General features: G+C 41.8%; 1 protein-coding gene and 1 long non-coding RNA gene across 2 annotated transcripts; one reads left to right on the plus strand and one right to left on the minus strand.

Annotated features, from left to right (window-relative positions):
• Nucleotides 1–1,962: 1,962 nt before the first annotated feature.
• Nucleotides 1,963–38,145, minus strand: TICRR (TOPBP1 interacting checkpoint and replication regulator). Its single transcript, XM_075207770.1, has 22 exons — nucleotides 37,382–38,145; nucleotides 33,447–33,687; nucleotides 29,492–29,730; nucleotides 28,696–28,933; nucleotides 28,159–28,288; nucleotides 27,106–27,242; nucleotides 26,198–26,392; nucleotides 22,348–22,499; nucleotides 22,168–22,265; nucleotides 21,991–22,084; nucleotides 21,726–21,805; nucleotides 19,427–19,660; nucleotides 19,215–19,302; nucleotides 18,147–18,228; nucleotides 16,749–16,889; nucleotides 15,592–15,682; nucleotides 15,284–15,345; nucleotides 7,237–7,380; nucleotides 6,938–7,068; nucleotides 4,668–6,846; nucleotides 4,458–4,577; nucleotides 1,963–2,830 (listed from the first exon to the last, which is right to left on the minus strand). Exons 1-22 carry the CDS (start codon nucleotides 38,042–38,044, stop codon nucleotides 2,691–2,693), a joined length of 5,679 nt encoding a protein of 1,892 aa, XP_075063871.1. The 5' UTR covers nucleotides 38,045–38,145; the 3' UTR covers nucleotides 1,963–2,690.
• A 19,237-nt stretch (nucleotides 38,146–57,382) lies between these two features.
• LOC142149912 (uncharacterized) lies at nucleotides 57,383–69,729 on the plus strand. The gene is made up of 3 exons (XR_012690920.1): nucleotides 57,383–57,461; nucleotides 67,727–67,855; nucleotides 69,539–69,729. It is a non-coding gene; the product is annotated as an uncharacterized LOC142149912 (long non-coding RNA).
• Nucleotides 69,730–72,089: the final 2,360 nt, after the last annotated feature.

The following is a 72,089-nucleotide window of genomic DNA, read 5'->3' on the forward strand; positions in this document are numbered from 1 at the left end:
AGATGCTGAAGTGTTTCTGTGGAAATTTGTGCTCATTGATTCATTAGAGCATTTATGAGGTCAGGCCCTGATGTTGGACAAGAAGGCCTGGCTTGCAATTTCCGTTCCAGTTTGCCCCAAAGGCATTTGATGGGGTTGAGGTAAAGTTCTTCCACACCCCGAACTCATCAAACCATGTCTTTGTAGTCCATGCCTTGTGCACTGGGGCACAGTTATGTTGAAATAAAAAAGGACCTTCCCCAAACTGTTGCCACGAAGTTGAAAGCATAACATTGCCCAAAATGACTTGGTATGCTGAAGCATTAAAGATTGCCCTTCACTGGAGATAAGTGGCCTAGCCCAAACCCTGAAAAGCAGCCCAATACCATTATCCCTCCTCCACCAAAACTTCACAGCTAGCATAAAGCAGTCAGGTAGGCAACATTCTCCCGGCATCCACCAAACCCAGACTCGCCCATCTGACTGACAAAACAGAGAATATTCAGAAGACAAAAGAATAACAGCAAATTATAAGCCAAAAAATAAGTGTAATGGGAATTCTAGTGAACTATCCAATGGCAGACAACAATTGAAGAAACTGGGACTGGTTAAAAAACTTGAAATACTAAAATATCAATAGCATATACAGCTCAAATATAAAACAATACAACAATCCATACAAATATGTAAATATAAAACCAACGAGACCAGTCTCCATGGTCAACTGTAGTGATATATTTTGGATTTGTGCCCAAATCTATTGGCTACTATTGGAGTTAGAACTAATACTGCCAGTTATTTTAAACAGCGGATCTGTCTATTAGACTAAGGGCTGTTTATCACATTGACTTCAGATGCACAGAGACCTGTCTCATTATTATATTTACATATTTCTATGGTTTATTCTATTACTTGTTTTATATTTGAGCTATATATGCTACTACTTTAGTACTAAATTTTCAAGTTTTTTAACCATTCTGTTTTTTCAAATCTTGTCTGCCATAGGATAGTTCATCATAATTGACATTACACTTATTTTTTGGCTTATTATATCATGTGCTGTTATTCTTTTGGATATACCAAGTGGGTTTGGCATCAACCTCTAGTTGGTTACAGCTGCTAATTACTTTTCTGTGCATAGTTTTTTCAGCGCAGGACACAATCCTTGTTTTGCCTGCCAGAGAAGTGTGATTTGTCACTCCACAGAACACGTTTCCACTGCTCCAGTCCAGTCAGTGTATTTTACACCACTCCATCCGACGCTTGGCAATGACGTTGTGAGGCTTACATGCAGCTCTTCAGACATGGAAACCCATTCCATTAAGCTCCCACTGCAGTTTTTGTGCTTACATTAATGCCAGTGTAAGTTCAGAACTCTTCAGCTATTGAATCAGCAGGACGTTGGCGACTTCTATGCACCATGTGCCTTAGCAGTCATTAACCCCGCTGTGATTTTATATGGTCTTCCACTTCATAGCAGAGTTGCTGTTGTTCCTAAAAGCTTCAACTTTCTAATATCACTTAGTTGACCATGGAATATCCAGCAGGGATGAAATTTCACAAGCCGTCTTATTGCAAAGGTGGCATCCTATCACAGTACCATGCTTGAAGTCACTGAGCTCTTCAGAACAACCCATTTTGTATCACAAATGTTTGCAAATGGAAACTGCATGGATAGGTGCTTGATTTAATATACCTCTGGAAAGGGGTCAAATTGAAACACCTCAATTCAATAACAGGTGTGGCCAAATACTTTTGTCCATATATGCACACACACACAGTGGTCGAAGTGGGCTGGTGTACAGTAGTATGTCATACCACCACTACTCCTGTCTTCATAGTAAAACTATCAAATTCCATTCACTTACATTCCCATTACATATGTCATACCTCCACTTCTAAATTTTCACTTCGACCAGTGTGTGTGTGTGCGCGCATATATATTATATACTTGCTTACTTGACACAACAGATGAGTCAAGTATTTCAGAAATTATAGTTTATTGTTACAAAAGTACCTTATTAAAATTATTTCATATACATGATATCTACATTAACTTTGTATTGTAAAAAAAACAAAAGAAAAACATGCACAACTGACATAACACATTTAATTTCATACATTTTTACATAAATACTTCCTGTTGATATATTTACACCTGTTCAGACTACTGTGCTCTGTGTCTGCCAATTTCTGTCATTTTGTTTTTAATACAAAGTGAAGCTCTTCAAAAAGGGGAGTGAAGGTAGGAAATTTGTAGCACACAGCAAGATGTTATTTCTCATTGTGCAGCATATACAACCTTCTATTGCATACAATATAAAGTGTACCACCTTCTATTTTCAGTAACACAAAAGAAATTTCTCAAGGATACATCCTCTTGTCATAACTGCCGTGTTCACAGGATTAGATCATAAACAAAGCATCCTCCACATAAATGATCAGTAACCAGGTACAGGTTGAGCATCACTTGTTATTCAGTCTGTTGTCTTTTATATTTAAACATCTGAAATTCCTAAACAGAACATCAACTTTCAACAGTTATTTCTAAACTGGTCTGACTAAAATAAATAAGGGATTAGGACATTGAGCAGTATCCAATTAAACACTCCTCCTTAAATGCCTTTGAGCAAACATTCTTACATTGTATTATAACAGTGGCAGCCAGCTCTGTAATAAGAACTGATATAATACACTGTAACAAATGTATGTCATGTTATGAGCTTTTTGCGCGTATATGTTCGGCTGATGGTACGCCTTGGGGCAGTAGTGCTAAAAGGAGAGTCATCCAGATTAGAAGTGTGAAATGCTGGTCTTTTCATCTCTGGTGTACCATGTTCAGACCCCCCATCTGGAATACAGAAAGAAAATAAAGGTGAAACAATGTTTAATGTGCAATATTGGATGGTCTTTAAAACAGAGCACTATTTTGCAAACATGAGGTTGTAAAAGCCAAAATGTCAACTCAACAAACAAGGAGGGTTTTGCAAAAACAACAAAACCTGTATATACTAGCCAACTGGGACAGAGTTTACTATGTTATTCTATGCCATTGGATCACCCTCTAGCTTAATATTTTCCTGTACATGGAGTGGGCTTGAGTGTGTAATGAGTAAATTACAGCCAATGCCCTCTCTATCTGTACTTGTATTCTCGAAACCTATGTATGTAAGTATACACACAAACATATGCATACACACACACACACACACATATATGTGTGTAATATATATATATATATATATATATATATATATATATATATATATATATATATATATATAAATTATACACACACATATATATATATATATATATATATATATATATATATATATATATATAATGTGTGTGCGTGTATAATATATATATATATATATATATATATATATATATATATATATATATATATATATATATATATATATATATATATATAATACACACACACATTGTACACACACACACACACACACACACACACACACTTCGTATCGCAGAAACCATATATTGCAGTAACTTTACCTGAAATTGTAATTATACCAACATTAGTGACCAATGTAAAATTTTGTAATTTTACCACTGTTCAAGACTAGCTTTCAAGAGATCAGAATATGTACACATTATATGAGTATATGTATCAGATGTGTATTTTCTTACAGCTATATATTAGTGCTATATAGGTGGATAGACATGATATATCGAAATATTTTAAATGCCAAGCTGTGAAATATTAAAGAAAAGCAAGTAATACCATAAACTGTCTGACTTATATTAGACAATCATATCTTCACCTATCTGCTAAGACTTATCCGTTTCCCAATTGCCCTATAAAACTGGGTACACACTACACTGTTTTCATCCAATAATCGGCTCAATCAGCCGACATACGACCGCTCGTTCAAAAGTCAGGTCAGTGTGTGCAGTGACACGATGGTCGAAAGTCTGCCCAAATGGACGATTATCTCCTCATTTGGTTGGTCGCACTGTTTAATATTTTCGGTCCAATCTCGTTTACGCTGTGTAGTGTGTATAAACTTCTGACCGATCCACAACAGTGAGTACGAAATTACAGTCATTGCTCACGATAACATGGCTGTAAAAAGTCGCTAAAGGGACGTCCGCTCTTCCCTTTACCGTCCTAAACAAGGCTAGTGTGTATGCAGTCCATGGACCAAGTGATTGGACCATCGATCGCATGTAAAATCACTCAGCATAAAAAGTTGGTCGAAATTGCTGTAGTGTGTACCCAGCTTAAGCCTGGTGATCTTATCTTGTAGATTGCCTTATGGAAACAGAATATTCAGTACTGCTCAGGACTTGTTGGAGAGAGGATCTTTAAAACATATGGTTTGAGTTCTAGTTGTCTTTTTTGTGTGCAGTTAAGAAACCAAAAAGTATTTGTGCACATCACACTATTTTAATACATTTGTGTGTCATACAATATTAACTCAAGATTCATAAAGAGCTGTCTTCACCTTCTATCTTTCTCTTGATTGATGGCGTTTTCCCCTTAAACAGCATTGGCGACTGAGTGAGTGATAACAGACCACTTGCAGACAAAGAACTTTTCAGTACCTTATTAGGTGGGGTCAATCCTGATAAGACAAAACAAATCATTCATTTGTATACGTTCCAATTGCAGACATAATGCACAGTAGACAGATAGCTAGTCACCCATTAGTTACCTGAAATATTAAAGACTTCATCTTCACAGGAACTTTGTTGTGAGGAATTCAAGTTGGAGGACGGACTTGACGAGACTACGCATTCTTCCATGCCCTCATGTGCACTACTCAACTTGTATGACCTTTTAAAACTGGGCTGAGTTTCTTTAGTGGGGGACAAAAGGTCAAAGCATCGTTTTCTACATTTAACTGCCATAGCGCCAATTTCACGTTTACTTTCCAATTCTATGACTGGAGAGTGCTCAAGAAGTTTGGAAACCACCCCATCTAATATTAAGTCCCCCAAAGGCGATGCCTTATTAACAACTTCTTCTAGAGATCCTTCGTCAGTTGATGGTGCACTATTTGTGTAGTCCTGCTTCTTCTCTCCTCTTGGAACATTCGCATTTACAGCAGTTGCTTTCTTTTTCCTTGGCCAGTTATTAATGACATCACTGCCATTTTTATCTTTGTATTTTGGTGATGGCGTCCAAGGACTTGCAGCATCTGCCTGTATTGGGGAAGCAGTATTAGAAGAGCACCTGTTTGGTGTGTAAGATTGGCAGATAAAGGTCTGCATTTTTCCAGGTGTGTTATGGGATGATCGCAGGTAAGGAGAAACACAAGATTCCAACTTCATCACATGCTTATTGCACCATGTCTCACCAAAAGGGCTTTCATCTCCTTTTTTATTGAGGGAAAGAGTTGGAGATTCATCAATTCTTGTTTGGGAACCCCTATCAATGGTAAGGTTGGAATCTGTTCTTTTAAAACGAAGTTTAGGCAACCCTGAATCCTGCATCTCAAGTTGAACTTCATAAACTGGAGGTGGGTTAATTTTCTTCTGACTTTTTGGAGTTGAGAATGTAGCAGGAATTTGTGGAGTTCCAAGCCGTGCAGCAGCTTCTCGCTGTCGCCTGTCAACAGTACATCGTAAACCATAAGGAGAGGTGCACTGCACATTTCCCACATCCCTCGGTGTGGATGAGAATTGGTTCATTAAATCGGTGTCAGTAGACTTTCGCTTAATCAACAATTTCATCTTCAGATCAGAGGTTTCTGTTGGCACAACTTTGGCTTCGGATATATCAATACTTTCATCTGTTTGAGAAGTAATGGCAAAAGATCCTGAATCTTCTGAACTCTCCAAAGAGGACACATCCAACCTTTCACACAAAACAATAAGCTCACCTCTACTGTTGTGGGAGAGAACTTTGGATGCTGAAGAGCCATTTACACCTGGAGATAAAACCTCCCCAGAAACTTGTATATTTTTGGGCAACATGGGTACAGAGCCCGCAACCAGATTTTTAGCAACACCTACTTCTTCAGTCAGGTGACTGGTGTCTTTTGAATATGGAAGCAATTTGTGTTTCTCTGCAATCACCTGAGAACAGTCAGGTTTAATATCCTCCACCTGGGATTTTCTAGGAGTTCGAAGTATTGGTTGACATAATGGCATTGAAAACATTCCCAGAGTAGATGTTTTCGTGGATGGAGAGGTATTTGGTGAAATAGAACAAACTTCAGCTGCATGTTTTCTAGGAGAGCAGAAGGTTTCCTTTTTAGGAGTACATTCTGTTGCACAAGATAACACAGAGAGCTTCCTCTCAACACTTTTTTTTGGTGTGGGTGTATGGGAGATAGACTTCTGCGGCGTTCGAAGGTGGCACCTTGTTGGGGTAACACATTCTGTATTTGGACTTTGTAACCGAGGGGATTTTCTTGGGGTGCGTGAAAGTTGTGGTCTTTGCCATGCAGTAGCATTAGTGTTTAAAACTTTCTTGGGTGTTTTCTGTGGACTTTTCAACATTTGATCGTGTGATATTTCTGCTCTTTCCTTTTGGGGAGTAAACGGCTGTCTTAGCGTCTTTAATGGAGACATAACACACAAACCAGGAAAGCCACTCTTGTTAGGCGTTACTTGAGCTAATCTCTCACTTCTTCGGTCACAAGATTTAATGGGAGACTTTTCCTCCATTTTAGATGTTGAGAAATATTTCCCCAAGTTTTTAGCAGCACTTTTCGTCTCCAGTGGACTTTTGGAAGGGGTCTTTAGTATTTTGGGAGTTCGAACTGGTGTACGTGGTGCAGAAGGGGATTTTCCAGACATCCTGTTCTTTTCCAGTAGTTCCTCACAACTTTGAATTGATTTCTGAGGAGTTTTCTTTGGAGTCTGCCTTTGGGATTTTCCTGGCATCTACCAAAGTAACAAGTACATATGTAAGTACCATGAAAGTTAATTTAGAATTCCCACAATGTCTTTATAAATAAAACACAGTCTAAATTACCTGATAAGTAACCGGCTCAGTTTCATTTAAGAGCCTTCTTCTCGCCCTTCGTGTTGAAGGACTATTCATCAGCTGAACCTCTCTAAACAACAGTGTTTTAGGGGTTTTTGGCTCAGAGCAGGGTGCACTGCCTAAAAACACAAAAGGTTACATCATTTAATTACACATTTTAAAGCTCTGTGTTTGTATTTAGTTTCCTAAAAACATTATCTGTAAAGAGGTTTGATGTGTTCTATTGATACCACAGAAAAAGAAAGACCAAATTTCACCAACAAAAAAACCATGTGGAAGTATTGTACCTTTCTCATCACCACAAGGCAGCTGCTGGATGACTGAGTGGACCCTGTCCAGATTACGTGATTTTGGCTGGGAAGCGTAAAAAGAAGAGTTTCTCCTTGTAAAGGACAGTTGCTTAATACGGGGACTTCTTCGTAAATCAAGTTCTGAAATGAAGAAAAGAAATGTTTCCCATACTCCTAATAAAGACATATATATCTCTTATTAACCTAACAGATATGTAGGATTGGATTTTTCAAATAAATTAGGTGAACTTAAAAAAAATAAATGAATTAAAATAAAAATAAAAACTACTGAGTTGGGAAAATGCGTCTCATAGGTACTGCCATGGGAGGAACATTAACTTAGCCTTTTAAAATGACACAGATATCACTAAATGGGGAGACCAAAGCTTGACGCATCTCCTCGTGGAGGACTATTTAGTAATAGTTAATTCAATTTTCTTGTTTTTGCAGATATAAAATATAGAGTGAGCCAGACACCATTGATTATTTCTCCTTCAATAAGAAGGGAGATACTACAACAGTAGAAACAATTGTGTCTTTATAATCTGCACCAGGTGATATTTACCAAAAGTGCAATCTAGGGTAAGTTTCAAAGAAGGAAACTTATGCCTAAATCTTTACTTAATGGACAAAAGAGTAAAATATCAAAAATATTTCTTTATGAACGTAAAAAGACTCATGCTTCCCCATTTACTGAGAAAGAAAATTCTATGTCAACAATATAAATGCTATTTTCTCACAAAACATTGTGTGACTCTGGTACATGGAAACATTCAAGCACCATCAGTGGTTGAGATAAGCGGAGTCCGATGTCAACAATTGGTTCATTTTCCTAGATCTATCTGTTTACATTTCCATTAAAAAGTTGGAATAGCATGAAGTTTATAAAATTCTGAAGGGGGTAGGGGGAATATACATAACCACATGGCCCTAAAGGGTCATGCACATCCCCCTGCAATTACCGCCAAATTAAAATTTTAGCGATAATGTGTGCTACAGGGTGTAATTCCTAAGGAAGAGTGTAGATAATGAGAAAAATGGAAGAGAGTAACAAGCTCAGAGTTACGTCTAGAGACAATAGCGAAGAAAAAAGTGAGGAAGCATAGGGGAATCACACTAAAGGGCTAATAAGGAGCACTTTGTAGAACATTCAGACTTAAATTAAGGTCCCACAGAGCAACACGAGTGGGAAAGTATGATCAAATTTGGTGCATTCCTTGCAAATAAAGACTATATAAAGAAATATAGCTAGTAGGCACTGAAAAAGCAGAGCGGGTATAAACCTGCAACCATGTGGGAAGTTCAAGACCAGTCCTGAATTGATAGAAGTAGACAGGAGAGATGGAAAATCTCTAGTGGGTAACCACGGTCTTCACAGAAGACAATGTACCTTTCAAACCCTTTGGTAGCCACGGCAAAATTAAGGTTTCGGCTCTCTGAACATAATCTAAATCAGTGTTTGCAGGAGAATAAAAAAAAAAAAGTCGGCTTCAAGAGAAGGCAAAATGAAACGGGATTTCAGGAAAAAGAACACATCATGGCCAAATACAGGTGGGCCAGATCAGCACATTATAACAATTTGGGTAACAAACCTGGCGTGATGATCAAAGCCAAAACCTCCTTCAAATCTTACCTTCTGAAGAATTTTGGGGATAAGAAGTAAAAAAAAAAAAAAAAGGTAACGAACTGAAATGGCCATGGAGCTATCTGCGCGTATTGCTCAGGATCAGATAAATGGCTCAGAGTTTCAAGATGTTTATATGTGAAGAGGACTGATGAAAAGACCATATATCCCTTGGACGTGTTGGCAAAGTTATGGCGTTAAGAATGGCATCACTAGTGACTACCTGACTAAAAAGAGTTTCCTTTCCACCACCAGATGAGATGGATCCATGCACTACTCCTTTAAAGGAGGTAACCAGCCTGGGTGATAGTTGGATTGGACTTGAAAGGTACTTGATAGATCTGTTCCACAAGTATGTTCTGAAGGGGGCATATGTGCAACTGTAAACTTTCAAGTGGAGACCACTTCTACTCTCATGCAGTGCTTGCTGGTTGTGCATGAGTTGGTCAAGAAGGGCAAGTGAATTTTATCCAAGGTAAAGGAATATCCTGTTGCACCGTATCAAACAGGACACCCAGGAACAACATGGAGGTAACTTGGGCCTGTTTATAAAACAGCTTGGGCCAGTTTCTAATACACCCTATTTTTCAGAGACCAAACTGTTAACAAAAGATATTAGAGAGGATTTTTATACTTATACGATAAATCCATTTCTGATTCCATCTGGGGGACGCTGCTACCATGGGTTGTATGAGGGAAGCGAGTTGGCATTTAACTAGTCAACTTGTTTAATGTATCAATGCTGACAGACCCCTCCCCTCTGCAATCCCCTGCAGCTCTTCAGTTTAATTATAAAGCCCCAAGAAAGATAAGCCAAACAACCAAAGAACAGCCGAAGAGCAGAACGGAGGGAACACAGTGTCCACCAGATGGAATTAGCGAAACGGATTTATCCCAAGTATAAAAATCCTCTTTTCTCTTTCATCCTATCTGGAGGACACTGCTACACCATGGGGACATTCTAAAGCCCTAAGGGTGGGACCGCTGTGACAGCCCGGCACGAAGAGCACTACGGCCAAGATTGGGGTCTGTAGACGCAAAGACATGGAATTGCTAGAATTTTGCAAAAGTATGGACCGAGGACCAGGTGGCTGCTCTGCAAGGTTGGTTCGCTGAGGCACTAATTCTTGCTGCCCAAGATGTTCAAAATGAGGACCCTTAAGTATATCGAGTAGCAGGTTGAGATCCCATGGTGCTATAGGCAGGGCATAAGGCGGCTGGATATGCAAGGCTCCCTGTAGAAACGTCCTAATATTCGGCATGTCCGCCAATTGAAGATGTAAGAAAACCGAAAGGGCTGATATTTGTACTTTTAAAGGAGCCCAATCGGAGACCTGCATCTAGGAGGAATGCCAGAAACCGGGAAAGACGAAAGGACAATGTATGACAAAGATATCCCAACCAGAAGTCCCAGGGCATTGTCATGACTTTGACCACTTTGACCACTACTGCCAGGGTGTCCCTTGCCCTTGTGCAGAATCTTGGGATCTTCCTGTTGTGCCTCGACGCTACAGGTCCAGGAGACCCCATTTCCGGATCAGCGAATGGAAGACCTCCGGATGGAGTGACCACTCACCCCGGCATTACGGCTTAGATAATCTGCTTCCCAGTTCTGGATGCCTGGGATGAATAGCGTTGAGATTGTGGGAACAATCTGTTCCGCCCAGGCGAAGATCTGTGCTGCCATTGCCATTGCTCCTGCACTTCTGGTTCATCCCTGTCTGTTGATATAAGTAGCATGGCCTTTAACTCCAGAATATGGATAGACAGGGAAGACTCCCGAGTCGACCAAAGGCCTTGAAGCCGTAAGTGAAGTCCCACAGCCCCCCAGCCGTCTGTGGTCACAATGATCCAGGACCACTGGGCAAACGACCTGCCTACCGCCAGGTGATCCTGGACCAACCACCACTGAAGAGACACCCTCGTTTTGGAAGACAAGCAGATCCTCTGCCGTTCCAACTGCAGATGGGAACCTGACCACTTCGTCAAGAGGTCCCACTGAAAGCAGGTGATGTGGCCTTGATGAGGGGGTTGTCTAAATATGGTATTATTTTGACCGCTCTTAAATGAAGACATGCTGCCATTACGGACATGATTTCTCTGAAGACTCTGGGCGCTGTGGAAAGGCCGAAGGGTAGTGGGTAAACCCACTGCAAATCTGAGAAGTGACTGGTGGCCCTCCCAAATGAAGGTAAGTGTCTTTTATATTTATTGAGGCTAAAAATTAGTCTGCCTCCAGTCCATTGATTTCTGATTGGAGGGACTCTATGCAAAATTTGTCCACTCTTAGGTGTATATTTAAACTCTTTAAATTTAAAATGGGTTGGAATGATCCATCCGGCTTCGGGACCAGAAACGGGTCTTTTTTGGTTGTCTGGTATCGTGCAAATGACTCCTGCAGAAAGAAGAGAAGCGACACAAAGCCGCATCACCTGTCTTCTTTCTGGATCGCGGGGTAAAGATGTTGCAAAGAAGCGACGTGGGGCTGGACCTGACCGGTCTATCATGTACCCTCTTGTCATGATCCCGTGAATCCAAAGGTCTTCAGAGGACGTTATCCACTGTTCCCTGAACAGACTAGTTAAGTGCCAACTCCACACTCCCCTCATACAACCCCATGGTAGCAGTGTCCCCCAGATAGGATGAAAGGAAATACCAGTTATTAGACTGGACCTTCTCCAAAACCTTGTTCAAAATGTCTGACAAAAATTAAAGGCAGTTACCACAAGTGGGACCCAGACAAAAGGTTAAGATTAATTACCTCTTATGCCTGCAACATTTGCCAAAGAGGACATCTCTGAAGGGCTATTACAGCCTCCCACTGAGGCAAAGCACTGTCCATTGTGTCACATAATGAAACGGCAATCTAACAAAAGTATAACTACTGGCAGTGAAAAAAAAAAAAAAAAGAGTCAACAAATAAAGCCTGCTCAAAATGTGGAAGGACAAAAGGCCTAATGGATAAGTGCCAATACACTTTCCATGTGTAGACTGAATCAATGCTGCACAGGAAAGCCAAGGAAAAAACACCCATGGCATACAGAGAATAAGCAAAAATAGAATAAGCTTGGAAGGAGCAGGGGGTTGAAGGTCCTTTGTTGCTGCAGGTGAAGTGTGCCTCTGCTTCTCTATCATGTCAATGATGAAGAGACCAGGAAGGTGTATACAGGAAAATCAAGGGCATCTTTATGTGCACTAAATGTCTCAAATCACTGGACTTTATGGCAACAAGAGCTTAACACGTACCTCCCCAACAGACCCCAAAAGGAGCGAAGCGTACGTGAAAACAGACAGAGCTATACACAAAAGCGAGCGTTTTTGGGGCAGATTGGGGCGTATTTTGTCCCGACCATGCATGTCTACAGTAAAAGTTGTGAGATTTACTTGCCACTAGCAATTGTGGTGAAGTTCCACAAGCTCCTGTAACCTGGAGATGGAACTCAGCACTTGCCAATCTGCTTAGGTCCAAACTAATAGCTGCAACCTTTCAAAGGTTGAAGACAGTTCTGGCCCAGCCCTATGAGGCGACTAGTACTGCAAGGAAAACAACTCCCGAGTCAGCTATCCCAGAAATGTGCTGCATGGGGCGACACTTGGGAGTGTGAGGGAAAGACAGGGATGACCTACTTCATAAGATGGATATTGGTCACTGTACCAAAGAGAAACATCAGCTATTTATAAAGCGCTACTAATTGCCCAGCACTGTACCGAGAACTTGCTCACATCGGTCCTTGCCCCCATTGGAGCTTACAGTCTAAAACCCATAGCGCGCGCGCACACGCGCACACACACACACACACACACACACACACACACACACGTCAATTTGATAGCAGCCAATTAACTTGCTAGTATTTTTTTTTGGAAACAGTCCGAGCACTCAATAGTTGCCTGGTGGTAAATGCTTCATGGTACTTCTCCAGTGGAGTAATAAAGGCGGTTAAGAGAGCATTCCATGTAAGGAGTGGATTTACGGAGGGAAAGACTGCTGATAAGACTCCCCCAGCCGAAGCAGAATAAGCTGAAGGTCCTCAAAACCTCTTATTCAAGGGATACAGCGCCTGGGAGATAAACTGTGGCCCTCTTAAATAATCTAGAGACTGGGAATTCCCCTGTTTCCATAACTCAAGGTCAGTCTAAAGATGGGATACAAGGCTCTAAAATACTGTAAAACAGATCCACATTAACGTATTAATACATTGCCCTGACATTAGCCCCACTAAAGACCAGATCTGAAGGGAGGAAAACTGGCTTTAGGTTTCCCTTTTTAGAAAAATGCACAAGCTACTTCTGGCTCTTATGGTCCCCAATGTTCAGAATCAAAAGCACCACCTTGATAAACTTGTTCACTGAAGAGTAATTCTATTGACATGGTGCAGCTAAATTATATTTGGCCCAATCTTTGCCACTCTCAGTGCGGTCCTAGTCCTCTACTGAGGGATTACTATATTTTATTTATAAGGCGCCACAAAGGGTTCATAGTGTTGTACACGTGTGACATACAAGAAAACAGTAATCATAACAGTACATTTGAGCAGATTAACAACTGCATGGATGCAAACAGAACAAATTGCCAGCACACAGAAGAGTCTATATCAGATGCAACAAAGGACAGCATCAAACAGGACAAAGGACAAAAAGTAGAATGAAGGTGGACAAACAAACATGACATAAGATAAAAGGACCCTGTCCATGATCTTACATTCTAGTGGGGGGGAGACATTAGGGACAGATAGGACAGTAAAGTTTGCGGTATGGACCAGGTGATGAGAGATTGTGGAGACTTGTGAGCGAAATAGAGGAATGCAATGTTGGAGCATGTTAAGGTACTAAGCAAACTATCACGATGCTGTGATGGCAGGGGGTACAAAGGGAGTCCAGACATAATTGTGGAGGTAGGAGTCAGCATGATGAGGTCAACGCATTGCCTTGGGGTCATTCTGATAGAAGGCCCACGACTCCTAGTAGGCTCCAACAGACCACTTGGTGATAGTATTGTGTCAGGGGTTTAGAGGAAATCCAGGAAGAGAGGTAGACGTCATAATGTCTTGCTGTGGCCTACATGTACTTGTAACTTAAGGGCTTATGAACACCTGAATGTTGCCCAAATGCAGCAAACATGGAGGCTTGGATAAACATTAGTGGCAACAGCTTTCCATTTGATCAGAAAGGCGTGTTAGGCTATTGCCAGGATTTTGTCTCCCTTGGTACAGCAGGCTGCGGCAGTGATGGTGACCATGGACAGGAGTCCAGCTGGCGAAACTTGCCATCAGGATATTGCTGTCAGGAACAGTTGTTTTCAAAAGGTCTGACATGGACAGCAGCTAGGCCAAGTGGTTGGCTGTGTGAAGTAGGGTTTCATGCTCCCAAAGAACAGGGGTGCTTTAAGGGAGGAGGCGATGGTAGGCCTCCGGGTCCTTGTTGCTGGCAGCCCAGTAAAGAGTGGAAAGGGACCTCATACAGAGCTCCATGGGAGTATTTGAAGGTTCCTCACCAGATTAGAGGAGTAATGTGAAAAGAGCCATGATGATCATTGATTTGAGAAGCATGATTTTGGAGCGAAATTCAGACACATCTGACCACTGTGATGCCCTTTCAGAGATATCGGCTACTGACTTCTCTGAAAAACTCCATGAGAGTGCGCACTTCCACTTCGAACAGTGAGTCCTGGAGACCCTCAACCACTTTGGACAGGTCCACAACAGTCGGAATCAGGGAGCACCAGGATGGATAAATTCGCTGCAATGTTTGTAAGACAGGATATATAGTCCAAAGACGAAGCCTACGATAAAGACGAAGCCTACGATAAAGACGAAGCCTACGATAAAGACGAAGCCTACGATAAAGACGAAGCCTACGATAAAGACGAAGCCTACGATAAAGACGAAGCCTACGATAAAGACGAAGCCTACGATAAAGACGAAGCCTACGATAAAGACGAAGCCTACGATAAAGACGAAGCCTACGATAAAGACGAAGCCTACGATAAAGACGAAGCCTACGATAAAGACGAAGCCTACGATAAAGACGAAGCCTACGATAAAGATCAGGGAAAGAATAGATGGAGGAAAAAAAAAAAGAGACACTTATAATATAGAGCTTGTCCGAGGAGAGAATGAGGCAGTGGCAGGTCAGAGGCTGAAGTCAGTGAGGTGGCTGTCCCTCAGTATGCAGGCTAAGCATGATCAGCAAGTTAAACCTAAACTTTAAACAAAGTCACAACACTGTACTCAGGGTGTTAAGGCAACAAAATATGTAAGCCCCCCCCCCCCCATCTAGGAATTGCACTTCACATATAATTTGGCGGGACATATTTGGAAACGTTTTCACATACACCAGTAATGAACAGATACATTGAACACAATCACGCTACAGTGTTATCTCAGGTTCGTAAGTCAATAGATAAGAATGAATATTTACCTCTTATATCCTTTTCTGGAGATTCTTCAACAACACTGATACTAGATGTAGACTCACTGTGCCTGAAGAAGCAAATAGTGATCATTATGTAACAACAAGGTTACTCTGTTTCATTCTATTTCTAGATCCCCTTATTGCATTGTAATATAAAGGTAAAACAGTCAGTTTGGACAATCTATTTATAACGAATGGCTTAGCAGATGTTATAAGCCTAGTTAATAAGTGCACAGTGTGAGGAGTACACAATATAAAACAAGTATTGTTGTTCCAGGCCAATACATAAAACCATCACCATCCAAATCACTCACCGGCCTTTAATTTGCTTATGAAGCAGTCTGTTCGCTAACTGTTTGTGTGTGGGGGTCTCGGTCACTTTCTTTGTCAACAGCTTGTAGTGATCTAAGATAAAGGAAACAAACAAATAAAATCACATTATAATGTTGGAGTCTAAAACAAAAACATGTGACTAGACAATACCACAATTAATAAAATGTGTAACGTAAAGAAGGGTGATCATTTCCTACATTTTACTTTTGTTGTCGCTCATTACCAGGTCACTACTTTTAGCATTCCCATGTTCTGCACTGTAATACCTAGCATGCACATGTCACTGTCCTACTCTTCCTGGATAACACACTGGGACATCTAAAGATATATGTACTATATATATTTACGTATGTGGACATTGTTAACAATCATGTAATCCTCAAAAAGTCAAACTATAATTTCATGTGACCAACACATAAAACTTATTGTCATTGCTAATTTTAAAAAAACAAACAAAAAAAAAAAAAACCCAGAACAAAAAAAAAAACAAAAAAAAAAGATAATTAAAAAGCCCTACATGAAGAAGTCATATGTGAAAAAGTATACCCAGTGGTTCAGTAGCTTATGAACCACTCTTGGCAACAATGACTTAGTAATTTTCTGTGCGAGTTTATCACTCTTATATTCTATTTAAGGAATTTTGGCCCACTACAAAATTGTTTCAGCTAATTAGATGCTTGAAGGGCATTTATTTACGCACAACTCTCTTAAGGACCCACCACATCACTGCACTGGAGTTGAGGTTTGGACTTCGACTTCCAAAAACATGATTGTGTACAACTAAATGGCTGAAAAAGAAAACAAACTACTATAAAGTAAATGTGCCCATTTGTGATGCACATGCAGTCCTACCTATCGTTACATGTACATCAGAACGGTTTCATGAAACGAACACTCAAAACTTAGAGGGACACCAAAAGAGCTGAACAAATTTCAGGGTAGTAAAATGCAACAAATCTTTAACTAGACAGATGCCGTAAGTATTACAATGGTTTACATATGACAACATATTGCCTTACAATGTGCTTTGGAAGGTGAAACTGTATATTTGGGGAGCGATCTATAAGAAGTGGCATGATATACATCAGAAGCAGACTAAAAACAGAAAATACTAGCGTAAATAATCATAATGTGTTACCTTTAGTTCCATCATGAGTCTTGCTACGCTTATGTTTCAGGTTCTCCACAGCAGATACAGACTGGGTCCTTGGCATCTTGCTGCCTTTCCTTGTGGGAGATTGGTTCTCTTGGACAAATAAATTTCTCCTCACTTTTGTTGCTATTTAAAAATAAAAAAAAATAAATAAAAAAATGTATGAAAATAAATAATTAAAAAAATAAATAAAACATACGAGTCAGTAAGAATGAACCGCGAGAGGGATGAAGGCAGACTAGAGGAACCGTAGCTGTAGTGGCAGACACCTTAAGTCGCCTCATTACAGACACATCCCTGCACAGAATCCATGCAAACAAGAAAACAGCATGGAATTAAAGCAGAATCACCTACAGATATCATCATTGTTACATTCTGCAAGAACACATTGATTTTTTTCCCCCCTAAGCTGTTATGGTCTTTTTAAGAGGAATGTGAAAACAGGAGGCACATAATTTTCAAAGGCAAAGAACATTGTTTCCCAAAAGGGCATATACCAAGTGTTTGGCCATGGATAAGAAATATTAATCCACTATCAACCAGAACTTCCTGTTTTAGTATATTTTTTTTGCTTCAGACAATTGCTGAATGTGTAAAACTTATATATGCTACCAGAATATGGTAGTAGACACCACTTTGAACTTCCTTGTTGAATATGTAAGGTGCCCAAGTAGTGTGCCTTCATCTGCATTACTCTATTCTACTACTCTTTAACTCTTGACTTTCTTCTTTCTTGTCGTCAAGTCTTAATTTACCTTTAGAAAGGCAATACTTGAACCCTTTATTCCCTTTCACATAGAAAGCACCTGTTAAACGAGAACAGATAAGCTCCAAGAACCAGAAGGGATCTCTTGGAAAACGTATTATCAGTTCTCCCCAAAAAAAAAAAAAAGGCTCAATGGGTCTGTTATAATACAGCCAGAGAGAAAGGTAAAACCGAAGAGTTGTTAAAGTAAAAATAAGCAAACGCACAAAGCACCAGTCTAGCATCAACTGGAGGGGTTACTCATTTTCAGTTTATAAAATACTGAAATGAACATTTTCTGTCCTTCCTTCTCTAAGATTGAGGAAGATTGCCCAAATTCTACTCTAGCGTAAATCCTGGTGCCAAAGTCGTGAAACAGATAGGAAAAAAAAGGACGGTATTCAATATTATGAAAAATGTATATGCTTACGGCACCATATTATATTTATATATTTTAAGACCAAAACATTAGGTCACCAGATAATTCTTAATGTATCGCTTAGAAATTGTAAACATAAGCAGGATGTGCTACTGTACACATTACCAAGAACTGCGTGCACTAGATATTTAACTGCAAAAGCGTTAGCTAAGGGTCAATGGTTTATAAAACAATGCCTGTACAGGAAATGATTCCATACCTTCAGCATCTTTCTGTGGCTGTGCTTGCAGAGGTAACTTTAATTTCTCAACCATAACAACCAGATTAGTGTTTGAGCTCTCCTAAAATGAAAACAAATGCAAGAAATTTGCTTTAAATATTTAAACACAATTTTCTAAATATTGGGAATTGTTAAACCAGTCATTATCTAGGGAGAAACATGAATCTTCTAAATCATTTTCATTGGACTAAAAGCATAGACATAGGAACCAAGCTAATATCTTTGGTAAGTTTCAGTAGGATTCTGAGAAACAAAATCTTTGTTTTTATACAAGCGAATGAAAGGACTCAAAAACACAACATAGGTGAAAATAAATATGCATGAAATACGTGCGATTGTGCTGATGTGTCCATGTAAAAGTATGATTTTAATATGTGCATCTTAAAAACAAAAAGCACATTTCACATTACATGATAGGAACACTCATAATTTACTAAATATACGTATTGATGAAGTTGAGAAAATGATCTGACTTATAATTTTATAATCTCATAATTTTTTTTAATATATATAAACCAGTGCAATAAAAATAAAACAATGGCTGACTATAAATTAAGAGTAATTTATATAAACTGGTGCACAGCTAGATGTGCACAGAATGAGGTGCAATTCACACCCGACTTTCATTTTCTAAATTGTACATGGTGAAATTAGATTGGTTGCTGCGTCTTTGCACCAGTTTTATTAAACACCTTTTTTTTTTTTTTTTTTAATTGGCACCTTCCCAAATAATTTAATAGGCCCTTAACGCATTTAGTTTTGAGTGCAAGTCACAGCTACTTACAGAACCTTCCTGCTAAAGAAAGCAACCGTGGAAGACAAAATATTCAAAATGGACTATACTGATTAATCGTTTAGGCAGTGGCCACAATTGCTGAATGTGGAAGTCACTCTCTGGCATGATACGCATTCATTTTTTTAAAAAACAAAACAAACCCCATTTTCTGTGTAATTACATATAATACGCTCACAAACACACAATATTTCTATGGCATAATGTGAATAAACACTGCACATACATACAATATTAGGATCTGCAGCTCTTACCCTATTCATTTGTTTCTTTGGCACTTCAATCTGCCTCATAGTTTGTGATGCCTCCGTTATACTCCTGTGTCTTGCTACAGTACTTGTCCTTTGGAAAGAGACATGCAAGCTAAACCAGTTACCATGCTTATCAAATGTTGCCATGGTAGTTATATAATAAACAGAGAAAACAAACAAAAAACAAAGTTATACAGCATAAAACAGAAACCAACCTCCTTTTTTTGGCTGATCTAGTCCGAAGCTCTTCTAGTTGATCTTCCTCATTAGTTATCTGAGGCAGACTTGGAACCCTGGAAATGGATGGTTGAGAATACATGGGAGTTTTTCCTTCCTGCACCAGGTATTCCTCTCCATCAGCAGGTAGTACCAAGGCCAGTTCCTTAGGGATCTGTGTCCCAAGACTAAAATATATGTCTGCAAGGACTCTGGGTATACTTCCTATATACCTGCAAGATGAATAAAAAAAAATAAAAATTGTTCAAGATAGGAGGTGGTATCAGGAGCCCAATTAAAAGGCTAAATTCACTCCCAAAATAATATTGCCTAATTAAAGTCATTACTGCATGTTGGCTACGAGAAATCAAATCTGCCTGAAATCACCTGTCTAAATCCCAGACTCAGGAATGGGCACTTAAATAGTTAATTTAACTGTTGACATAAACTTCTCCCCTCTGCAACCCCTAGCTCCTCAGTGTAATGCAAAAGGGAGGAAACGCAGTGTCCCCCAAATGGAATTGCAGAAATGTCTAAAAATCCTCTTCTCTTTCATCCAATCTGGAGGGACACTGCAAAGCAGTTCTTCGAAGGAAGGGAACGCTCGGCAACCCAGCACGCAAAATCTTGGGGCCAAAACTCGTGTCAGAAGACGAATAAACATTAAATGATAAAAACAGGTAAAACCGTGGACAGAGGACCAGTTGGCGACCCAGCATAGGTGATCTGCGGAAGCCCGTTATGCACAGCCCAAGATACCTCCACAGATCTAGTGGGATGACAAGGGATATAGGAATGTAGAGGGAGGCGCCCCCCACTACCACAGCCACAAAGTGTCAGGCTGTAGGTCTGTCTGGGGCTTTAGGCGCTGGACACCTTGCAGCAAAGGATAATATGCCCCTGTGAGAGTGACCAAAGAACACAACATAGAGAGATAGGTGCTCTTATCATATGTCAGACTATAGTTTGTATCATCCAGCTCCAGACCAAAACACAGTTTGCATAGGGAAGCAAAGACTCCAAAGACTTTTTGAGTCCTGCATAAGCGTACCAGGAATGCAGGCATAGAGTCCTGCTGGTTGCGACGGCTGATGACGAGACGGAGGAAGGAATAAAGGCTGTGTTCTGAGCCGCCTCAGATACCCTGAGGCTTCCTTCAGGTGCAGTGACAGTGGAAGTAAATAGACCCTCCATGACGGCTGCTCTGACCAGGTCGCCATTGCTCTAGTGATGGAAGACTGCATGCCCCATAAGGGATGGGCTTGCTGCCACAAATGTATTTCAAGAAGCCTTCCAGCTTAGTCTGTGTCATCCTTAATGTGTGCAGAGCAGCACACATTAACCCGGCACAAAGTAAATAAAAGTTAAAAGAAGGTAATATAAATAGCTGCAGAGCAGCCCAAATTAAGCCCAACTCCTTGGGCACTGAGGAGCTACAGGGGTTGCAGAAGGGAGGATCTGTCAACCATTATATTATCTATTTAAGTGCCAACTCCTGAGTCCCCTCATACAACCCATGTTAGCGGGGTCCCCCAAATTGGATGGAAGAGAAAACATTTGCATTTCACAGCAACAAAGACGTCTTCCTGTTTGTAATATTAGGGCAGCCAACATCTTTTACCATGAAATACAAGCTGAAGGCAGAACAGGTTGCACTCCGCGCTACAAACTAAAACAAATGCAGTGTAAAAGGTCTCAAGTTCTATTTAAGGAAAAATATTGAGAAAATGAATCTTCTGTATAAGCAGACAACTCACATATTAGGTTCAGTGACTAAAACAAATTGGTTCCCCTGTGCAATAATAACAACCTTTGCTAAAAATGTATACTGTACAATATATATTGTATTTATACGTGTGTGGTAACATCCAAGAAGAACAGTGTTTAAAAAATAGATAATCACATGAAGGACAACTTTCCATTTTCCAAGCCATTATTATGTAAAAGCAACTTAACGCAAGGCTACACTTGTGATGTCATGTAACAAATTACATGAGAAAACTACATGCAACTACCAATGTCACACACAAACCTTTTTTGTGGTCACCTGTGGTCTACACATTCAAAAATATAAATCGGTCACATACAATTATGATACACCTTCACTGGACTACTGCATGACAGTCCAGTAATCAGCTGCATGTCTGGCTGGCGACATATAGTACCAGTGCAGCCAAGTCCTGTGACTTAATGTGATTTGTTGTGCAACTAGTCATAAGTCTAGCCCTAGCTTTAGGTAAATAAAAGTAAAACAATGAACTATAGAGTAGTAAAAAAAAAAAAAAGCAAAAAACATACTCTGCCAGGACATCTGCCAGAAATGTTGTCAAGAATGATGGATCTTCTGTTAGAGAAATAATTCGTAGCATGTCAGTTATCTGTAAAAAAAAACCCCATAATTGTTCACATTAAAAATGCACAGTAAGTGGAATAAAGTAATATTTTTTTCATAAGTGATATCATTCACACATAAGTATTTATGTAAAACTACAGAAATTAAGGTACTGGATAATGAAAAACATGTATGAGACATGGATATTTGGATCACCCAACAGTCAGTTACCTCTTCAACAACTTGTTCAATTTCATCCTCATTACTTTGTATTGAAGTACACTGTACGCACATTTCCAGTCTTATGAAAGCTTGAAGCTGGCATCTGGAACAATAGGTTTGATTACATTAATAACGAACATGCACTTACATTTACATGGAATATAGAGCAACACACAATCTACTTACTCTCTGAGTTTAGCCAATTTGTTGGGGTTTTGTCCATAAAGTTGCCGGATTATTTTACTGGTCTTCAGCAGAAGCCTGATTTTTTCCATGCAGTCAGCCTATAGAGAATAAGATGAAAACTGCATATAACTCTGCTGAGGTGGTCAGATGGAAGAGACAAAGACAAGATGTGATTTTTACCTCCATTTGCTTACTACTGACTGACTTCAAGTAGGCCTTAATGGTAGTGAATGTATTCCTGGCACATGACAGCAAGGAATCATCTTCTCCAGACATGGTTTTATCATACTCCGCTATTAAAAAGGACACCAACTCCTCTCCAGACTTGAAACCTAAAAAATAATTTGTACTTTTATGGTAATATCGATTTACACATATGGGAAAACTAAAACATTAAAACGTAGTTATAATCTAAAAAATACATTTGAAAATTAAGATTAAGAGGAAGCAACTGGGTCATTCCACATCAAATTAACACAATTTTAGAAATAAATTCTACCTTACATTCTCTAATTTTAATTAAATTTGGTATAATAACCCCCCCTCCCCCATATCGCTCCCTTTCCCCCGCCACCTGCTCCCACCTCTTCAACCTCTCCCTCTCCACCGGCATCTTCCCCTCCTCCTTCAAACACGCTCTCTTGTATCCCCCATTCTTAAGAAACCTCATCTCGACCCCACCTCTCTCTCCAACTATCGCCCCATCTCTCTTCTCCCTTTTGCCTCCAAAATACTTGAGGCTCGTCTGCAGCCGCCTCTCCACCTACCTCTCTGATCACTCCCTCCTCGATCCTCTCCAATCTGGCTTCCGCCCCCTCCACTCCACCGAAACTGCCGTGGCCATAGTCACCAACGATCTCCTCTGCCAAAGCTAGGGGCCACTTCTCCCTTCTCATTCTCTTGGATCTCTCAGCGGCCTTCGACACCGTTGACCACCCGCTCTTGCTCCACACCCTTCAATCCTTTGGACTCTCCGGCTCCGCCCTGTCCTGGTTCACCTCTTACCTTGCTGACCGTACCTTCTCCACCTCCGGATCTATCTCCCCCACCCCCTCCTCCCTTCCAGTAGGGGTTCCCCAAGGCTCTGTTCTCGGACCCCTACTGTTCTCCCTTTACACCTCTTCCCTCGGTGAACTCATCAGCTCCTTTGGTCTCAAGTACCACCTCTATGCGGATGACACCCAACTCTACCTTTCCTCTCCCGATCTCTCTCCCTCCCTCCTCTCCGGGGTGTCCTCCTGCCACTCCGCCATCTCCTCCTGGATGTCCTCTAGATTCCTCAAACTCAATCTCACAAAAACCAAACTTATTGTCTTTCCCCCCACTCACTCCCCCTCCCCTTCCGACCTTTCCATCACCGTTCTCAACTCCTCTATTTCCCGTTTCTCAACTTCGCTGCCTCGGCGTCACCCTGGACTCCTCTCTCTCCTTTGTCCCTCACATCCTCTCTCTCGCCAAATCCTGCCGCTTCCAGCTGCGCAACATCGCACGCATTCGGCCCTTCCTCTCCCAAGATGCCACTAAAGCCCTTGTCCACTCTCTTATTATCTCCCGCTTGGACTACTGTAACCTCCTCCTTACTGGCCTCCCCCGCTCTCATCTCGCTCCCCTTCGCTCCGTACTCAATGCAGCCGCTCGGCTCATTTTCCTTTCTCGCCGCTCTTCTTCTGTCTCCCCCCTCTACCAATCCCTCCACTGGCTCCCCATCCCCTACAGAATTGTGTTCAAGCTCCTCACTCTTACTTTCAAGGCCCTCTCCAACTCCACTGCTCCCTACATCTCCAACCTTATCTCCATTCACGGTCCATCCCGCCCTCTACGTTCGGCTAACGACCGCCGCCTCTCTTCCCCCCTGGTTACCTCCTCCCATGCTCGCATCCAAGACTTCTCCCGCGCTGCCCCCCTCCACTGGAACCAGCTCCCCCTCTCCATCAGAACTTCCCCCAACTTGTCCAGCATCAAACGGGCCTTAAAAACCCACATCTTCCTTAAAGTCCTTCACTCCCCCACCCATTGACCTCCTCCCAGTCTCCCCCTACCCCCCTCCCCTCCTACTTCCCACCTTTTCATTCTCCTCTCCCCCCCCTCTCCGTCTCTGCCTCTGTTCTCCCCATTCCCTCCTCCTACCATTGTGTCTCTGTCCGTCCTACCCTCCCCTTAGATTGTACGCTCCTCCGATCAGGGCCTCCTCTCCTTCTGTTCTCCACCACCTTAACTCTGCTCTCCAGCTCCTTGTCTCCTCCGAGAGGTCCTCCGGCCCCTGTCTCTACCCCGCTGGGGGCTCTCACCTCTACTCTAGCTGTTCATTGAGCTTCTGAGTTACTGTGCTGTCTCACACTGTATCGTGTTTCTGTCTGTCCCTGTACGGCGCTACGGATACCTAGCGGCGCCCTATAAATAAAAATTAATAATATCTTAGGCTGATATGTGTTCTGGTGTTGAAGTTATACGCCTTTAAAGTTGCACTTTAAAATTAAAGCTTGCTTTTAACGTTTTTTTAAATTGCATTTGTAGCTCGCCTGATTGAGCTACAGAGTTGGGGGTCTCATTTTAAACCTTTTTTTATGGGGTTTCATACAATATATAACCGCATGGTTCAATAAAAATATAAAATTTTCAAAATTAAAATTTTGATTCTCAAAAAGCCATATTTTTATTTTTTTTTTATAAAAAAAAATAAAAAAAAGTTGTTCGCACTGTTGGTAATAAATGCCCAAAAAGTTTTATTTTGGGTTCATCTGCTACAAGAGCTTTACGTTTTGAGCGATTCATGGAAATTGTATTTATTGAGGCTCTACACATCTGAAAAAATCATCAAAACAATGTTTTCCAGTTCACTTCATTATAGGAATGCACGTTCCTCTTCAGGTGTGTTTGAGGACAAGATTTTACAGACAACGCTTGCTCCCACTTCTGCACAGGCATGTAAACTTATGTGGAAATATACTCTACGTGGAAAGACACTTCAATTGTGTTGAATAGACCCGCCTTTTACAGGGACAGGTTAGGTTAGGGTGGGCTTTACGTGAAGAAAAGCCCCTTGGTCACTAATTTAAGCCCACCCAAACCTAACCTGACCCTGGACCATTAAAAGTAATAAACAAGCCTAAATAGTTCTCATTTTCATTATTTTAACAGTCCAAAATGAAAGCTCTTGTAGCAGATGATCCCATCATGAACCTAAGATACAACTTTGGGGATTTATTAACAGTGTGAATGAGATTTTTTGAATTTACAAACATGGCTTTTTGAGAAAAATGTTGCTTGTGAAAATTTTACAATTTAAATTTTTATTAAAACATGATGCTGTGCTATATAGAATATGAAAATCCATATAAAGAGGTTTAAAATGAAACCTTCCCCAACTCTGTAGCTCAATCAGGTGAGCTACAAATGCAATTTAAAAAAAAATGTTTAAAGCAAGTTTTTCCAATAAAAAAGTGCAACTTTAAAGGTGTATAACTTCAAAACCAGTGCACATATCAGCCTACAGAGTGGGGGGTTTCTTTACACCCATAACAGCATTATACCAGATTTCATTACAATCTGAAACGGTCAGATTGAAACCATGTGTTGATTTGATGTGGATTGAACCAACTTTCTCTAGCACTATTTTCTGGGTGCACTATTGTGTTGGCTCGCATGAAATCAGATCTCCTCTATATGGACTGCAAATAAAATGTATTGACAGACATGTGGTCGTATACAACTTCCTGGCTTAAGTGGTGACCAAAGTAGAACTCCAGTGGAATGCACTTCACAGTGACCCTATTACACCAAAGAAAGGGATTTGGGAGAAAACCCACAAAATGTTTCCTTCATTAAACAAAAAAGGTGTATATATTTGGAAAGTTGTGTTCCACATCACTAATAGAGATTATACTTTAAACCAAACCCTAATTAAATACAGAAAATTAAGTTGCCCAACTGCATTACAATGTAATCACCTGTATTAACTTTACTTCTAGATCAGTATCTAATCACAGTACAAATCTGAGTATACAAGATAAATGCAGAAAGTCAGCCTCACCCGTATGCTTCTTTGCCTTTTCGTCTGGCTTGTCGGAAGATCTCCTCTTTGACTGAGAGCTCTTCTCAACAGGGGCAGCCAGCACACCCTCTGGCTGTGACTTCTGAGCCTTTACATTTAACCTAGCAGCATTTAACATCTGCAAAGCACGAGGCATGGTTTTCATCTTCTGCCTCACAGGAGTACGAGGAAGACCTTAGTGTGTAAGAAATATGGATGAAAAAACACAAAATACTTTATTAATTTAGGATCACATAAAAACATATTGTGCCATTGTAGTAATAATGCAGACAAAAAAAATAAAATAAAAAAAATATTGAAAAGCCTCATCTGCCACTGGAACATGGGATGAAAAGAAAAGAGGAGACATAATTTACTTTTATAGCAACTACTGTATAGGTATTACAAAACACCAGACTTTCTGATCTCTAAAATTGCTTAAGATGACAATCTTAATCATTTGACCACTGGGTGGCACTGTTCTACCAGTGCAGTTTTATCCCAGCTAATTCAGAGCCACTTCTAAAACAAGTATTTATTGCACATGGATAGGCAGGGTCTCTGCACTACGTTAGAACATACTTGCCAACTCTCCCGGAACGTCCGGGAGACTCCCGCATTTTGCGTGAGTCTCCCAGACTCCCGAGAGAGTGTGGCAATCTCCCTGATCTGCCCAGAAGTGGGCAGAATACGGTTCAAACGCCGCGATTCACGGCGTTTGGCCCCGCCCCCACTGTAAAATTAAGCAATTTGCGTCATTACATCACGGGGGCGGGGCTAAAATGACGCGCTTTTCGGGGCCCCACCTCCTACACGCCCACCTCCTACTGGCAGCTCCCGGAAAAAAAATATGAAATGTTGGCAAGTACGCGTTAGAAGCAGATCACTAAAGTATGAGGATAGCTTACGCTTCTTTTGGTTCTCGCTTTGTACAACACCTCCAGACTCATCACTAGATTTCCTCTGGTAGAAGTCAGAAAGATAGTGAGTTATTTCTTGATCATACTTCTGTTCATCTTGATCAAAGGATGCTGCACTTATCAACCTGCACATAATAAAGAAACAAAAAAATCCGGAATTGTGTATCTGGAACAGCTGGACAGTTGTGTGTGGCTCTAATGATCCCCAAAATGGCAGCTCCTTTAAGCTTTGAACCAGCCTACAATTTGCATACAATTCGTGACCATTTATGAGAATATTCTCTCCACACAGGTACTCTCCTAAGCTGCAGTACCTATCTGTACCCTAAATGTTACTTGCTATCCCTTACAAGTGAAACAAATTAAATAAGTGCTGCTGCGCAGTGAGAACGTCATACACAATATCATAAGAGCTGTCTCCTACAGGCAGGGTAAGAAGTACTGCTACACAAGGTACTGAGCAGTGACATTTCAGGGGCAACCAGAAAATATAGGGGTTATTTAAACAGGTTTAAGTTTAGTGGTACTCTAAATGACGATAAAAACCCTATCTAGAAGACACCAAGTGCCAAGCAGTATAAAAAAAGTGGGCAAATTAACAGCTGCATGGACTAGGCCAGCAATGGACAACATGTGGCCCTCTGTCTTTACCTGTTTTCCAGAACCTGTTGACACATTATTAGTAATCACAGCCTAAGAAACAGATTGATGTGGCCATAGCTGCTTGGGGGCAGGCCATTGTAAAGTCGCACTTGTTATTCTAGGTCAGGCCTGGCCAACCTGTGGCTCTCCAGGTGTTGTGAAACCACAAGTCCCAGCATGCCCTGCCAGCTATTGGCTGACTATCTACTGGCAAAGCCTGCTTGGGCTTGTAGTTTCACAACAGCGGAAGATCCACAGGTTGGCCAGGCCTGTTCTAGGCCACCTCATGATCAGGTAAAGAGCTTGTATGAGCTCCTGCAGGCCAATCCAGAGTGGAGCAAAACGGTTGCCAATATATTTTAGGCAACACAGTCAATGTTTTATATGGAGTTTTCTTACCTAAAAGATTCCATGAGATTACTGCTAGCACCCGATGTCCCTGATAACGGATACCATTTTTCAACAACAGAGGATCTCCAGTGATTACTTTGAGATAATTCCTGTTTAATCCACTCTGCCATTGGGACATCTGAGAGCCAGAAATAGGAAAATGGATAAAGTATGAATAAGCATAGAATGCGATTTAGCAATTGACAGGTATTGTAAATACTGCAAAAGCTTTTACTTGTGCAAAAAAGGGCCTAAGAAACCACACACACACACACAATAGCTAAATGGAATAAATATAGTAAAATGCAAAACACAAACTTTAGTGGCTATAGTGACCTAAACATTGTTTGGTATGGAATAATTTTTAAAGTGCACCAGATGGATGAAGGTGGATGAAGGTGTACAAGAAATATGTACTAGTCATAGTTTTATATTAGGTTTTTCTTTTAAAAATGTATTATGTTTTCTATGTCTTCTATTTACACTGTAGAGATGTGAAATAAGCCACATCCTGTTATTCTGAGCATGATGGTTCACAGGACTCACCAGGTGATATTGTGCTTTCCTCACAGCTATAAACATGACTAAGGACACTGTTTACAGTGTCAGAGAAATCAGAGGAGATATTTGCACTTGTTTCCTCCATAGCCTCTTGTAACAACAATCTGTCAAGTCCAATGGATAATTCACTAACGATCACATTAAGAACAGCAGCAGTTTCTGAAATGGGGGACAGGATGCCCACTCTGGACAACAAACCATCCTCAGTGGATACATCAACAACCTAGTAATAAATAAAAACATTGGTAAGAGTAAAGAACCATGCAGTAGCAAGTGACTGTCGTCCAATTAATAAATTACTAAACAGAATGTAATAATTTATATACACTGTAGTAGCTACCCATTTCAATCACTGCCCAAAACAAATGGTTCAACCTTACATTTAGACAGATAAAGGACTAACATGACCATCATACTACATCAAACTATGGTGCATTTTACACTGATTTACAAATATGCAGTGAAAGGAATAGAAAAAAAAATAATAAAAATGAACAATTTTTTGCAAATAGGAGCACAGACTAGGTACGTATTTTACACGTCAGCATTTTCAGTCAATGCTTTGCCCAGACATGTATATTGACCAACCGATACTGTAAACAAACATGCAATATCAGAAGAATCCGTGTTAGATGCCAAGCCCAATGTCACAATAACTGGATTTCAAAAGCAAGGCTAACACACACGTATTTGATTTCCCAACAACATTCAAAAATAAAATAGGTCACTTGTCAGCTGAATGATCTGTATAAATTTTAGATATGTAAAAGCTCTTATTTACCAGGAGATGCCCTTTAGACAACATGGTGTGCAGAAGCTGCTGAAAGTGTAGGCATGGTGCGGGGCACTTGTTGGACAAACTCTGAAGCATCCATGTTTCCATCGTTAAAAGATCAACTTTGTTCCAATTCCAGTTTTGCATGGTTCCTTTTACATGGATTGTCATTAAACTCTTATTGTGTTTTTGAGTTCTAGAAATAGGGTCCAAAGTAACCGCACATTCCCACTGTTCATTCACATCTGCAATTTAAAGCATTTTATAAGTTAGTGATTTTAAAATGACTCATTTCTGATATAAAGCAATGAGACACACAAACATGGTTTAAGCATAGAGCTAGTTATTTTACAAATGTTTACAAGAGTTCTCCCTCAGGTGTCCATTGGTACTGACATGCAGGCATTGAGGATTGCCATGCAGAAGTGTGTATTGAAACCCGGAACAGACTGTACCCCTGCTTCCTGCATAAGGATTATCCAGGCATACTGCTCACTTATTGCACAAGCACTGGGCATGGCAACCAGCACCTGAATGTCAGGACTGAACAATCACTGCAGTAAAAAGCTGCAGAAGAGGGCCACCTTTAAAAGTAAATAAAACGTTTTAAAGCCCACATCACCACATACTAAAATAAATATATATTAATGTGGAGATGCACTTTAAGAGCCCACCCACAACTGTGCTTTCCATGCATTTATCAGAACATGAAAATTTATTCCCCATGAGAAAGCTCCCTTCTCCAGAAGAACCGGGGAAAAAGGTACACTTTGGAGAATGCCATCAGGCCCTGAGAGCCCACTGAACTTTGCGTCTTCCTGTCTGGCCCTTTACCCACTAATGTAAGCAGTACAGATGCGTCAAATGTGACAATCTCCACTCAATTGCAGACATCGCTGGCTTGGGGAGGAGAGTTACCCCCAGCCTGGTGTGAAAAAACAAGGAGTTAGTATGTGTTAATAGTATGCTCTTTCGACGGGTACTCATAGGACACAAGGATGTGTTTGCAGTACTTTTTGGTCCAAAGTCTCCAGGGTGTCCTGATGTGTGAGATAACATGGGTACCAAGAGCTTTCAATAAAGGTTAAGCTCGCCTAGTACAGACACTTCCAAGACTTGAGCCAATGTCTTTAAACAGCGATATTATGTTAACAATTTTAAAAAGGTTTTATTAATGTACTAAATATTCCCCAGAAAATCTGTAGCCACCCTGGGGTAATCTATATTGCAAATACTGTCCTGAGCACAGGCCCTTTCCAAAGGTGCGCTAAATACCAGCTAAACCACCCAACAGTGCCAGTAACCAGACTCCACCAGACGTACCAGTGAGTTCAGAGCTCTGGATCCCACCAAAAGTGGTTAAGTCAGGAAGAATACCACAGCTATCCACATCTCTAGTTTTTATGCCACTTAGTCCGCGAACAATAGTTCTGAACAATCTCCAGACTTTGCAGAGCCACAGCCAACATGGAGTATGAGAGAGAGAGACCTGGTTCCTAATCAACCGCTGGAAGAGAACAACTGATGAAGGCCGCCAAACAGTAGCTCCACCTTCTACCCAAAACCCACTGCATTGAGAACCAGAGCATGGATAAAAGAACTGTACACAGAGACTTCAGGAGATCTTGAAGGCCCGGAGACGTGGAGGAATGACTGGCTGGGCTTACAGATTCTGCTGAACCATCGAGTATTAGAAGTTGAGAAGAACTGCAAGGACAGGATATACACTGGGGGAGGGAAGACGACACTTGAACAGAACCGCTTCCTTGCTATCAGTAACAGTAAGTTCACCCAGTCTGCTGTTGTGAAACAGAGTTAAGACCACCTCTCCACCAGGACCCTCATATCCCACAGGGCACAAAAATGTGTTTATTACTTTTGTATCCAATGTTCCCCAGGGACACACATGTATGTACACACACAAAAAGTTCACTTAGCTTGCAAATAGAAATACATGTGAACATGAAAACTTGTTCAACTTCAATTTCAGACTGAGCATTGTGCTGGAGCCATGAAAGATGTTCAGTACCTAAAACATTGCAGGTTTTAGCTCACACCTCGTAGGAAAATCAGATGTCTTGGGTACCGTAATACCCAGAAATAGGTGCAAACAGACCTCACACTGAACTGAACTTACCCCATAGGACGCTACTAAAAAGTGTGCCTGTTTTCAATAACAAGTCGACTCTGAATCTGCTAACAGAGGTTGGGATGTCATTGTTCTATGGAAGGGGCAAGTTTAATTCAAGTTATCCAAAACTACCTAGTATAAGAAAGTTATATGCTAGTCAACTGTATAGTATACTTGTAATCACCTCCCCTTCACATGTCGTCTGTACATGGCTATCCCCACCACTTGCATCATGCCATCATTATAAGCTCCCAAGAACATTAGGTGTGCCGCTATACCACATCACCAAGCTTTTGTATTGAAAAAGCATGTCACATCTGGCTTTGGGTGGAGATCAGGGCATTATGGGGCATACAAAATCAATTATATTCTTTTTCATCCCTACATGGAGTACAGTCATCTGTCCAAACCATCCCCAATAATCAGTAAACTTCCTGTTGTAAACAATAATTACCATATAAACAGACCTTTATTTTTCTGTTAAACAATTGTAAATGCAGGACACAGGTTATGAGCACTGACTGATATGAGAGATTTGATAAAATGTTGGTTTGAATACCAGTATCATCTACCTGTGAACTTGGGCAAATAGATTTGCCACTCTGTGTCCCAGACACCAACAATAAAGCATAGGGCACAGAAACCGAGGACATGTAAGTGTGATATATATACAGTCCTATGACAATGGACTAAATAGTTCTACATAAATCATATGATGGGCAGCCTTTAAGCTGTCTTCAAGGCAATACTAGCTTCATATAGATGACCAAAAAACCTTTTAACATCCTTTCTATTACAACATGAGCAGTGCATCAGCGGTTTTATCATACTTTGATTCTTGGCCTGTCACAATGTTGAACTCCATCTCAGGTTTCTGACAGCACTGTGCAATTACAAATTTTCTGAGCATAAAGCATTTCAAATATATTTATCAAAAAGATTGTTGTTTTATATGAAACAAAAACAGAAGTTGATAGCAGAAAAGAGCCTACAGGTCTATATTGTGAGGCCTTTAAGGTGTCTATTTAACAAGTGGTGAAGCGACAAAATGTCAGTGTAGACTGCAAAAGGCTCTCACCACTTTTTATTTATCAAAGGGTTAAAACTGGAGACATCATAGATTTCCCAGTACTGACCCTGTCCCCATAGACCTCTATGGGGACAGCAGCACTGGGCAATTTATTAAGCTGTGAAAAGCGAAGCTTTTCGCAACAAAGTAACACCCTATCAGGATGGGGTTATTGGTCTATTTCAATGGGAACCTTCCTCTCTGGCTTTGCTGGACCCCTTCTGGACAAAGTGTTATGCACATAGCACATTCTCCATTTGCCGGCAGCGGTAGGCTGTATAGTAAGTTGAAGCAGTGCTTCTCTAAGTACCACTGCAATATGCAGCGGTACATATTAATGGCTACCGCACTGGGGTGACAAGTAGACCCCTAAGTCCTAACAATAGCCATTAGTTTGTCTCATGCATTTTTGAATTCTTTTACTGTACAAGTTCCACTCACCACTGGTAAGGGACTATTCCATGCACATATCACATACTGCTGATTGTATTAATCTTTCTAAATGGGCACACAAACTACATTTAGAAATTGCTCCAGTCCTGCTTTGTACAAGACACTATACAAGTTAGGGCTGGATGAAGCCAATGAGCCAGGTAGCCTTCTGTGCTTAAACATAGTTGGGAGTTGTTTCTACAGATGCTCATCAGATCCTTATCGTTGACTGGCTGGCTGTTGAATTGCAAATTATTTTGTCCATCCCTAATATAAAATGTAAAAACCTCGTAAAAGTATCTTAAAGTTAAAACAAAAACAAACATTACCAGGTGTCATGAAGTGAACAATTCCATCCTGCTGTGGAAACTGCAATCTGCGCTCCTGCTCATTGCCGATGAGCAAACCCAAAACAGAATCAAAAGGAATCTTTAATGCTGCTCCTGAGGAGAAAGGTCCATGTTGGCATGAAGACGCTATTAAAGATTCCGATGGCAAAATTCTACCTCCGACCAGCTGCATCAGCTCAACCATTGTCCAGTATCCAAAATGATCACAGGAATCCCAAACCTGAAAATAAAGTCAATATTTAGGACTTATACACATGGTCGTTGAGGATCAACACTAGTTAAAAGTATTTGATAAAACCTTGTACTTTGTCCTCATTTCTGAATGCACTTGCACAAAGACCATTCATTAAAACATCTCAGCTTCCCTGCAGCATTGGAGATGTGCTAATGAGACATTACCACCAAACTGTATTGTATCTTTACCTAGTGTTAATGCTTCTGAACATCACAGGCAATCATCATCATTTATATAGTGCCAGCAAATTCCGTAGCACTTTACAATTGGGAACAAACAGAAATATAAAAAAATACTGAGCAATACATACAGACAGATAGGTAAGAGAACCCTGCTCGCAAGCTTACAATCTATGGGACAATGGGGAGTTTGGAACACAAGGGCATGTGCTACATCATATTCCACGCTGGACCAGCTAGAATGCAAAGGAAAAAGTATTGAGTGGGCTGTGTGATCAATCACACAGCAATGTTGGTTAGAGGGTTGTTGTCTTGTGCTAGCTGTGTAGAGGGTGGTAATAGGGTAACCTAGGGAGATTAAGATGGTGGTTGAGGAATATCATAAGCTTGCCTGAAGAGGTGGGTTTTCAGAGAACTCTTGAAGGTTTGAAGACTAGAGGAAAGTCTTACTGTGCGAGGGAGGGAATTCCACAAAGTGGGTGCAACCCAAAAAAGGTCCTGTAACCGGGAATGGGAGGATGTGATGAGAGTGGAAGAGAGGTGCAGATCTTGTGCAGAACGGAGGTGTCGAGTTCGGGGATATTTTGAGACAAGTGAGGAAATGTATGTCGGTGTAATTTTGTTGAAGGCCTTGTAGGTTAGTAGAAAAATTTTATATTGGATTCGTTGAAATACAGGCAACCAATGTAGAGACTGACAGAGTGGCTCAGAAGAGGAATAACGGTTTGCAAGGAAAATCAATATAGCCGCTGCGTGCAAAATAGATTGTAGGGGATCAAGTCTGACCTTGGGTAGAACACTAAGGAGGGAATTGCAATAGTCGATGTGGGAGATGAGTGCATGAATTAAGTTTTTTGCGGTGTCTTGTGTGGATATGTGCGTATTCTGGAAATGTTATTTAGATGTATGTAACATGATTTAGATATAGAGTCGATGTGGGGAATAAATGATTGTTGTGAGTCAAGGATTACACCTAGGCAGCGAGCTTGCGGGGCGGGATTTATGGTCATGGTATCAACAGAAATAGAAATGTCAGACAGGCAGCTTCTGTTTTTGGGTGGGAATATTATTAATTAGTTTTTGAAAGACTGAGTTGGCGAGAAGACATCCAAGATGAAATGGCAGAAAGACAGTCAGTAACGCGAGACAACACAGATGGTGAAAGATCAGGAGAGGATAGATAGATTTGTATATTGTCCGCATAGAGATGATACTGAAATCCAAAGGAGCTTATTAGTTTTCCAAGAGAAGTGGTGTAGATAGAGAATAGCAGAGGACCTAGGACTGAGCCTTGTGGTACTCCAACTGATAAAGGAAGCGGAGCAGAGGTGGATCTAGAGAAATTAACACTGAAAGAGCAATTAGATAGGTAGGATGAGAACCAGGATAGAACAGTGCCTTCAAGACCTAGGGATTGTAGCGTTTGTATGAGGAGAGGGGTCAACAGTGTCAAATGCAGCAGAGAGATCCAGGAGAATTAGAAGAGAGTAATGGTTTTTACTTTTTGCTGTGATCAAATCATTGACAACCTTGGTCAGCGCAGTCTCTGTGGAGTGTTGAAAGCGAAAGCATGACTGAAGAGGATCCAATAGTTTGCTGTAAGAAAGTGTGTGAGGCAAAATGGGAGTAATCACTGCAAGCTTGAATAGTGATGGAAAAATACCAGTAGAAAGAGATAGATTACAGATTTTAGTTAGAGGGGGAATGAGCACAGGAGACAGGGACCTTCTAATTTGTGAGGGAATGGGATCAAGAGGACAGGAGGTAGAGTAGGAAGATGAGAAGAGAGTAGAAACTTCCCCTTCATTTGTGGGATCAAATGAAGAGAGAATGTCAGAGGGTGCTACAAAGGAATTGAGCGGATACCATTTCAAGTCTGATCTTAGACAATGTTGAAATTGACTTCAGCAAATCATACTATTAGCCTCATAATAGATATGCACTTAACAGACTTTGAGAATGTGCATTAAACATCCATGTGAAAGAGGCCTTATAACTGGAGGAATAAAGTAACCATTTTAAGCCAAACGTAATACAAACTAGAAACCATAAAAGACTTGCTTAATACTTATTCCTTTCTAAGGCTAACAATCCTCAGGCTCATCATACAACTTTATTTTATGCTCACTAACCCTGCAAGCTTTTTGCACACTATTCAGGTCTGTAGAATATCAGCTCTCACTCACAAGCAGGGCCTATCTTCCTCATCTTTCCTCCCCCTCTTCCCTACAGGTTTTGCTCTCCTTCTGTCAGTTTTGCTGTATTATGCTTCTTTTACGCCCTGCATTGACCACAACCAATGATGCTACCTGCACTCTGCTACCCATGCTATTTTTGTAATTTGCCTTTTGTAATACTACTTGTATTGTTACCCTTATTTTTGTTATACCGCTTTTATTATCTTCATTTTATCTTGTGCAATGTAATGTTATCTTACTACTGCAGTATTTTAGGGGACCATATAAATAATTGTTAACAATAATAATAATAATAATAATAGAACAGAGGTACAAGCTAGATAGCTTAGCCAAATAAATTCATGGGTTTATTTATGAAACTGTGATAGGCCAAAAAAAACTGCAATTTTCTCCATATAAAAGGCTATTGAAGCACTAGTTTAATTTAACAAAAAGTGTTAATGCAGGAGAAATCAGAGTTCGTCTGCCTTAGCCTATTTTTCACAGATTATGAATAGACCCATGTGAGGTCTGCTAAACAACTAAATTTATGAATCTTTTCGCCAAAAACTAATGCCATCTCTACCTAAGGAAATTACTTCCTTTTTTTTGCCACAGTAGTAGGCTACCGGCGAAAGGCTTTCCCATATTGATAAGGGGAGTTTTCAAAAGGGCTCACCAAACAGCCCTAGCATGTTATATAGTGGCTGTACTATATTTTGTACAGACATATGGTATTGCTGGGATACATGATACAGAATGATAGTTATTGCCGTGCACTATGATAATTTGACCCATCAGTAAGCACAAAACATGGGGGACTATTTATTAAGTATCCCACTTCTGCCCTGTTAACCATCATCTGCCATTGCATTGAAATAACATGGTAATTTACTAGGGCCATGTAAATTGTAGGGCCAGAAACATCCAATAGGTGGCTGACCCTACGAAGACTTCTTTCTAAAGTCAACTCCGAGTTTAGACCAGACAAGTTTTACAACCAGTTGCTGGAGCATATTGCTATTTGTCTCATGATTAGAAGTGGCGCCATGTACTTATTCAGAATTAATGTTATTCAAATTTAGAAAAGACCAAACAGACAAATATGTTTAAACAGTTATATCAGAATGGGTAGCTGAATGTATGCTAAAATCTGAAAGGAATATTTGCAATTTAAATCCACTCAGTAATGTTATCCAAAAGAATCATCCTACTAGTATACGTGTTCAAGTGTCAGCATAATTCTATCAAATACTGTAATAATAGGAAGACATTATGCAAAAGTTTACAATAAATAGCAAAGCTTATTAGGACTGTATTGACCTGGGACCAGTCGGAGGTATCCAGCCAGTACAGGGTGACTCTTTTGTTGCTGACAATGTTCTGCAGCCGCCTGGGCAGTAACTTGTCCGTCACCTGCTGCAGCCCGATGTCATCGCCGGCGGCTGCGAAGTCTCCGAGCTGTGCCCGGGAGTGGGGGCAGGGAGACAGGATGAACACGGCGTTCCGGCACCCGGAGCTGGCCGGGCACTCTGAGGGGCGGCAGTCGGTCTGCAGGGGCTCATCTACGGTGATCAGCCGTCCACCCCGGCGGCCTCTGGTTACCGCAGGCTTGGCTGGGGAGGTGATGTCCGGCCGGTCCCATTGGAAGTCTGACAAGGTCTCCATGAGGGCGGTGTGGGTGAGAGCGGCCCGGGAGCTCGGAGTACCGGAGCACCGGCTGCTCCGCGACCTCTCCCAGCAGGCCTCCAACTCCTCTTCGAAGTCATCCCAGCTGCGGGGCCCCAGTTCCCGCAGGTCGGAGCGGCGCGGGTGGCTGCAGCGGCCCCCCAGCGAGTTCAGGAAGCGGTAACTCCAGCGGACCCGACCCAGGCCCGCGCGGCACGTCAAGAAGTTGAGCAGCCGCAGAGACAGGAGCTTGAGCCTCTCTTTCAGCGCTAGGTCCGCTGCGTCCACCAGTAACACCACATTGTGCGAGGACGCCATACCGGCCCGGTGTACACGCAGCAGACCCCCTAGGACCGGGTCAGTGCGCCACCGTCTCCGCCATTTTTCCACAGACACAGCGATCAAACCGGCCGCGCGTTACACTATGGTGAGTCCTGATTGGCCGTCCCGAAATCATGGTCGTGTCTGATTGGTTACTTTGTGAATGTAACTAAAACGCGAGAACGTTGCGTACACACACGTGACTGTAGTGGCTGTTAGCCCGTGCCGATTGGTCAGAGAGATTGACACTCTCCCATCTGACAGGCTGTTGCTCTGCTATAGGCTGGTGATTATATTTAAACATTTAAAGGGTTGTTTTAGTACAGCGCCTACCACTGACACAACAGAACTACTTGCCTGGGGTTTCTCCTCTTGCCACATAACAACAGGATGCTGTTGAGCTGCATGCTCCTGGACAGCTGCATGGAAGCAGACTTAATGGACAGTTGGCGCATTACAACCACCATCATGATATCGTTTCCATAAATAGCTTCTTTTTTTTCTATGGGGGGACAGTTGAATGCTAATCTTATGATATAAAAAGCTCACAAATGAGATCAGTGTGAACGGCATCATAATTACATAAAAAAAAAGAGGTTGTAGTTGGTCAACTATTTAAAATAGGTTCACACTTCCAAGTGCAATGATTCACGGTACATATATATTTTTAATCTCTTTATTTTGACACTTTGTTCAAAAGACAACATTGTAGAAAATGTTCAACGAAAAAAAACAGTAAGACATAAATATTGGTTCCACGTTATATCTTATTGAAGGGGTTTTCCAATATTGTAAAAGAGAAAAGACTAGAAGGAGAACCTGCAAGAAAGGGAAAGGAAGAGGTCCTAGGGAAATATTTACAGACAGTTAGTAACTATGCACGATAAACATCTCGAGCATTATTATTATTGTTTGTTTATAAAGTGCTAGCATATAAAGCCGTGCTGTACACAGAGAAATCACCATGACACAAATAAATTGCATACAATATCATCATCACCAGTTATTATTATTATTGTTTATTTGTTAGGCGCCACAAGAATTCCGCAGCGACGTACACGGCACAAAATGTACACTATACAGGATAAAACAATACAGAACAATAAACACAAAGTACCAGAACTTCAGAAACTCCGGGCAGGCAAATACTGTAAAGACGGAGCGGAAGAACAGGTGTGGAGACAGGAGGGGAGAGGGGCCCTGCTCATACGAGCTTACATCCTAAGGGAGGGTAAATAAAATCAGGCACAAGAGGGAGCCAGTGAAGCAAAGGGGAGAGAAGAGGAGCCAGGGGAGAAACATTATATAGCGCCACTTATTCCGCTGTGCTTTACAATTGGAAACTGCTTCAATCTAAGAGGTGTGGAGAACAATTGATACATAAGCTAGCAGAATAACAATTGGAGTTGCTGGTAGGAAAAGTGTTTTTGGCTATTTTTAGGTAGCAGCATTATCAGACTGTGATGATAAAGTAATCATTAGCGACTGGCACTTCTCTGCAGCTACCGATTGTGTGGTAGAACAAGGAAAGACTGCGGAAGGTGGAGACATCAAACATAATCCGGTCACTGTAGAAATCTTAAAACAGTAAGCTGCTGGTAACTGTAACTGCCCTTCACCATTAATGTTAACTGAGCGTCCATCCTCTGCTGCCTCTAGAGGATTCTTTTGCTTTTGTGTTGCATTGGCACTCTTGAGGTTATCTCTCCGTTTGGAGTAACTGTGTTACCCAATGATTTTATTTAGTGTCATGCTTCCTGCTGGGATAAGAGCCAGAGCAATTGCTATCCGTGTTCGTTCGCAGTTGCTGTCACTAAAGAGGCAGAGGAGATCACCAAAGAAGGAATAAAGATGGTATTTATTTATATAACCCAAAATATATTCTGCAGCACTATAAAGTAGGAGAGATAATAATTCCTTGTAGCACCTGCTCACACCCTCTCTTCACTTGATCCCACAAAAGAAGAGGGAGTTTCTACTCTCTTCTCATCTTCCTACTCTACCTTTTGTCCCCTTGATCCCGTACCCTCACAAACTGGAAGGTCCTTGTCTCCTGTGCTCATTCCACCTCTAACTAAAATCTGTAATCTCTCTCTCTCTACTGGTATCTTTCCATCACTAATCAAGCATGCAGTGATTACTCCTATTTTGAAAAAACAAAATTCTGCCCCAAACTCTAAAATTACCGCCCCATCTCCCAGCTCCCATGCCCCTCCAAGCTTCTCGAGAGAGTTTCCTGCACTCGCCTCATACACTTTCTTACAGCAAGCAACCTACTGGATTCTCTTCAGTGAGGCCTTCGCTCTCAACACTCCACAGAGTCTGCGCTGACCAAGGTTTTAAATGTTCTAATTCTCCTAGATTTCTCTGCTGCATTTCACACTGTTCCACCACTCTCTCCTCATACAGTCGATACAATCCCTAGGTCTTCAAGACACTGTCCTATCATGGTTCTCATCCTACCTATCTAATCGCTCTTTCAGTGTTAATTTCTCTGGATCCACCTCTGCTTCCTTTATCAGTCGGAGTACCACAAGGCTCAGTCCTAGGTCCTCTGCTTTTCTCTATCTACACCACTTTCTCTTGGAAAACTTATAAGCTCCTTTGTATTTCAGTATCATCTTTATGTGGATGATACATAAATTTATCTATCGTCTCCTGAACTCTCACCATCTGTGTTGTCTCGCGTTACTGACTGTCTTTCTGCCATTTCATCCTGGATGTCTTCTCGCCAACTCAAACTCAGTCTTTCAAAAACAGAATTAATAATATTCCCACCCAAGAACAGAAGTTAACTACCTGACATTTCTATTTCTGTTGACAACATGACCATGAATCCCAAGCTTGCTGCCCAAGTGTAATCCTTGACTCGCAACTATCCTTTGTTCCTCACATCGACTCTATATTTAAATCATGTCACATACATCTAAAAAGCATTTCCAGAATACGCATATATCACACACAAGACCCTGCGAAAACTTTAATTTATACACTCATCATCTCCCGCATTGACTTTTGCAATTCCCTCCTTACGGGTCTTTTCAAAATCAGACTCAAACCCCTACAATCTATTTTGCATGCAGCGACTAGATTGATTTTCCTTGCAAATTGTTCTTCCTCTGCTGAGCCACTCTGTCTGTCTCTACATTGGTTGCCTGTTTTTCAAAGAATCTAATATCAAATACTTCTACTAACATACAAGGCTGTCAACAAAATTTCACCGACATACAACTCCTCACTTGTCTCAAAATATCTCCCAACTCGACACCTCTGTACTGCACAAGATCTGCGTTTCTCTTCCACTCTCATCACTTCCTCCCATTCCTGGTTACAGGACTTTTTTCGGGCTGCACCCACTTTGTGGAATTCCCTCCCTCGCACAGTAAGACTCTCCTCTGGTCTTCAAACCTTCAAGCGGTCTCTGAAAACCCACCTCTTCAGACAAGCTTATGATATTCCTCAACCCACCATCTTAATCTCCCTAGATTACCCTATTACCATCCTCTACACAGCTAACACAAGACAACAGCCCTCTGACCAACATTGCTGTGTGACTTATCATACAGCCACTCAATACTTTTTACCTTTGCTTTATAGCTGAAAAATATGCAATATGATTTAGCACTTATGCTTGTGTATCAAACTCCCATTGTTCCATAGATTACAAGCAGGGCCTCTTACCTCTCTGTCTGTATGTATTACCCAGTATTGTTTTATTTCTGTTTGTTTCCAATTGTAAAGCACTACGGATTTTGCTGGCGCTATATGTTGATGATTACAATTACAGATGGGGAGAAACAGTGCATCACTAGGCACCATAGCAAAATTTGGGTAGGGGCTCAATGATGCCACTCGCTCTGCTCTCAAAAAAGCTGAGTAGGGCTCAGTAGAGCCCTCTGCTCTGCTCTATTGAGATCAGAGCGGGGGCCTTGGGGGAGCAGGTCCCTGTAGCAGACACACCGTCTGTAGTTACACCACTGATTACATATATACAAAGTAATTTATGATTTTATGTTGCACAAATGATACAGAGAGGCTTGCTTACAATCTTATTTTAAAATAAGTGCAGAATTGACAATTCGCCAACTATTTAAAAAAATACCCAAAACTTCATACAAAGGCAGGCTTTATATGTAATTATTTACTAGTAAATACTGTGTAGTAAAAGGGACGACAAAGCATATACCTCCATATAGCCCATTGTACTCAACCATTGCTACTCTAGAAGTAGGCCCTGTGCTTAGGAGTGTGAAAGTCAAGTAATTGGATGAAGTTGGCTAAATTGATTAATATTGTTTTGATGTGCGATTGCGATTAGTACAGTTAATATGCAATTGCACAGGTAAACAACACACACTTACATTCACACTTAGATTCATACTTACATTTTGTAAATAGTACACATTTATTAAAGTTCCAACTCACATCAGTTTATTAGTAAAATGTAAAGGTTATTCATGCAAAGATAAATTTACATTACTGGTAATTATGGTTCAGGTCCTAAGAAATGTATGGTGTTTGGTCTTATATCATTCCTCATTTCACCAGTAGAAATATGATGTTAACAGGGTAGCAATCGCAACTAGAGATCACTAGTTATGAATAAAATAAGATTGATACTCTAATACTGTAATCAGCACATGTTTATAGATTGGTTTTAACTGGATGCAGTCGGTTCCCTCAGGCACAACATGTGCTCAGCTGTTGGAGTGATCTGTCCCCACCTTTGGAGAGGAATCCTTTGAACTGATCTATGATCTGCATTGTACTGGACTGACCTGTCCCCTGGACCAATGAAGAAAGACCTAAGTTTATCTTTGTGTACATTCTGACATCATAACTGTTTTTTGTCAACTCATACTGTATATAAGCAAGTTCCTGGGCCAGTATTAAACTCTCTTCTTGACTGCAGATGACAAGACTGAATATGGGCCTGGGCCCAGTGAGCTCTTGCGTAATGTATTCGCATATACTTACCTGAATTATGTTATACCTTTTTATGAATCATCATGGTTTGCTCTTATCCTGCTATCTTTGTTATTAAATCTCTGTGCGTTGGAACCACATTAATTGCATCAGACAATATATTGGTAGCGACAACACCAATATTACAGGAGGGAGTCCACATTCCCCTAGGGCCTGTGTGACTTAGGGCTGTAACAGGGCCCATAAATAAACTGTAATACTGTATGAAAGCTTTGGGACTCGTTTCACCTCCATCAATTCATATGAGATCTTGTAGTCCAAGATGGAAATTATGATAAGTTGGCAACCATATAAGAGTGTGACTGTCCCAAGCATAAAACTTCTCTCCAGCAGTCAAGTAAAGCCGTTTGGGATTGACTGTAGTTCAGTTGTTAAATATGGTGACAATAGGGAATGTCTAACAGAGACTTCTGTCCCTCCATGGATTGTTTAAAGTCCATGGAGGTTCTTCCCACATTTGAGAGCAACAACTAACCTGGTGTGCCCAAGCATCTGACTATTAATCTCTCTAAAGCTGGGTACACAATGATGCAATTATTTTACAGATCACGCAATGACTATTTGGTCAGATATTGCAAGACTGTGTGTGCTCCCATGATCATGTTTAATCGTCCCAAAATACATTGCATCTGTTGATCTGGCTTTATAAACTTCCTAAAATCAAGATCAGCGATGTCTGGCAAATGAGAAAGTGTGTAGTCACTTACAACCAGCAGTGTAGGCAGATATCAGTAGAGTCTGTACAGAGTCTTGATCTATTCAGCATATGGTTATGAGTGATGAAGATCACAAATCGGAAGGGAAATTGTGTAGGTGTGCAGTGTACACATGAATCTGCATGATCGTCGTCACTTTCTATGTTCTCGTTGAGACCTTCCAGGTACGTACTAAGTCTGAACATCCAGAAGGTCTCCTATTGGCCTAACTACTTAAATCTATCACCTCCACAGTCAGTCAATTCTCTAAAAACCCAGGTATAGCATAGCAAATAGAGAATAGCAGGGAAGGCAAGATCCAATTAACTAGATTAGTAGTAACAATACAGAAATAACTTGATAAAGAAAAGTCCAATTAACTAGGACAGCAACCAGAACAGCAGTCACAGTACAAAATGAGCATGCTAAGGCACAGTGAAAATAAAGCAAAGGTCAGGGCTGGAGCAGTATAATCAGGCAATGTCGGTACGCAAGATAACAGTAAAATATCAAATACCCAGGTAAGAGCAATATGATAGACAATGTGTAAAAATGAAAACAAGCATATACAGTTAGAATTAAGGGTGTGCACCGGCCACTTTTGGTGTTTTGGGTTCTGATTAGCTTGAGGTTTTGGGTTCTGATTTGTTTTGCCAAAACACCCCACTAAAGGTTTTGGTTCTGATTTTGGGTTTTGGGTTCTAATTTTTTTTTTTAAAAAAGCATAAAAAGTGCTAAAATCCATATATTTTTTTTTTTCACTCCTACACTATTATTAACCGCAATAACATTCTTTTCCGCTAATTTCCAGTCTATTCTGAACACCTCACACCTCACAATATTGTTTTTAGTCCAAGAGGTTGCACCGAGGTAGCTGGATGTCTAAGCTAAGCGACACAAGTGGGCGGCACAAACACGTGTCCCATCGTAGGTGGCTGTGCAGGCTTGAATGGCCTTTTGCTGCTCCTCCATCCTCTGCAGCATATAGAGGGTGGAGTTCAAGCGCGTCACTACCTCTTGTTTTAGTTGATGGCAGGGCAGGTTCATGCTTTTTTGATGTAGCAGGAACAGTGAACGTAGTTTAATATCTGATACTAATATTTCTGCACTGCAGTAACAGTGAACGTAGTTTAATATCTGATACTAATATTTCTGCACTGCAGGAACAGTGAACGTACTTTAATATCTGATACTAATATTTCTGCACTGCAGGCAGGGCCGGATTAACCCGAGGTCTAACTGGGCTATAGCCCAGGGGCCTCGGGCATCCAGGGGGCCCTTCAAAGTGCGCAGCAGCATTATTGATCGGTCCGGGGGCGGGGGCGCCCCCAGCCCGATCAATGCTGCTGAGCACTGTCAGTCCAGTCCTCCGTCCCCGGCGCTCAGTACTCTGCTTACTGAGGAGATCTCGCGAGTGAACTCTCGCGAGATCTCAGTAAGGAGCTTACAGTGCGCCGGGGACGGAGGACTGAACTGACGGGTAAGCGCTTTGGGTGGGGGCCCTCACGGGGGGCGGCGGGCGGCTCACAATGGGGGCCTCACGGGGGAATGGAGGCGCCCTTAGCCCAGGGGCCTCCATTCCCTTAATCCGGCCCTGACTGCAGGAACAGTGAACGTAGTTTAATATCTGATACTAATATTTCTGCACTGCAGGAACAGTGAACGTAGTTTAATATCTGATACTAATATTTCTGGACTGCCTATTGAAGTGGAATCTCGACGGGATTTGGTACCGGGGACACAATACCTCCATCAACCGTCTAAATTCCACTGCACAGATGGCGGACACCGGATGCACGTCTAACAACAACATAGCTGTTACGGCCGCAGTTATCCGCTTTGCCATAGGATGACTATATAGGAGTGGCACTGCAGTGGCAGACGGGATGGCAGTTTGAAAAACTAGGCCCCAAAGAGCACATAATGCCAAAAAAAGAGTTGCAAGATGGAATCGTCCTTGGGCCCTCCCGCCCACCCTGATGTTGTTGAAATAGGACATGCACACATTAACAAACCAATAATTTCAGCAACAGGGCCTACAAAACTGTGGCTGAAATGATTGGTTTGTTTGGGCCCCCACACAAAAAAAGCTATTCATCTCTCCCTGTACAAACTAAACTGGCTCTACTGAGGCAAGATGTCGTCCTCATCCTCATCCTCTGATTCCTCGCCCCCTTCAGTGTGTACTTCCTCATCCTCACACATTATCAATTCGTCCCCGCTTGACTCCACAACCACAGGTCCCTCTGTAGTCTCTGGAGGCCAGTGCTGTTTTTGATTGAAGAATTGATAATTAATTTTTATGAACATCATTTTTTCAACGTTTTGCGGAAGCAACCTCCTTCGCCGCTCACTGACCAGGTTCCCCACTGCACTAAAAACTCTTTCCGAGTACACACTGGAGGGGGGACAACTCAGGTAAAATATAGCCAGTTTGTACAGGGGCTTCCAAACTGCCTTTTTTTCCTGCCAGTAAAAATAAGGACTGTCTGACATGTCTACTTGGATGGTGTCAGCAAAGTAATCCTCCACCATTTTTTCAATAGTGATAGCATCCAATGCAGCGACAGTAGACATGTCTGCAATGGTTGGCAGGTCCTTCAGTCCGGACCAGATGTTCTCAGCATCCCCGCCAGCGGGTCTTTTAGGAAAACTGAGCTTTTTCCTTGCAGCCACAGGTGTTGAAGAAAATGAAGGAGGAGCTGTTGGCATGTCACGGTCCTCTTCAGAGGACAATCTCCTGACCAGCAGGTCTTTGCACCGCTGTAGACTTGTGTCCACCGGAAACAGAGACACAACATACGCTTTAAACCGAGGATCGAGCACGGTGGCCAGAATGTATTCCTCTGACTTTAAAAGAGTGACCACCCTCGGATCCTGGCAAAGCGTACGAAGGGCTTCATCCACAAAAGCTACATGCTTTGTTGAATTGCAATGCTTTACCAGCTCCTCCCTCACTTTCTCCAGCTGCTTCTGCAACAGCCTGATCAGGGGAATCACCTGACTCAAGCTGGCAGTGTCGGAACTGACTTCTCGTGAGGCAAGTTCAAACGGCTGGAGAACCTTGCACAACACGGAAATCAGTCTCCACTGCGCTTGACTCAGGCGCATCCCCACTCCTTTTCCTATGTCGTAGGTGGCTGTGTAGGCTTGAATGGCCTTTTGCTGCTCCTCCATCCTCTGCAGCATATAGAGGGTGGAGTTCCAGCGCGTCACAACCTCTTGTTTGAGGTGATGGCAGGGCAGGTTCAGCCTTTTTTGATGTTGCTCGAGTCTGCGGTAGGCACTGGCAGAATGCCGAAAGTGTCCAGCAATTTTGCGGGCCACAGCAAGCATATCCTGCACACCCCTGTCACTCTTCAGGTAATGCTGCACCACCAAATTAACGGTGTGGGCAAAACATGGGACGTGCTGGAAATTGCCCATATGTAATGCTCGCACAATGTTACTGGCGTTGTCTGACACCCCAAATCCCCAGGAGAGTCTAAGTGGGGTAAGCCACTGCGAGATTATTTCCCTCAGTTTCTCTAAGAGGTTGTCAGCGTTGTGCCTCTTATTAAAACCGGTGATACACAACGTTGCCTGCCTTGGAACGAGCAGCCATTGTGGAGATGCCCTGAACCACTTGTCCACATGTCCGTGGTTAAGTGGACAGTGGGTACAACCGCATTTTTCAGAGCACTGAGGACACTTTTTCGTACTTCTCTGTACATTCCGGGTATCGCCAGCCTAGTGAAGTGGAATCTAGATGGGATTTGGTACCGGGGACACAATACCTCCATCTTCCGTCTAAATCCCACTCCACTGATGGCGGACACCGGACACACGTCTAACACCAACATAGCTGTTACAGCCGCAGTTATCCGCTTTGCAATAGGGTGACTACTGTCGTACTTTGTGCTCATGGCAAACGACTGTTGGACGGTCAACTGTTTGGTGAAAGACATAGCGTTCTTACGACTTCCCCTCTGGGAAGATGACCGACTACCAGTAGCAACAGCAGCAGCGGCAGTAGTAGGCTTACCGCTGCAGGATTCCTCGGATGAATCCCGGAGTGAACAGGACTCAGTCATGCTGGTGACATGGCCTGCAGGACTATATCTGATGGAGATCGTGGAGGAAGTTGACGAGGAGGGTGTTGGTGGTGTGTATACAACAGGACCAAGGAATTTAGGTGTCCCTGGACTGCTGACGGTCCTAGCCACAGGTCCTGAACTAAACACTGAATTATGAAGGTTCTTCAGGTGACGTATAAGGGAGGATGTCCCTAGGTGGCCAAGATCCTTACCCCTGCTTATTTGAGCTTTACATAAGGTACATATGGCCATACATTTGTTGTCCGGATTGGGATAAAAATAACTCCAGACCGAAGAGGTGGATTTTTTGGTCTTCTGACCAGGCATGACGATGGGCTTTTTTATCCCATGGACAACAACTGTTTCCCCCCCTGGTGCCTCATTTAAGATAACCACATCAGCATCCTCGTCAAGTTCCTCCTCAGCGCCAGCTACATCAATATCCTCCTGGTGTACAACATTGACACCTTCATTAGCCAAATCTGTAACTGGACTGTGGGTGATTCTTCCAGCATATGCAGAGGGCGTGCTGCAAATGGTGGAAGGAGCTACCTCTTCCCGTTCAGTGATGGGAAGGTCAGGCTTCGCAACCACCAACACCCTTGGTCTCGCCTTGGGGATTTGTGATGCCATCTCTTTAGAAGGCAGAGTTGTTTGCTGTGTTGTTGATGACAGCTTAAGTCTCTTCAATTTTTTAGAGAGGGGGGAGGAGGAGGGCTTAGATCCTTGGGTGAAGCTGAACCACTAGTCATGAACACGGGCCAGGGCCTAAGCCGTTTCTTGCCACTCCGTGTCGTAAATGGCATATTGGCAAGTTTACGTTTCTCCTCAGATGATTTCAATTTTCTTTTTTTTGATAATTTTAGTGAACTTTGGCTTTTTGGATTTTACATGCCCTCTACTAGGAGATTGGGCATCGCCCTTGGCAGACGACGTTGATGGCATTTCATCGTCTATGTCATGACTAGTGCCAGCAGCTTCAGCATTAGGAGGAAGTGGGTCTTGATCTTTCCCTACTTTATCCTCCAAATTTTTGTACTCCATTATAGTTAAATCTCTGGTACTAATATTTCTGGACTGCAAGAACAGTGAACGTAGGTAAATATAGCAGTACTAATATTTCTGGACTGCAAGAACAGTTAACGTAGGTATTGCAGTACTAATATTTCTGGACTGCAAGAATATATTGCACTAGAATTTTTTTTATACTTTTTAAATAATTTTTTTATATTTTTTTTAAATTCTTTTTGTATATTTTTATTTTTATTTTTTTATGATTTTTTAATAATTATAAAATTACTATGGACTTAGCAGAACAAAGCACAGGACAAAAGCACCACCGGACTCAGCAGGACAGAGCACAGGACACAGCACCACTGGACTCAGCAGGACAGAGCACTGGACAAAGTACTACTGGACTCAGCAGGACAGAGCACTGGACAAAGCACCAGTTGACTAAACTGATCAGCAGGACAGAGCACAGGATCTCCCAAATAACCACTGAACAAAACTAACCAGGACAGGGTCTCTCTCTTCAGTGATCGCAGGGAGAATGAAGATAGCGGCCGCGAGCGGGGAATTTATGACATCCGAGTCTCGCGAGTTCCGACGCGAGACTTGGATGTCATAGCCCTCGTTTTGAAATGCTTTGACGGCCGGAAGTACCCGAACAGTGCTCGGATCCCGTCGGATCCGCACTGTTCGGGTGGGCTCGGATTAGCGAAATCCGAGCCCGCTCATCTTTAGTTAGAATGTGCCTATTAGGTTACATGTCTCATGTATGACCACATAGACAAAGTCCCTCCTCCCAGCACACCCCAGATTCATGTAAATTATGTCAAAATAGACTTTTGAACACCAAAGCAGCCAATGGACAGGTATAACCCTAACAGTGCCATCTTGTTCCCCCTTCTACCTGTGTCTTATTTAGAGCCATAACTTTCCTGGGAAAAGAAGAAAAATTGACGCCCATTAGCCCTCAACTGTAACCCTTCAGATGGTCTAATTTATGCCCCGTGCCATGTGTAAACCTCATTTCCTCCTGTGTGTCTTGTTTATGCTTCTCTTTTTGTTTACTTGTATGCCTCTTTTTTATCCCCATTTCTTGTGTATGTTTTCTACCCAGCTGTTTTATGCCTCTACCTATTCAGTTTGTGTGTCTTGTTTATTCCCCTTGTCTCTACTGAATTATCTATGCCTCTCCCTGCTCCCCTTTTGATTTGGCTAACCTTACTGTATTTTGTCTGTGCCTCACTTTTCTATGTGTTTTATTCCAATGTTAACCACTTCCTTTTCTCTGTCTTTTCTGTCTACGCCACTTCTCCCTGTGTCCTGTCTATGTCCCCCTTTGTTTGGAATAGCCTCTAACATTTACATTTCCAGCCACCAGAGGTCACTGTTGAACTTGCAGTTGAACTTGCCCTTAATCAAGTCCGACCTTGGAAGAAGTCTTCTTTTTTACTGTTTGAGTCCATGAATATGCTTGAAACTGAGTAACCCACTGCTTGTGTGTTGTGTTTGCTCTGTTCCAGTGACCTGGTTCTGTTAGTTTTGGATTGTGTGCTCATATGCTGACTCAACTTATCTCTGACTACACACTGTGAGCCAAACTGACTTACATCTGACTACCAAATACTCTGTGTGCTAACCTGGCTAATGTCTAACTATCTACTCTGTGGCCTAGATTTACTAAACTGCGGGTTTAAAAAAGTGGGGATGTTGCCTATAGCAACCAATCACATTCTTAGCTGTCATTTTGTAGAATGTGCTAAATAAAAGATAACCAGAATCTGGTTGCTATAGGCAACATCTCCACTTTTTGAAACCCGCAGTTTAGTAAATATACCCCTGTGTGTCAACCTGGCTTACATCCGACTAACTACTCTGTGTGTTAACCTGGCTTATGTTTGACTAACTATTCTGTGTGTTAACCTGGCTTATGTCTGACTAACTACTCTGTGTGTTAACCTGGCTTATGTCTGACTAGTGCTGTTATGGCTACATCTGCAGGGCCTGATTAAGGGTTCTGGCCGCCCTAGGCTAATACGGCCGCAGCGCCCCCCCCCCCCCCCCCCTCCTCCGAATATATAGGTGTATAGGAACACTCCTGAATATGAATGTTCAGGTGTATTCTCCAGCATTCAAATTTAGACAGATTGTGCCATTGTCTCTTACCTGTCCTTGCTCTTCTCTCTTGCAACTTTGTTATCCTCTCGCTGGCTTCTGGAAAGTTGGCATCCTTTTTTGAAAATGCAAAAATGTATTATAATGCAAACCCTGAATGATTAGGCCCTTTAGTTAAAACAAAACACTCCATTATGGCCAGCTAAAAGTACCCCATTGGACAGGCATATATAAGCAATATCTGAATATTTGTTGTCAATCAAATACAAACCTCTACCAGCCCCATCTCACTAATATTTAGTATTCTAGTGATTGCTGAGACCACCCATGTGACCACCACACAATCATGAGATTCTGCCCCCCAAAGCTGCTCTATTTTTTAAATACCCCCTGCAGCCATTTTCCTTAACCACAACCCCCCCCCCACAGCCATTTTCCTTAAGCCCTGCTGCAGCCATTTTCTTTACCTCCCACCCTGCATCCACCCCCCTTGCAGCTATTTTCCTTACCTCCACTCTGCTAGCTAGCTATCCCCCCCTCACATCAAAACTCCCCCAGTCACATATATCAGCCCCCCTCCTCTGCCCTCCTTCATACATATCAACCTCTCTACCTCCCTATAGATTTTCATGGCAGCCCCCCCCTCCCACCCTATAGATTTGTATGACAGTCCCCCTCTCCCTCCCTATACATATGCATGACAGTCCCCCCTCTCCCTCCCTATAGATATGCAGGGTAGTCCCCCCCCCTCCCTATAGATATGCAGGGTAGTTACCCCCCCCCTCTCTATAGATTAGCAGTGTAGTTCCCCCCCTCCCTATAGATATGCAGGGTAGTTCCCCCCCTCCCTATAGATATGCAGGGTAGTTCCCCCCCTCCCTATAGATATGCAGGGTAGTTTCCCCCCCCCTTCCTATAGATATGCAGGGCAGTTCCCCCTCCCTATAGATATGCAGTGCAGTTCTCCCCCTCCCTATAGATATGCAGGGCAGTTCCCCCCCTCCCTATAGATATGCAGGGCAGTTCCCCCCCTCCCTATAGATATGCAGGGCAGTTCTCCCCCTCCCTATAGATATGCAGGGCAGTTCTCCCCCCCTCCCTATAGATATGCAGGGCAGTTCCCCCCCTCCTCCCTATAGATATGCAGGGCAGTTCCCCCCCTCCCTATAGATATGCAGGGCAGTTCCCCCCCCTCCCTATAGATATGCAGGGCAGTTCCCCCCCCTCCCTATAGATATGCAGGGCAGTTCCCCCCCTCCCTATAGATATGCAGGGCAGTTCTCCCCCCCTCCCTATAGATATGCAGGGCAGTTCCCCCCCCCTCCCTATAGATATGCAGGGCAGTTCCCCCCCTCCCTATTGATATGCAGGGCAGTTCCCCCCCCCTCCCTATAGATATGCAGGGCAGTTCCCCCCCCCTATAGATATGCAGGGCAGTTCCCCCCCCTCCCTATAGATATGCAGGGCAGTTCCCCCCTTCACTTACCTGTAGTTGTGCCAGCGTCGCTCCTCTCCTCAGATCAGCAGATAGGAAGTGAAGACGTCCTGCTTCCTGTCTGCTGCACAGCAACAGGCAGCCTGGCGATTGGCTGTGTGTTGCTAACCACTGACCACCAATGCTTTTCATCGTCGAGCCCTCCACCCCCCCGCAGCGACCCCCTCCCCCCCCCCCCCGTGGCGACCCCCCCTCCCCCACCCCGAAAAAAGATATGAATGAAGAAAAGAAAAAAAATAATTAAAAAAATAAAAATAAAAAAAATAAAAAAAAATAATACCCGCAGTGCCGCGCCCCCCGGGACCCAGCGCCCCAGGCTGCAGCCTGGTCAGCCTAGTGGTTGATCAGGCCCTGTACATCTGACACCAGAAACATTCTTAGAACCAGACTAAAAGAGGTCTTCAGCTATAGTTAGCCGTCTTTTTCCCCTAGAAAGCGATGTTTTTACAGGTATTCGGTTGCCCCCAGGATTTGAGCTCAAAGTAGTAAAAATTTATCATGGACGCCAGGTTTATGGAGATTCTTGGAGCAGCCGGCCTGAGAAGACAATGGATGGTAGACAAGAGGTACCAATGGATGGTAGACAAGAGGTAACGGAGACAGGTCAAAGTCGGGGCAGGTAACGAGCAAGAGAGGTCCAGTAAACAAATGCAAAGGGTTAAGACAGGCAACAGACAAGGAATAATCAGAACAAGCAGAAGTTCTGGCAACAGGTAATCAAACTAAATAGAGTCAGCAACAGCAGGTGAACGAGATACAGGTACAATGCTCTTACTGACAGGCAGGCTAAGCCCTCCTGCCATTTAAACTAATGGCGGCCAATAAGAATGCTCTATTGGGAGTGAGCCCCACCACTATGATAGGTGATTGCAGTCATATCAATGCAATCACTGTCAGACAGCCGGTACTGAAGAGGAAGTCAACAGCCGGGACAAGAACAGTGTGAGCCATTGTGGGCAGCGCGGCTGCTCACAGACAAGCAGGGGGCCGGATGAAGGAAGTGACCTGGCTGCTTAGCAACAGCCGGGATGAAGGACAGTGTGAGCCATCGCGAGTAGCATGACCGCTCCTAACACCTGCTCTGTGTGCTAATCGGGTTTACGTCTAACTACACACTCTGTGCCTCATTCATCTTCACGCATCTTGCATTTAAAAAGCAAGCACGGAACTTGTGCATAGTTCTCACCGTAGTCAAATACAAGCAGATCTCAAGATACATTTCCATTTGAATCTGGGTGGAAGCACACTCTGGTTAAACATTACTTGCCATATGTAGACGGACAGGATAGAGCTCAGGATATGTGCAATATAAAGGCACATCAGAACACATGCACAAAAAATATTCTTTTAAATAAATTAATAACTCAATATTATAATCATTTTTTACAGTAAATACATAAATCAGGATGTGTTTAATATGTACTGTACATACAGTACTTGAATCGGCTGCATCTGTATTGGCCCTCGGCACGCCCTTACTGTATATTGCCTACGTTCATCTTCTCTCTTCCCCATTCAAGTCATGAGCAGTTGTGAGTATCATTTACATTCTGACATAAATTGCATACAATTGCGTTCATTGGCATAAGGTCTGTTTCTGACCATGCGCAGAGCTATGGCACACAACAGAACTTACGTCTGAAGATGAATTTGGCCCTCTATGTTACCAATTAGAAAATAACTTACCAACTAGAAATTAATTATTGGGTACACAGAATGAAAATGTAAACCGAAATGCACATTTAATCCTATGGATATCAAGGGTCCTTTTTTTAATCAACTCACAGTAAAGGCGTTCCATGATATGCCCATTTGCAACAAATCACTATTTATAACAGAAAAAAGCACTTATGTGATTATAAAAAAAATAGGGACATGATAAAGAAGCAGATACGGGGGTAGCAGTGGTGCTATTGGGGAGTGTCTTTGAGATGATGACCAGGAATGATGGTTTGGAAGAAAAGAAACTGGTTTCTTGTGTTATAAAAATCATTGTTTTCAGTTATAAAGCACTACAATGTCTAATAGTAAGTAGTAGTAATAGTAAAAAACAGGCAGATATTCCTGAAAAATATTTACATTTTTATTAAAGGTGTTAATTTCATTTAAAAACATAAGTACTTTTAAATAGGAGGATGGGTTCTATATCCAACCTGTGGTAGTATACATACGGACATCTGTGATGCCCATCTTGATGAATTTGTTCAACGTAGATCATTGTCAACTCCAAAAAACACAATAACAAGGAAATACAAACAAATAAACACAGTGGTTACAGTTTTAATACTGTTAACAAACATAAGAGTGAAGGTTTATTTTGTTTATGTTGTGCATTTAAATTGTACATTTCAATGAATGTTGCAAATTAATATCACTGTATGACACCAGGGTACAAATGCGAAATTAATAGGAAAAAGCGTTTCCTATTGTGGCACTGCAAGTGCCAGCATGCACTCAAAACCCATGCACTATAAATGGTGTCCCTGTTATAAGGTAGTAATGCCCCTTCATAAGTAATATAACAATGCCCTGTCATAAGTAATATAGTAATGTCCCTGTTAATAATAAATTAATTAGGCCACCATATTATATAGTTACCTATAAATGTTCCTTCTGTCTTGACCCACTGTAATCTAGTCTGTAAGAAGAATGAAAATGGACCAGTCTCGAGAAGCACCTGATGTAAAATTAATTATGCACCAGTATCATGACACCCCTTTTAGGAACACACAGGAACTCTGGATTCAAACAGTCAGTCTGGTCTGACACTACCTACAGGGTGCAACCCTGCGTACAGGTTCCAGACGTGGCCAGCAGGTAAGTGGAGTCAAGAGTGAATATGAGAGGTATATATTGGATAATGTTCTCAGGTATACAGCGGGTTGCTGAAGACACCAGGGGGTAAATTATCAAGCTGTGGGTTTGAAAAAGTGGAGATGTTGTCTATAGCGCCCAATCAGATTCTAGCTGGTTGGTTGCTATTGGCAACATCTCCACTTTTTCAAACCTGCAGCTTGATACATTTACCCACAGGAATACAGTGGGTGGCTGAAGATACCAAAAATACAGCGGATAGCTGTAACAGCCTTTAATACGCTGAAGCAGATGGAATTACCAGGAACACACTGGAGCAGACGGAATTACCAGGACCACACTGGAGCAGACGGAATTACCAGGAACACAATGGAGCAGACGGAATTACTAGGACGACACTGGAGCAGACGGAATTACCAGGACCACACTGGAGCAGACGGAATTACCAGGACCACACTGGAGCAGACGGAATTACCAGGAACACAATGGAGCAGACGGAATTACTAGGACCACACTGGAGCAGATGGAATTACCAGGAACACAATGGAGCAGACGGAATTACTAGGACCACACTGGAGCAGACGGAATTACCAGGACCACACTGGAGCAGACGGAATTACCAGGACCACACTGAAGCAGACGGAATTACCAGGAGCACACTGGAGCAGAGGGAATTTCAAGGAACACACTGGAGCAGATGGAATTACCAGGAGCACACTGGAGCAGATGGAATTACCAGGAACACACTGGAGCAGACATAATTACCAGGAACACACTGGAACAGAGAGTCACCTCACTGTCACTCACCTCACCGCCAGTACATGGCCTCTTCCGTACCCTGTCAGATAAGAGAGCTGGGACCAGTGTTAAGTCATCTTCCACAGGGAACTGTGTGAAGGTGTGTGGGCCATCCGGGACTATGAGCGTCTGTGATTTGAGAGATGCTCACAGCATTATGAGTGTCTCTATAACCAGAATACAAGTTCATATATCGCTGGATAAAGATAGATGAGCAATAGAAGAGGGATGGGGGGGGGGGGGGGTCCTCTGGGCAATCAGAGTAGATTTTATCTCTGCAAAATGGGAGTATTTTTGTGCAAAGAAGATGTCTCAGTGCAGTAAGGACTTTGTACAAAGGGTGAGATCTCTGGGCAGTGAGGAAGGGTGTTTCTGCATAAAAGTGTGGCGGGTTACTCCACCCCCTATGTTGGTGGGGGGAGCAGGGTACTTAAAAAAGATACAAATACTTACATGATAGCGGTGCTGGCGTCCCTCTTCCCTTCTCCCTGTTCCGTTCTCACTGAATGTCGGCTGTGTCATCATGTCATGCCGACATTCAGTGAGGAGAGCCGCAAAGAGGACCCAGCAAGAAGACAGAAGAGAAGAAAAGAGATGAAAGAAGCCAATACACAGGTAAGCAAAGGAACGGAGGCAAGGGGAGGGAAACAGAAAGGCACAGTGTGATGAAGAATGGGGGGGGGGCACTGAGTGATGAAGAAGGGGGGGAGAAAGGCACAGTGTGATGAAGGGGGGAAGAAGCATGGCACAGTGATGAAGAGGAGTGGGGAGCAGCATGGCACAGTGTGATGAAGGAGGGGGGGAGTAGCATGGCACCGAGTGATGAAGGGGGAGCAGCGTGGTTGTGATGAAGGGTCACAGTGTGATCATAAGGAGGCACAGCGTGGTGATGAAGGGGCACAGTAATGTGTGTGTGATGGAACAGGGGACTTGTGGTAATGTAGTGTGTGAGGTAGGTGGTGGCTAATTAATGGGTGCTATTTTGTTTGTGGGGTGATGGTGGAGCAATTTAATAGTGGGGACTATTAATTTAAGATGGGGTGGTTTGGGGGCTATTGAATGTGGGGGTGAGTTTCGGGAGAATGAGGTCTCTTTATTAAATGTGACTATGAATTTTTTAATGGCAGTGATGGTTGCGGGAAATAGGTAAATTTATGAAATGTAAATACTAATAATTTATTGCTGGGGCTGTTTGAAGGGAGGGAAATAGGATTATTTATTAAATGGGAATACTATTATTTTAATGTTGAGACCGGAGGAAGGCCTAATTATTAATTGTGGGTGATATTGATTTTACGCTGGGGCTTGTTGGAATTTTCTAAATGTACCCATTTTTTTTTCCAAATAGAGCCCCCAGCATTCCAGGAGCCAGACAAGCTGCAACTAAAGAAACCAGCAGCCACAGGTGGTGAAAATGACAATAACAGGTAGGAGAGAGCAGGACGGTCTGTCAAATGTTGTGTTTCTAGTGAGACAATCCCAATTTTTGGTGACTGTTCTGCGCAATGCGAGGGGCAGACCAAGACTGTGAACTCTTTATGTACATACTGCATTCTTTATATACTACACTATGGTGCTAAATGCCCTTTGTGGGTTTACCACACCCCCTCTGGTGGTTTGGTTACGCCTCTCTAGTGGCTGCCCACACCCCCTCTGGTGGGCCTCTAGCATTGTATTCCCCTCTGTGAATGTGAATTGGGGGAACTTATGTGAGGCATAATGTGATTGTGGGCAGTTATGTCAGGCATAATATAAATTGGGGCACTTATGTGTGGCAAAAAATGAATTGGGGGCATTACTGTGACATAATATGAACTAGGGACTCTACTATGTGGTATGTTACGAATTGTAGGCAGGACTATTTACCAAAGTATTAACTGGACCTCTACTATGAGGACACAACTAAGAGGCACTATGAGATCATTGTCCTGAAAGTCAGGACTGCTGGGACATATGTCACACTCTGGCGAGCGGGCGCTGCACACTTCTGCCAATGGTGTACACAGCAATGCAGGGTTTTTTTCTGTAGCAGGGTGGCCTAGCTCTTTTCACCTGACAGACACGCCCCAATGATGCACAGCCCCGCCCCCAATTGTATGACCACTCCCACTTTTCCCACTTTTTTTTTTGCCGAGGGCCGCATGAAGTTGCTGTATCGGGGCCCTGAATTCCTCTTGGCAGCCCTGTTTGCAACATAACAGTTTGTTTGCAGTAAGGAGTCTTTGCAAAGGAGGGTGGAATCGCTTTTCACTAATTAATACAGGCTGAGATTGCATTATATTCTGGGCAATGGAGGGAGTGCAGGTGGGTCAGGTTGACACCAGCTCAGATTTATCAGTGTGGCCAGTTGCTTCTAGTTCTAATGTTCCATGATGGACTGTAAAATGATGGGCTTGGTATAAGGATTAATTCATACTATTATAACTTATAGTTTGAAAGAAAACCACAGTCACACAAGTCTAAGTAATCTTCATTGAGCACACAGCATTCACCCCAAAATTTGCTTTGCAGTAGCTGAGTTGTGTGGAAACTGCACTCAGAATATTTATGCAGACCCTCCAACATCACCCCTTCCACTTAGGACAAAAAGCTCATCTCTTCAACTCTCGACTTAAAATACCATTGCAGTTATCTGTGCTGATCTAATTATATGAAATTTAATAACACCCTCTCTTATTAATTAAGTGCAGGTAACTTAAATATTATCTAATTTGTTTATTTATATTATATTATATAATATAATTATATTAGGCAGTGCCCTACATAGAATATTAAGTCATACTTAGGTTCCTGCCTGCCACATTGAATCTTACTATCTAAATTCCCTACAACACAAATACACACACTAGGGTTTATTTATTATCCTAAAAGTATGTGTTTTAGACTGAGGGTGAAACCCAGAGCACCTGAAGGAAACCCATGCAAGCATGGAAAGAACATACCAACCCCACCCACTAATTTATTTACCCTATGATTTATTTGTTCCTGGTTTCTGTTTGTACTTAATTTTTTTCATATTAAAGAAGTTTAAATAAACAAAAAAAAATGTGTAAATGCACACAAGGGTATGCACACATATGCAGCAGTGGAAACTTGCACCTCTTTGTGACGAAGGATGGAAAATACAATATAGTAGTATTGACAGAAATGCAGCTCATGCAGACCTACAGACACACACATATATCCCTACTAGGAGGCATATATTTTGCACCTGTTACAGGGCAGGAGCAAATATAAACTGGTGATGATAACTTGGAGTAAACCAGGCACATATTCTGCGGATGCAAAGACGCAGCTCAAGATGTTTATGGTTCTGCATATAGACGAAAATACACTATTTTTGCGTGTACTTTTGTTCTTTCTTTTTTTAGTTTAGACATTTGACTCAATTTTACAACCAAATTTGCATCAGCCCATAAATATATATGTTAAATAGTCATAAACAAGACATGGGATGCATCTTCTATAACAAATTATAGAAATGATATGATTTGAATAAAAAACAGGATATAGGAAAAACAGGTCACATGACTTTATGTGCTAAGTAATTTATTATAAAATGAAAACAATGTGGATCATTCTAGATTCCATTGAAACAAAAAAAAAAAAAAACACATTAATTGGAACATACAAAAGTACCACTAAAATAATTTAAATCCTAAAAGTGCCTGGGGCTGACATTAAAATTAATCCATCAAGAATCAGTTTTGGATTCCAGATGGGATCATAGAGATGCTCAAATTTATTTCAAGGTGGTTCTCGAACCAGTTTGTCAAACTGCTTCTAAAGTTCGAAAATTCATGGTAAATTCTCGAATTTGTGGATTACCCCAAAAATTAAAACAAAATTTGGCAAAGAGGACAGGTTCAAATATGTTCGAGCTAAATGGATACATTCTATATAGTATTTTCAATGGCAGATGACATTATAAGTGGTGTATACCCCCTACCATCATCAAAGCAAGAACTATAGATCCCTTAACTTGCTGTCAAGCAAAGCGTTCTAGCCAAAATTTAGGCATATTGCAAAAATTGAGGAGCACTGTTGGTGCAAAGCTGGTTTTGATCTCCTATGAGTTTGTAGCATGACGGTTAAAATAGTAATATGCAACCAAACTACTTGATTCAATTTTGCTAGATTTATTGCTTGTATTTCCTCCCTATATTTCTGAATCTGTACTGGCTTAGTCACACTTGATGGTTTGTGCATTTGGTTTCCCAGGGTTTGAACATATCAAAATCATGAAATGATAAAGATGGACAAGTGATACAATTGTCATTCTATTTAACTTCATCAAACACTTCTTAGCTGACATATCTGAATACAGTCTATATGTAAATGTAGTCTCATGATTTGGATGCTGGATGGTGCAACTTTTAAACCCGTCACACGGAATACGCTGGTTCTGTGTAGTGAGACAGGAATGATGTTCAATCACACGTTCATTGGCTGCCTCTTCTTTCACTTGTCAGAATCCGCTGTGATGTTGTTACTGGCGAGATGCCAACCAGCAATCTGCTGCCAGGCACATAAGGCAAACAAGCATGGCTCTCTATTGCCTAATTAAAAGAGCCACAATAATGGAGTCCTAGCTGTGACATCTTCACTAATACAGTCCAATATGCAATATACCCTTAGGAAGAACACTCCCCTTCCTTCTTAAGTCCTTTCTAATAACAATCTCATTAATTCATTCACGTTTAAATAATTAATTTTTTTTTCATAAGCCAGAAGGCCAAATATTTTAAACAAGCATTCACTCCACTGGCCACGATCACAGCTTCGAGGTGTTCAGCATATAGTCATATTTTGAGGAAATTTTACAAGATACTGTAAAAACAAATACCAGATTTTTAAACATAATACAATGGTGTAAATCAATTCATGTCGTATGACACATGGTTTACTGACCGGGAATTGTATAAAAAGATGAATGGAATATTTTAATGTTATTTCACTCCCCAATGTTTGTTAAATCCATTTCCTTGGGAAATGATCCAGCTAGCATTGCTGTACCTGATGTGTTCCGCTAGATGGCTATCCACCTTACATTGATGTACCTGATGTGTTCTGCTAGATGGCTATCCACCTTACATTGCTATACCTGATGTGTTCCGCTAGATGGCTATCCACCTTACATTGCTGTACCTGATGTGTTCCGCTAGATGGCTATCCACCTTACATTGCTGTACCTGATGTGTTCCGCTAGATGGCTATCCACCTTACATTGCTTTACCTGATGTGTTCAGCTAGATGGCTATCCACCTTACATTGCTGTACCTGATGTGTTCCGCTAGATGGCTATCCACCTTACATTGATGTACCTGATGTGTTCCGCTAGATGGCTATCCACCTTACATTGCTGTACCTGATGTGTTCCGCTAGATGGCTATCCACCTTACATTGCTTTACCTGATGTGTTCAGCTAGATGGCTATCCACCTTACATTGCTGTACCTGATGTGTTCCGCTAGATGGCTATCCACCTTACATTGATGTACCTGATGTGTTCCACTAGATGGCTATCCACCTTGCATTGCTGTACCTGATGTGTTCCGCTAGATGGCTATCCATCTTACATTGATGTACCTTATGTGTTCCGCTATATGGCTATCCACCTTACATTGCTTTACATGATGTGTTCCACTAGATGGCTATCCACCTTACATTGCTGTACCTGATGTGTTCAGCTAGATGGCTATTTACCTTACATTGCTGTACCTGATGTGTTTCGCTAGATGGCTATCCACCTTACATTGCTGTACCTGATGTGTTCCGCTAGATGGCTATCCATCGTACATTGATGTACCTGATGTGTTCCGCTATATGGCTATCCACCTTACATTGCTTTACATGATGTGTTCCACTAGATGGCTATCCATCTTACATTGCTTTACATGATGTGTTCTGCTAGATGGCTATCCACCTTACATTGCTTTACATGATGTGTTCTGCTAGATGGCTATCCACCTTACATTGCTTTACATGATGTGTTCCGCTAGATGGCTATCCACCTGGCATTGCTGTACCTGATATTTTCCGCTAGATGGCTATCCACCTTACATTGCTGTACCTGATGTGTTCCGCTAGATGGCTATCCATCTTACATTGATGTACCTGATGTGTTCTGCTATATGGCTATCCACCTTACATTGCTTTACATGATGTGTTCCACTAGATGGCTATCGACCTTACATTGCTTTACATGATGTGTTCTGCTAGATGGCTTTCCACCTTACATTGCTTTACATGATGTGTTCCGCTAGATGGCTATCCACCTGGCATTGCTGTACCTGATATTTTCCGCTAGATGGCTATCCACCTTACATTGCTGTACCTGATGTGTTCCGCTAGATGGCTATCCATCTTACATTGATGTACCTGATGTGTTCCGCTATATGGCTATCCACCTTACATTGCTTTACATGATGTGTTCCACTAGATGGCTATCCACCTTACATTGCTTTACATGATGTGTTCTGCTAGATGGCTATCCACCTTACATTGCTTTACATGATGTGTTCCGCTAGATGGCTATCCACCTGGCATTGCTGTACCCGATATTTTCCGCTAGATGGCTATCCACCTTACATTGCTGTACCTGATGTGTTCCGCTAGATGGCTATCCACCTTACATTGCTGTACCTGATGTGTTCCGCTAGATGGCTATCCACCTTACATTGCTGTACATGATATGTTCCGCTAGATGGCTATCCACCTTACATTGATGTACATGATGTGTTCCGCTAGATGGCTATCCACCTTTCATTGCTGTACCTGATGTGTTTCGCTAGATGGCTATCCACCTTACATTGCTGTACCTGATGTGTTCCGCTAGATGGCTATCCATCGTACATTGATGTACCTGATGTGTTCCGCTATATGGCTATCCACCTTACATTGCTTTACATGATGTGTTCCACTAGATGGCTATCCATCTTACATTGCTTTACATGATGTGTTCTGCTAGATGGCTATCCACCTTACATTGCTTTACATGATGTGTTCTGCTAGATGGCTATCCACCTTACATTGCTTTACATGATGTGTTCCGCTAGATGGCTATCCACCTGGCATTGCTGTACCTGATATTTTCCGCTAGATGGCTATCCACCTTACATTGCTGTACCTGATGTGTTCCGCTAGATGGCTATCCATCTTACATTGATGTACCTGATGTGTTCTGCTATATGGCTATCCACCTTACATTGCTTTACATGATGTGTTCCACTAGATGGCTATCGACCTTACATTGCTTTACATGATGTGTTCTGCTAGATGGCTTTCCACCTTACATTGCTTTACATGATGTGTTCCGCTAGATGGCTATCCACCTGGCATTGCTGTACCTGATATTTTCCGCTAGATGGCTATCCACCTTACATTGCTGTACCTGATGTGTTCCGCTAGATGGCTATCCATCTTACATTGATGTACCTGATGTGTTCCGCTATATGGCTATCCACCTTACATTGCTTTACATGATGTGTTCCACTAGATGGCTATCCACCTTACATTGCTTTACATGATGTGTTCTGCTAGATGGCTATCCACCTTACATTGCTTTACATGATGTGTTCCGCTAGATGGCTATCCACCTGGCATTGCTGTACCCGATATTTTCCGCTAGATGGCTATCCACCTTACATTGCTGTACCTGATGTGTTCCGCTAGATGGCTATCCACCTTACATTGCTGTACCTGATGTGTTCCGCTAGATGGCTATCCACCTTACATTGCTGTACATGATATGTTCCGCTAGATGGCTATCCACCTTACATTGATGTACATGATGTGTTCCGCTAGATGGCTATCCACCTTTCATTGCTGTACCTGATGTGTTCCGCTAGATGAATATCCACCTTACATTGCTGTACATGATATGTTCCACTAGATGGCTATGCTAGATGGCTATCCACCTTACATTGATGTACATGATGTGTTCCGCTAGATGGCTATCTACCTTACATTGCTGTACCTGATGTGTTTCGCTAGATGGCTATCCACCTTACATTGCTTTACCTGATGTGTTCCGCTAGATGGCTATCCATCTTACATTGATGTACCTGATGTGTTCCGCTATATGACTATCCACCTTACATTGCTGTACCTGATATTTTCCGCTAGATGGCTATCCACCTTACATTGCTGTACATGATGTGTTCCGCTAGATGGCTATCCACCTTACATTGCTGTACATGATATGTTCCGCTAGATGGCTATCCACCTTACATTGCTGTACCTGATGTGTTCCGCTAGATGGCTATCCACCTTACATTGATGTACATGATGTGTTCCGCTAGATGGCTATCCACCTTACATTGCTGTACCTGATGTGTTCCGCTAGATGACTATCCACCTTACATTGCTGTATATATGTTCCACTAGATGGCTATCCACCTTACATTGATGTACATGATGTGTTCCGCTAGATGGCTATCCACCTTAAATTTATGTACCTGATGTGTTCCGCTAGATGGCTATCCACCTTACATTTATGTACCTGATGTGTTCCGCTAGATGGCTATCCACCTTACATTGCTGTACCTGATGTGTTCCGCTAGATGGCTATCCACCTTACATTGCTATACCTGATGTCTTCCGCTAGATGGCTATCCATCTTACATTGATGTACCTGATGTATTCCGCTAGATGGCTATCCATCTTACATTGCTTTACATGATGTGTTCTGCTAGATGGCTATCCACCTTACATTGCTTTACATGATGTGTTCTGCTAGATGGCTATCCACCTTAAATTGCTTTACATGATGTGTTCTGCTAGATGGCTATCCTCCTGGCATTGCTGTACCTGATATTTTCCGCTAGATGGCTAATCACCTTACTTTGCTTTACCTGATGTGTTCCGCTAGATGGCTATCCACCTTACATTGATGTACATGATATGTTCCGCTAGATGGCTATCCACCTTACATTGATGTACATGATGTGTTCTGCTAGATGGCTATCCACCTTACATTTATGTACCTGATGTGTTCCGCTAGATGGCTATCCACCTTACATTGACGTACCTGATGTGTTCCGCTAGATGGCTATCCACCTTACATTGATGTACATGATGTGTTCTGCTAGATGGCTATCCACCTTACATTTATGTACCTGATGTGTTCCGCTAGATAGCTACCACCTTACATTGACGTACCTGATGTGTTCCGCTAGATGGCTATCCACCTTACATTGACGTACCTGATGTGTTCTGCTAGATGGCTATCCACCTTACATTGACGTACCTGATGTGTTCCGCTAGATGGCTATCTACCTTACATTGCTGTAAATGATATGTTCCGCTAGATGGCTATCCACCTTACAGTGCTTTACTTGATGTGTTCCGCTAGATGGCTATCCACCTTACATTGCTTTACTTGATGTGTTCCGCTAGATGGCTATCCACCTTACATTGCTGTACCTGATGTGTTCCGCTAGATGGCTATCCACCTTACATTGCTGTACCTGATGTGTTCCACTAGATGGCTATCCACCTTACATTGCTGTAACTGATGTGTTCCGCTAGATGGCTATCCACCTTACATTGCTGTACCTGATGTGTTCCGCTAGATGGCTATCCACCTTACATTCCTTTACTTGATGTGTTCCGCTAGATGTCTATCCACCTTACATTGCTTTACTTGATGTCTTCCGCTAGATGGCTATCCACCTTACATTGATGTACATGATGTGTTCCGCTAGATGGCTATCCACCTTACATTGATGTACATGATGTGTTCCGCTAGATGGCTATCCACCTTACATTGCTTTACTTGATGTGTTCCGCTTGATGGCTATCCACCTTACATTGCTTTACTTGATGTGTTCCGCTAGATGGCTATCCACCTTACATTGCTGTACCTGATGTGTTCCGCTAGATGGCTATCCACCTTACATTGCTGTACCTGATGTGTTCCACTAGATGGCTATCCACCTTACATTGCTGTAACTGATGTGTTCCGCTAGATGGCTATCCACCTTACATTGCTGTACCTGATGTGTTCCGCTAGATGGCTATCCATCTTACATTGCTGTACCTGATGTGTTCCGCTAGATGGCTATCCACCTTACATTCCTTTACTTGATGTGTTCCGCTAGATGTCTATCCACCTTACATTGCTTTACTTGATGTCTTCCGCTAGATGGCTATCCACCTTACATTGATGTACATGATGTGTTCCGCTAGATGGCTATCCACCTTACATTGATGTACATGATGTGTTCCGCTAGATGGCTATCCACCTTACATTGCTTTACTTGATGTGTTCCGCTAGATGGCTATCCACCTTACATTGCTGTACTTGATGTGTTCCACTAGATGGCTATCCACCTGTCCAAAGTTATTGTCAGGTGTGCAAGCAACACAAGCTAATTGTGATGATAAAACTAAACAACAGTATGCCATCTGTATTGTCTGCCTCCTGTTTCTAGTATCACAACTGAACTCTATTAGTTGTATAGAGGGTTTTCAGATTGATGTCACTTCCGGTTTATACCTTTCCATTTTTTTCACTTTGCTCAGGATTTTTGTTAAAACTCTGGAGGCAGCAGTGTGCTGGGGGGGAGGGGGGTGATTGGGAAAATCCGCCCCTTTATAGATGTGATTACACCATTGTATATCTGAGAATAAAGATATTTACAGGCATCTTACAAATATTACGTTTTCATTTTACATTATTTTGGAATCTGTTACATACCTCTTTTGATCCCAGCGACAGTGTAGTGGATAGGAGCCTCCACGTTGAACTTCTCCCAGATCCTGAGTCTGGCCCCAGCCGCTAGCTGTCTGATGGTGTTGTACAGCTTGACCATGTTCAGCACCAATACCTCAGCATTGCTGAAGTTGGACTCGTACCTCTTTGCTGGGAGACAGCTTATTTATAGTATAAATAGATATGTTTATGGGAGTGTTTTGGCGTATTTCACACCATTTTTGGTGCTATTTTTTGTTTTAAAGAGTGGTGTAATCTTGGCTCATGGGCATTAATTCTTGCTATATATTGTAATATGAATGTTTGTTTAGAGACCATTTTCGTTACGGGATTTTAGCATTCTGCTGCGGTGCATCAGCTGAGTCGGTTGACAAAGGCATCTCTTATGACGCCATGCAGCCAATTATTGTAGCAGTTCTTGAAATGCTTCAGTCAGTTGCAAGCATGCGAGCAGAAAGGTTTCCCAAGAGATGCTATTAATGTATGTACAGCTACTGTGGCATTGAGGTACCCGTACCTGTGACTATTAATCTACAAAGCACTCCCGTGGCCAACAGCAGCACTGGTGGAGTGACTTGAGGAGGCAGCTGGAGCTACTCGCTAAACTGCAGAGGAAGAATGGGAGGCGTAAATTAGCAGATTTATGAGAATATCTTTTCTTATCTGTACATAAAATAGGCCCAATTTCTACATATCTCTGGAATGTTGTAGGTAAAATAATGTATGATTGTTAAAAATCCTTACAAAAAAAAAGAAAATAAAAGCTCTATAATTGTTATTGAAAGTTTCAAGCTTATAAAACTTCAGAAAACAATATAGTATAAAAATGATTACAATACTGGGATTAGTCATCATGACTTATTTATTATGAGTGTAGCAGAGCAGTTTAAAAAACCTTTGTTACAGCTGTGTAGTTATTGATGAACCCCCCCCCCCCCCCCACAAAAACAACCTGTTTTGCCTTTCTGTTTAACAGACCAGTGACAAAGAGAACAGTTGACTCAGACCTCGAAAGAGGAGGTGTCCGAAGAGCAGGATCAAAAGGAGAGGGTACAAGAAGAGCCAGGCCTGGGGGTAGAGGGGAGAGGGGCCAGGACCATTGAAGGTGAACAATGTTTGTTTATATAGGTATAACAGAGTAGACCTGAGATGAGTCATTATTTACTGTGTAACTTCAGAGAGTGTGTAGGTGTTTGCATTAATTGAACTTAAGATCAATTAATAAGATAAGTTCAATTAATTAAGTTTTCACGTCTTTATTTTTTTTATTATTATTATTTGTTGGACAATCTGTATTCGCTTCCAGAAACAAGTCTGGGATAAATTAAAATATTTTCAAATTGCACTATAATGGGAGTATGTAGGAAACATGTACAACAAATGTTTCTGCATATTTGGGTGTGGGAATAGACTTAATGCTTCTGCGCTATAAAGTAGAGCTATGTTTAATTGCTGCTTTGCTGCATAAGCCTATAATTGAAGATTGTATAATCCAAAAGGATATAGTCATTAAAAAAAATTACAATATAACAACCAAAATTAACCCTGCCACAGGGTCAGATACTAAGTCCGTGAACAGACACTAAGTCGGTGATGTTTTGTCACATTATTTACTTGTCTTTTATGGCCATGTTTTCCCTAAACCTAGTACAGTGGACTATGTTCTTCAACTCAGCTCAGACAATGAGAGTATTTGTGTATTCTAAAGTATTTGCTGTAATGTTTGTTGTTAAGTAATATATGGATGTAATTGCTCAGTTTGCAAACTTAGCTGTTTTACTCAGAATGATACTGTCATCAACTGCCCATATGGCATCAGCATTCACTTTAGTGTAAGGAAAAGGATTATATAATGATGGCATAGTTCAGACCTTCATTAGACCTTGCTGGTGAGTCAAGAAGGCTGTGCCAGATCTCCTCCATCAAACAATTCTAGGATGCATGATTCAACTTGGGGTCTACTTGTTGAATGTGGGGTCTCCATGCGGTGAATCCGGGGAATTACGTGTGTGTCTAACAACCTATCGAAGCTAAGTATTTTAATTGTCATAATAATTATTAAATCTTTTTCTTATACATAGTTTGTGAGTGTATCATTCTTTCTTTGTACTAGTATTTCATGATTGTAATCTTGCAACCTGATACAGATGGGGGCAGAATGGTGTCAAGAAAGGCAGTTCTGGAACACGTACTACTGTTTTAACGTGACTGGGTAAAGCTGGGTACAAACATTTGTAATCATACTTCAGATGTAATGTCTCTAATGATTTCATCAACGACTATAAGTCCACACTTTCTAAAGTCGGCAAGTATGTATAAGTCCCAATAAACATGCCGATTTATGCTCACACCTACACAATTTATCTTTAGATCTGTGATCTTCATCATCTCTCATAACAACTGCTGAAAATACATTGTTTCATCGTTAATCTTGATTTTTAGGAAGTTTAGAAAACCAAATCAACAGATGCGATGTGTTTTACTACAATAAAACGTAATTGTGGGAGCGTACACTATCTTGCAATATCTGACAAAACGGTTTTGGTTTGTGTGATCAGCATGATAATTTCATAGGTGTGTACCCAGTTTGACTCATAACCAAGCCTGTACTCTTGTGTAAGCCCAACCCAGATCTAGCAACTCTGTTTCAAACTACTGCTCATTGACTTAAATATGTCATGTGACATAGTGTCTTATTACTGAATTCACAGCTTAATCAAGATACGTTGACATCAGTTATGGGGCATGAATCACTCTGAGAAGGTGCATTCAATTATGTTTTTTACAGATCTTGTCTAATGGTGTCTATGTAGCAAATACACCCATTGAACTTCCAAAAAAAGGACATTCTCAAGCAAAAACTACAGTGTGATATACAAGAATCAAAGATGGGCATGTACATTTCGTTTGAACAACATGGACATTTATTACTAACTTGCATATGTTTATTTTTAATGGTTGATTTTGTGCTCTTTTCAATACCCCCCCAAAAAAATAGAAATCCAAGAATCCATTTTATGTGTCTTTATGCTGCATAAATAATTGCATGAAATGTATTTAAATTAAGAAAATGAAAACTATCAACATATATAGCAATTCCACACAATTCATACAGACAGCTCTATGGACAGTTCTGGCTGAACATTGTTTAATTTTTAATGCCCCATGACTAGGTCATGATAAGCCACCTGCATTCTTATGCTTCTCCTCCTCAATCTCTAGATTTAATTGAATCAACATAATTACAGCAGGACAGTGTTCCCTGCTGTGGTAATTAATGGAGAGGGCATAATTTGCATCCCATCAAGGCTTTTACTTTCCAGCCTCCTGATTCTGGCAAGGTTCAAGCCTTAATGGAGTATGATTGGCAGAGAGCCGGCCAAGTGGAAAACCACATGTGTGATTGGCTTCTTCCTTCATGGTAAATTATTTCTGCTTAATCAGCCTTACCATTTAGCAGGTGCACCTTTATAACCCCTTAGGACTAGATTGTGCATAGAATGATTAAGGTCAATAAACAGTGTCCCTTGCAAGTCCCAAGTGACACATAGCCTAAACCAATGTGCAGATTACTGTCCTAAACAACTCAGCTAAATCATCACATTGCTATCACAAGTTGGAAATATGGCATTTCTGCATATACAAAACCTAGTTTAAGATTGTTCAAAAGCTAGGATATATGATTAAAGTGAAGTCGAAAACAAAATATAAAAATGTGTTTTTTACAACTTCATATATGCTGGTCACACACAGGAAGATCCAGTTGTACACCTTGAATAGACACAAGGATTAATATTGGGCCAGATATGTCTGAATACGTCTGTCCCTGCATGGTTTGTTGAAAGGGCTTTTCCATCTTTTATTAATTATTATCATTCCTCCACAATATTATTGATATTAATAATTATGTATACCTATTTTGTGATTCCAGGTCTGCTTTCAGTCATAACATTATAGCATACAGCTCAGTTCCTGCCGGAAAAGCAACTAAGTGACAAGTTAGCAAATTAATGCTAAATTAGGACCCTCTCGCAACCAGGAAATGGGCTCTACGCTAACCACCAGGGAATGGGCTCTACGCTAACCACCAGGGAATGGGCTCTATTTTTATAGTAGCCACCAAGGAATAATCTCTATTTTCCACACTGACCACCAGGGCTTGGGAGCTATTTTTCCACCAGAAATTTGGCTATATTTTACATTTGGCGATCAGTGAATGGGATTTATAATGTACACTGACCAACAGAGAATGTGTTTTATCTTGTACATTGACCAACAAGGTTCTGTATTGTACAAGGGTCACCAGGGAGTGGGTTCTGTATTGTACACTGGCTACAGACAATTGGTTCTGTATTATACACTAGACACCAGGCAATGAGCTCTCCGTTGTAAATTGTCTACGAGAGAATATGATCTGTATTATATACTAGCCACAAGGTAATCGTTTCTGTATTTTACACTAGCCACCAATTATCTTGGTTAGCTGTGGAGTAAACCTTTGTGAACGTCTCCAGGTCCTGGTTTACTCTCTCCGTCTGACCGTTTGATTATGGGTGATAGGCCATAGAGAAATTGAGTTGGATGTTGAGTGTTTTGCAAAGAGCTCTCCAAAGTCAGGGGGTAAACTGAAAGCCACGGTCCGACACAATCTCCAAGGGACAGCCATGAAGGGGGAATATTTATTTTACATACAATTGGGCAAGATGGGCGGCCGAAGGTAACCCTATGAGGGGAACAAACTGAGCAATCTTGGAGAACCACTCCACAATAACCCACGCTGTGCCGAACTTCTTGCTAGGAGGGAGGTCTGTAATAAAATCCATGGAGATAAATTACCATGGTTTGGATGGAAGAGGTAGTGGGATCAAGGGTCCTGCAGAATTCGACCAGGGAGTCTTATGCTGTGCACAAATACTGCAAGCTGCCACAAACTGCTTAATATCGATGTGAAGCGTAGGCCACCAATAATTCCTGTAGAGTATCTCGATGGTCTTGACAACTCCAACACGACCGGTAAAGTGAGAGGCATAACCCCATTGGAGTTCTCTCTTACGGAGAGGTGGAGGGACAAAGCTCTTGACCGGAGGAGGAATAGGAGAGATGGTAGTGGATATAGCCTGGAGACACTCCAGGCTATATCCGCTACCATCTCTCCTATTCCTCCTCTGTTCAAGGATCTAGAATTAGATGGACTCTCCCCATCTAGAATTAGATGGGGAAGGACTCCAAAATTTTCAGGCTCATGGAGAAATACTCGAGAAAATGTGTCTGCTTTCTTGTTCTTTGAACCAAGTCTAAAGGTAATACGTAGGTTAAACCTGGAGAAAAAAAAGAGACCA

Source organism: Mixophyes fleayi, chromosome 4, assembly GCF_038048845.1.
Source record: "Mixophyes fleayi isolate aMixFle1 chromosome 4, aMixFle1.hap1, whole genome shotgun sequence".
NCBI lineage: Eukaryota > Metazoa > Chordata > Amphibia > Anura > Limnodynastidae > Mixophyes > Mixophyes fleayi.

Excerpts from the sequence above, each read along its gene's own strand:
- TICRR (XM_075207770.1), bottom strand. The coding sequence starts at position 38,044 with ATGGCGTCCTCGCACAATGTGGTGTTACTGGTGGACGCAGCGGACCTA. Across the intron at positions 16,890-18,146 it reads GCCACAGAAAGATGCTGAAG|CAACAAAAGTGAGGAGAAAT; the intron begins GTATGGAATCAT and ends ATTTTTAAATAG. Across the intron at positions 4,578-4,667 it reads TGAAGTCTTTAATATTTCAG|GATTGACCCCACCTAATAAG; the intron begins GTAACTAATGGG and ends TTGTCTTATCAG.